Below are 72089 nucleotides of genomic sequence, written 5' to 3'. Positions count from 1 at the left end.
GCAGCCCATGCCTGCTGTCATGCTATCGCTATAGCACAACAGTTTCAATGTTTTGAACAATTCAATTCCCCCATGAAAAAAACTAGATCCTTCGAAAGAATTCACCTGGCAGGCCATTCAACGCAAACGTGCTTTGGTTGAAATGTGCTTGTAGTGTGCAGTGTACATGGTCTTGTTAGAATGACCTATAGCTAGGTAACTTTGTGTGATGTTTTGTATTACAATCGATACAAAAGTTCTTGGAAAACTTGTCATTATGTCATCAATTTATCATGTGAATGTACATTGACTCCAATTGATTAAGAATTTCATATGAGATTCTTTTTTTGATCTGTGATAGTTAACACCTGTTGTGGGAGTTACAAAGATGAGACTCTTGGAGAGTTTTTCGTTACAGTTGTACGTTAAATGTGTCAAGAAAGATTTCCTGATGAACATTGTGAGTAACGATGCTGTATGACATACAGTGTGGGGGTTGTGGAAATACTTAAGATTTTTGATTTTATTTCAAGAGTTTGTGTGTGTTAGCTATAGTTGTTTGTTTGAATGAATCATATGCGATTCTTTTTTGATCTGTGATAGTTAACACCTGTTATGGGAGTTACAAAGATGAGACTCTTGGGAGTTTTTTGTTACATGTTGTACGTTAAATGTGTCAAGAAAGATTTCCTGATGAACATTGTCAGTAACGATGCTGTATGACATACAGTGTGGGTTGTGGAAAAAACTTAAGATATTTGATTTATTTCAAGGAGTTTTGTGTGGGTAGTTGTTTAATTTTGAATGAAATTTTAATTTATTATTTAAGAATATTTAAAGATTTTCAATATTGTTCTCGGAACTTGTTGGTTTGAATGAAATTTAAAATCATAAAACTGATTATTTAAAAAATATTTAAAGATTTTCATGATGATCTCGTACTTGTTTGTTCGAATGAAATTCAAACTGATTATTTATAAAAATATTTAAAGATTTTCATGTTGATATCATTGTCGTGATATTGTTTTAGGCATAATTATGATTTCTTTAATACATATTAATATGGCATTTTTCAGAGTGTGGAAGTTTTTTGTCCAAATAAGATGTGTTCCTGTATGACCATATTTGAGTTGTAGATATTCTTTGTAAATTTCACAGTTTTGTGTAACAGGTGATTGTTTGAATGAAATTTAAAAACCAATAATTTAATATTTTTTAAAGATTTCCTGATGATCTCATTGCGATTGTCATGATGTTGGTTTTTGGTATAATCATAATGTCTATAATATAGCATATTTCAGAGTGTGGAAGTTGTTTGTTGAAAACTGAATATTACAAGTATTTTAAAAAATTTTCTGATGATCTCATTGTCATGATGATGCTGCTTAAAGCATAAACGCTCATCATTTTTATGTTTTTCAAACACATTTAGTGATGACCACGTAGTTTTGTTTGGTAATATTGAAATCTTTGATGTTTTGTCATAATAAATTGAGAACTTGTAAAGATATTTCAACTCTTTGTCTTCAATTATGGTTCCACACATTTGTAGTCTATAATGCTTGATGTTGAATCAATCTGTTGGTTATATAACAGATCATGGAGAACTTAACTCCAAAATTAACTGTATGGAAATTCTATAGACTGACAGAAGGAATAATATGAATTACATATATTTTAAGGAGCAATACAAAACACCTCTGTAATGCAATCTTTTTTCTTTTTTAAATTTGAAACACTATCTGGAAAAAGAGTCTCTAAACCTGTCTCTCAAAGTATCAATAAATCAATTACCCTTAACACTTTTGAATTTGGTGTAATAATCCAGTGGGGCTCATTATCGGCCTTGGACGCTGCTTCAGTTTCTTTGGAGTTCATTTTCTTTGCATTAACAGGGCATAGGTATGCAGATTCTGATGTTGAAAACTTGCACATCTTTCAGTAGCGTTTGCAATATGCTAATGGTCAAAATGCCTGCAACCAAAAATATAGGTTCTATAATGTATAAAAGCACGTTTTGGGTATGAAGACATTGTGTATAACTTGTCAAAACAGGCACCATTTAATCCGGATCCCTCGTCTATTCCGCATAATTGTATGGTATTGATTCATCTGTGAATATTCCTGGCTATTCCAGCTTTATACATTTGTATGCCTGATCACAGTGACATTTGATTTAGGATAAGATTACTTACTCTGTATACTGTATGTGTAAACTCATTATCATGGTCAGCTGACACGTGATAACATTGTATGTTTCAAACATGTATTTCAAAATAATCCTGAATTAAATGTAACTTCACAACTTTCTTATAGTAACTCTTTTAGCATAAATTTGTAACAGGAGAGGAGAAAATGCCACACCGGGATTCGAACCCGGGACCCTCCAAACACTAGCACAAGTGCTCTACGGACTGTGTCATGAGCTACCTGGTCACCGTTGATCAAACTCAGCATCCAATCCCGCTACAAAATTATTAGCCTGTGCAATGTATCTCTTGACTGTTATTTTACACAAAAATGATCAAAATTACCAAGTACACCTCATTGATAGAAAACTAAAATAAACCCCTGGTGATACATGTTTTCTACATGTACGTACAACATACATGTACCCGTAGATGTTGATAATAAATTACCTATGACATTATTTTTTTTTTGTTCCCAATAATCAAATGTGGTATGGTCTTTTTTCATATAGAGCTCAGTGACATACATCAGAAAGTACATATAAGAAATGAAAAATGGGTAATCCAGGCATGGCATATTTATAGATACTGAATTTTATATAAGGGAAAGTGAGGCATGATAAATTAATGTAATTGTGTAATGTGCATAATGACAACAAAGCTAGGTTTCCCTTGGAATTGGAAACGCAAGTACACCCTCATGTGGATTAGAACCTACACCAGAAACCTCTCTAATTCAGTAATTCAATTATACACTTATAAGAAACGATCTTTGCATAACTTGACTCTGTCATAAAATGTATAACGTTCCACGGAACATGCCATACCTGGGATAAACTGTCAAAAGTAAAACAATAACACATAGTAGCGATATAAAATAATGTAATATAAGCCCATAATATATCCGAACTTGAAACATAGCTTAAATTAACGCACTGCACAGGTGAAAAAATAGGTGATGAAGAAAATTTATGTCCATCCAGCATTTCACTTCGTCATTCCCATAAAATTTAACTTTTCGAACATGCCTATTTGGTGGCCTACTGGAGGTAACTGTCAATTAAATGATAAAAAACTAGAACAGACATGGGCCATCGGATGCGTTAAACAAGATCCCTCATAGAATTACCATAAATTACTTATATCACAAACAATGCCTTGCAAAAATTAACACATTGTACTGATTAGAAAATAGATTGAAATGGAAGTACAATCATAGTGCACCTGCTGAGCCTGTTTCCTAAGTCCACCTAATATAAACCACATGGGAAAGAAATCACGTTATTCCTTCATTTTTGAATCTGAAATATTGTCCATTTTATACCTGTCTACTGCCCTCAGTCCCGCCATATTGTGTATGTTTACGAGGATGATAGTGGGACCGCCGCTAAGACCGAGATGACCAACACTTATCATTAACGACGTGTACACCAGGCCCTAACCACCCTCGCTAGGAATTATGGGTAGGGCCTCCAGGCTACGTTTGACAAGGCGAGGCATCAATGAAATAGCGCGGCATCTGTCATCGTCGACTTTCTGTATCTGAAATATCGAGGATCAAAATTTCTTTTCATTTATCGATTCTTGTACTTTGGTAAGTTTATATAGATACTTTTTGCCCTTGTTATATACTTTTTTACGAAATGCCATGCGCTTATAATTTCAGTTTTAAACCATAAATCAAAATAAAATACTCAAATGCTCAGGATAGAGCTTGTAGGGTCTACTGAAGTACACGTTATAGTGATTATTATGCTATAAACAGACTTATGAATAATTTAAGCTAGTGTAACTGATGTTGTATAATTAGTAATAATGGAATATCAATCACACCCGGTGATTATTTATTTAATTTCCAAGACAGATAATTATACTTTTGTCCACCAAGGAATAGTTCAAATCCCTTTTGGGGGGATCGGGGGGGGGGGGGGGTGGATAGGGCAGACATGGGTATTCCGACCGAACTTTTTTTCTCCCCTTTCCTGCGATGCGAGAGCGAACACTCCAACAGCAAGCGAGCGCAAAAGTCAAGCTGGACAGGTTTCAAAGCAAAATAAACTGGGCAACATTAAGGACAAAGGTGTGTGCACCATCAAATGTTACTTGTGCAGTTCCAAATACACAAGGCGAAAAGGGAATCAGAAGATGATCAACGCCCAACCCACCCCACCAGGTAGCGTAAGCAAAGTGGTTACATCTATAAATATAAAAAAAGCAAATTTCCATATCGATATTGAATATATTTATACATTGACGGTACTGTTTGGTAATGACCTTTTCTCTTTGACTACTGGTATATAACAGCAGCAAAAACCAGAAACATGTCTTTCGACTTGAGATATCTTTTCTTTAGCTCACCAATCCACTTTAGGTTCGGATCTTTACCGGAGACAGACATTAAAATGTACGCCATTCTTGTGCTGTATTACGTGGCATTGTACAACCGGAGTTGAATGTAAACGTATTTTGTAAAAAACCATTGTAAACAAGTGACCCTCTAATTACATTTTATCTGCTAGGGGGTGCTGATACTAGATCTAATACACTGTCGGCAGGTGCATGAAGATTGTTATCACCTTCCGTTGAAATGTTTATGTCTGCATTTGCTTTGTCGCCATCTGTTGAAGTTATGGATTTGTCATCTGAACATAGATTAGAGATGGATAAATTGCTTCAAAATACTGAAATAAGTATCAATTTGCGTTTCGTAATCGACATGTTTACCATCACTGTAATTCCAATAAATATAGGCAAGCAACGGAAGCCTGATGGTTCAATTCATGCAAATGAATAATGTGTATTTATCTATTTAAATCCTGCAGGTAGGGCGTTAGAATTGTACCTGCTGCCCCTATTGCATGATCGTAAAAGGCGACTAAATTTAGGATCTTATCTTTTCTCTTCTTCCTACTTGACTTTATGTTTCCTAATGCCTCCCTTGGCACCGCCTCACTTTTGGCCTTGAGTTAAGCGTTCGCCCCTGTGAGGAAGGCTCTGGGTTCTGTCCCCTGGCCGAGACACACCAAAGTCTATAAAAGTGGTAGTTTCTGCTCCTGCTTAGCGCTCAGCATAACGGGAGTGGGACGACTGGTTCGCCCGTTGTCAGTATAATGTGACCGGGTGGGGTGTGTTGCTTGGTGTCTTCGGCGGCATGCTTCAGTGATATAGCACTATAAAAAGGGCAACAGTTCCACTATACAAGAAGACATAACACGAATATACCGCAGTCTCCCAAAACATGCACCTCGCACAACATACACGCTACACACCGCTTACATGGGAGGCCGTCCTTACATGACCATAGCTGTTAATAGGACGTTAATTAATCCAAACAAACAAACAAACAAACAAATTCAGAAAATAAACAATGAACTTGTATTCAGAACATTACTTGGCATTACCAACCAGGTGAGCGATACAGGCCCTTTGGGCCTCTTGTTTTTCATACACATAAGTCTCCACAATCAAACTTACTTCAGCTTTGATATCTCCATTGGCGGGGGATCTGAATGACTATGTCCTTGTTATTACTTTGGTCTTAGATATGTTCCTGAAGCCATTCATAAAGCAAAAAACATTGATTGTACCCATTTATTTGCAGATAGCATTTGAGGCTAGAAATAAAGAATTGAGGCCATGGGTACCAGATATCATCAACCACTTCTGTTACTGTGCTAGGAAATCACAAGGTGATGAATCAGTACTTGCGGTGAGTAGAATTTACATTAATCAATATGATTTGTTTGTTATACAGCAGATAACTTGATTAACAAGAGGCCCAGAGGGCCTGTATCGCTCACCTGGTTTGTAATGCCAAGTAATGTTCTGAATACAGGTTCATTGTTTCTTTTCTGAAGGAATTTAATATTAACCTCTAAATCCCCTATTGGGCCCCACCCCTCCCGCCCCCAGGGGGTCAGAGCCAAAATTTATACAAGTTCTGTTCCCCTTCTTCCAAGGATGTTTATGGCCAAATTTGGTCACAATCCAAACAAAACTCTAGGACAAGAAGTGATTTATAGGATTTACCTCTATTTCCCCTATTGGGCCCCACCCCTCCTGCCCCCGGGGGGTCAGAGCCAAAATTTATACAAGTTCTGTTCCCCTTCCCCCAAGGATGTTTGTGGCCAAATTTGGTTACAATTCATGTAGAACTCTATTACTAGTAGCGATTTAAAGGATTTACCTCTATTTCCCCTATTGGGCCCCGCCCCTCCTGCCCCCGGGGGACCAGAGCCAAAATTTATACAAGTTCTGTTCCCCTTCCCCAAAGGATGTTTGTGGCCAAATTTGGTTACATTCCATTCAGAGCTCTATGACAAGTAGCGATTTAAAGGATTTACCTCTATTACCCCTATTGGGCCCCGCCCCTCCTGCCCCCGGGGGGTCAGAGCCAAAATTTATACAAGTTCTGTTCCCCTTCTTCCAAGGATGTTTATGGCCAAATTTGGTCACAATCCAAACAAAACTCTAGGACAAGAAGTGATTTATAGGATTAACCTCTATTTCCCCTATTGGGCCCCACCCCTCCTGCCCCCGGGGGGTCAGAGCCAAAATTTATACAAGTTCTGTTCCCCCTCCCCCAAGGATGTTTGTGGCAGAATTTGGTTACAATTCATGTAGAACTCTATTACTAGTAGCGATTTAAAGGATTTACCTCTATTTCCCCTATTGGGCCCCGCCCCTCCTGCCCCCGGGGGACCAGAGCCAAAATTTATACAAGTTCTGTTCCCCTTCCCCAAAGGATGTTTGTGGCCAAATTTGGTTACATTCCATTCAGAGCTCTATGACAAGAAGCGATTTAAAGGATTTACCTCTATTACCCCTATTGGGCCCCGCCCCTCCTGCCCCCGGGGGGTCAGAGCCAAAATTTATACAAGTTCTGTTCCCCTTCCCCCAAGGATGTTTGTGGCCAAATTTAGTTACATTCCATTCAGAACTCTACGACAAGTAGCGATTTAAAGGATTTACCTCTATTTCCCCTATTGGGCCCCGCCCCTCCTGCCCCTGGGGGATCAGAGCTAAAATTTATACAAGTTCTGTTCCCCTTCCCCCAAGGATGTTTGTGGCCAAATTTGGTTACATTCCATGCAGAACTCTATGACTAGTAGCGATTTAAAGGATTTACCTCTATTTCCCCTATTGGGCCCCGCCCCTCCTGCCCCCGGGGGATCAGAGCCAAAATTTATACAAGTTCTGTTCCCCTTCTCCCAAGGATGTTTGTCGGCCAAATTTGGTTACAATCCATGTAGAACTCTATGACTAGTAGCGATTTAAAGGATTTACCTCTATTTCCCCTATTGGGCCCCGCCCCTCCTGCCCCTGGGGGATCAGAGCCAAAATTTATACAAGTTCTGTTCCCCTTCCCCCAAGGATGTTTGTGGCCAAATTTGGTTACATTCCATTCAGAACTCTATGACTAGTAGCGATTTAAAGGATTTACCTCTATTTCCCCTATTGGGCTCCGCCCCTCCTGCCCCCGGGGGATCAGAGCCAAAATTTATACAAGTTCTGTTCCCCTTCCCCAAAGGATGTTTCTGGCCAAATTTGGTTACATTCCATTCAGAACTCTATGACTTGTAGCGATTTAAAGGATTTACCTCTATTTCCCCTATTGGGCTCCGCCCCTCCTGCCCCCGGGGGATCAGAGCCAAAATTTATACAAGTTCTGTTCCCCTTCCCCCAAGGATGTTTGTGGCTAATTTTGGTTACAATCCATGCAGAACTCTAGGACAAGTAGCGATTTAAAGGATTTACCTCTATTACCCCTATTGGGCCCCGCCCCTCCTGCCCCTGGGGGACCAGAGCCAAAATTTATACAAGTTCTGTTCCCCTTCCCCCAAGGATGTTTGTGGTCAAATTTGGTTACAATCCATGCAGAACTCTAGGACAAGTAGCGATTTATAGGATTTACCTCTATTTCCCCTATTGGGCCCCGCCCCTCCTGCCCCTGGGGGGTCAGAGCCAAAATTTATACAAGTTCTGTTCCCCTCCCCCAAGGATGTTTGTGGCCAAATTTGGTTACAATCCATGCAGAACTCTATGACTAGTAGCGATTTAAAGGAAATGTTGACGGACGGACGGACGGACGGACGACGGACGCCGCGCCATGACATAAGCTCACCGGCCCTTCGGGCCAGGTGAGCTAAAAAGATGGGATAAACTGTGTATATAGAAAATAATGCTGTCTCAGGGAAAATGTAAAACATGTCTAGACAATAAAATGTTGATTATATCATTCGAGGCAAGATGGAGGGGAATATTCCACCATTTAATAAATGTTCATGAGTGGAATATTTGAGATGCATCAGGCCCCGCACAGTGCGAACATGCCGAGGTAGAGCAAGCAGGCCCAAACGAGGAATCAAAGTGGATTGATTGTGATGGTGATGCACATCATGCCCTGGAGAAGTTGGTGCTTGACACACGCTTCCTGCATACCCTGAAATACTATGTGAATTTCAGGTACGTACATTTACAGTAGAATGCAGATGTATTAGAGATCATCTTGTGTTGTTGCATTTGATAAGTGTGATTTCGTTGTTATATGAAAATAGACTTAATCAAGTATTCATGGACACCTTATGATATTGATATGTTCAATTTCATGAAAGCCTATTAGTATGATGATATGAAATTAGTCTAAAACATATTTCATTCTTGATTGTGAAATAATGAATTCTCTTTTAGGCACACGAGGGAATTGGAAAATTTCCACTAACACATATTGATGTATGTTTATTTCATGTTAAATATTGTTTCTTGTTATAAGTATTAGTTTAAGTACTCAAATGACGTGCATAAAGAGAAAGAGAGCTCTAATTATAGGTAAATGAAGAGCTTGTTTGCTTTAATATGCAGTAATATAATTTACAACAATAGATAATTAAATCAAAATAGTATGTAAACAGTTTCAAGACACAATATGTATAATAGTAATAAGATTTTTCTCAATGTTCAGCTACCCCATGTACGGCACGGAATCAACTGGCGGTGATTGACTACCAAATGCATGAGGATCGCAAACAGGCAACAAATGACAAGGGAGAACCAATGTGAGCAATTATAATATGACTTTGATGTCCTTATAAAAAAGTCGCATTGAATCACTATTTTAACTGAAAAGAACAATGTATTTTATGTATAATATCTGCTTTTAATCATGTATAAACAACTAAAGAATGTTTTAATTTTGTTTTCCCCAGGTATGTACGCAAATATTCTAAAAGAAATAAGAACTGGAGCGCTGTTCCAGTGAAGGAAAAAAAAGACTTAAAATAAATACAAGACCTTCTAAGAAATGCTGTAAAGACTTTAGAGGAATATGTAGGACCTCTGCAATCTCGGTTTCCCCTGGAGCCAGGAGACCCTCGTCTTATCCAGAAGACTTTGACACTAAAGTCTCGCCTCTTACAACCAAGGAACTTGTAGCCCTACAGAAGTCAAGGTTTCAAGATTAACTCTATACCACTGAGAGATGTACATCATCTAGTCATAATATGACATTTGAGCACCACATCCATTCTATTGAGTGAGGCATTCATAACTATTAAATTGATACATGACTACCTCATATGATGGAAGATGACTTTACTTTGTTATGTAGGTACCCTGCAGGAAGGGCGTTAGAATTGTACCTGCTGCCCCTATTGCATGATCGTAAAAGGCGACTAAATTTAGGATCTTATTTTTAGCAGGTGAGCTTATGTCAAGGCGCGGCGTCCGTCGTCCGTCCGTCAACATTTCCTTTACAACGCTACTAGTCATAGAGTTCTGCATGGATTGTAACCAAATTTGGCCACAAACATCCTTGGGGGAGGGGGAACAGAACTTGTATAAATTTTGCCTCTGACCCCCCGGGGGCAGGGCCCAATAGGGAAAATAAAGGTAAATCCTATAAAACTCTGCTTGTCCTAGAGTTCTGCATGGATTGTAACCAAATTTGGCCACAAACATCCTTGGGGGAAGGGGAAAGAACTTGTATAAAATTTGGCTCTGACCCCCCGGGGGCAGGAGGGGCGGGGCCCAATAGGGGAAATAGAGGTAAATCCTATAAATCGCTACTTGTCCTAGAGTTCTGCATGGATTGTAACTTTTGTACAAATATCCTTGGGGGAAGGGGGAAAGAACTTGTATAAATTTTGGCTCTGACCCCCCCCCCCCCCCCCCCCCCCGGGGGGAGGGGCGGAGCCCAATAGGGAAATAAGAGGTAAATATTCAAATCCTTCAGAAATGAAACAATGAACCTGTATTCAGAACATGACTTGACATTACAAACCAGGTGAGCGATACAGGCCCTCTGGGCCTCTTGGTTCTCTCCTTCCTATCTGACTTTATCTTTCATAGTGCCTCCCTTGGCACCGACAGACAAAAGGCCATCACAATAGGTCACCTTGACCTTTGGTCATCACAAGTGTCGGACCTACATGTATTTGTACGCAACCGCGTATCAGTAAGATCTTGTCCATTCTTTATATTTTTTTCTACTTTTATTTTAAGTTTTGCACTTTGTTGAAATTTAACAATGAATCTCATGGACAAGATAACTTGAGAAAATATAAGCCATATGGCTTATAATATGGGATTATCTTATAGGGTTAATGCCCCTTGTTAATATTTGTTTACAGCCATTACAGTTTTATATTGTTATAGAGTTTGAAAATGTAAAAAAATAACAATAATGTTTTGTCCTTACCATATGATAAATATTAACCAAGATTGATGAAGCTTATGGAAAATTCAATTATATATGTGCACATATCTGATACTGGGTCACTGCAGGTTACAATGTTGAAATATATGAAATACTTCACAACAATATGAGATAAGTAAATGATCAAATATTTAACAAAGCTTTGCTTTTCACATCTATCAATAAGTTGTTCCAGGATGACAATCATTCTTTAATTTGTATCCGATGTCAGGTGACCATTAAGGCCTCTTGCTTAAAAGGACAGAATATAACATATGAAACCTTCAGATTTGTATATGGACATGAACTAACAGACAGATATAACATCTGAAACCTTCAGATTAGTAAATGACATGGCTTTGTGTAATTCAGTATAATTTGTTGTTGTTTTAATGATCATCCTATTAACAGCTATGGTCATGTAAGGACGGCCTCCCATGTATGCGGTGTGTTGCGTGTATGTTGTGCGAGGTGCGTGTTTTGGGAGACTGCGGTATTCATGTTGTGTCTTCTTGTATAGTGGAACCTGTTGCCCTTTTTATAGTGCTATATCACTGAAGCATGCCGCCGAAGACACCAAGCAACACACCCCACCCGGTCACATTATACTGACAAAGGGCGAACCAGTCGTCCCACTCCCTGTATGCTGAGCGCTAACGCAGGAGTAGAAAACTACCACTTTTAAGACTTTGGTGTGTCTCGGCTAGGGGACAGAACCCAGAGCCTTCCTCACAGGGGCGAAACGCTCAACTCAAGGCCAAAAGTGAGGCGGTGCCAAGGGAAAAGGAATTAGGAGAAGAGAAAGATAAAGATCATAAATTTACAGTTAGGAAGAAGAGAAAAGATAAGATCCTAAATTTAGTCGCCTTTTTGTTTGTTTTGACGATCATGGTCATTAGGGCCAAAACTACAAGTCATGCATTATATCAGGATTCTGGGTAAGAAAAGCAGGTAAGGACTAAAAAAAACACTGATTGTAAACGTTTATTTGATAAGAAAAAGGTTGCTTGGTTAAAAAATAGTTTTGGCTATATAAAATTACATGAGCTATTAAAAAATGTTATCGCAAATGAAGGATGAGTATGGCTAAAAAATATTGAATATTTTTTGGTTGATATGTATAGTATTGGTCACTGATTATCATTATTAGAGTTGACTTGTTATGTACATGATTTATGTGTATGTTAGAGCAGAGTGTATGCAAATAATGGGACTAGGAAGGTTGGCATATTAAGATTTGCAAATTAGCCCAGTTTCAGTTTAATTTTTATCCAATAAGAAAGAGCAAAATGGTTGACTGATAACAATTTTGGATATTGTCCCGTTTGAAGTTAGTTAATACTTCTTTTCGAGAAGAAATGCAGCAGGTTCTCCTTGTAATTTTGAATTAGCTGTCTTCATGGATTTAAAAACTAGTAAAGTGCAGTCAATGATATTGATTTTTATTCAGTTTACATATACCATATATCTAACCTTGAGAATTTTCGGAAGGGCATTAATATTGAAAAATGAAAGTTCATAAATACCCTTTTCTTTAAATTGTTAATGATATTCAATTCACAATATTTCACCTCATTTCCTCCAATGTTTGACGAAATAAACTGCCTAAATTTTGGGAAATGATTGAGGTTAATTTCTTTTGCAAATTTGAATGTAACATTTTCGAACTGGAGAGCCATAGGGTGTATATGACTTTTTTTCAGATTTGTTTGTTTGTTTGATTAATTAAACGTCCTATTAACAGCTATGGTCATGTAAGGACGGCCTCCCCATGTATACATTACTTGAGTTGTAATAAAAAACAAGAGGCCCAGAGGGGCCTGTATCGCTCACCTGGTTTTTTGTTAGTAATTATCACAAGACTCAGACAATTAGAAAAATAAGCAAAATTGACTCCCAAAGTTTAATTTTGAATCACAACCATACAATGATGCTATTGATACCATACAAATATGCTATCCAATACATAGGTTCAGAGACAAAGTAATTTATATGAAAATAGTAGCCTAATTGACCTTTTGACCTCGCATCTATTGCCGTCTAAGGCCCCGGGGGTCAGCCCTATCATTTGTACAATTTCAAATCCCAACCCTATAAGGATGCTACCATTGCATTATAAGTGCTCTTCCATTCTTAGTTGCAGAGAAGAAGTCGTTTATATGGAAATAGCTAAATTGACCCCTTTTGACCCCACCCTTCAGGCCCCCGGGGGGTCAGCCCCATCATTTGCAAAATTTTGAATTCAAAACCTATAAGGATGTAACCATTGCATTATGAGCGTAATCCCATGTTAAGTTGCAGAGAAAAAGTCATTTATATGGAAATTGACCACTTTTGACCCCGCCCCTCAGGCCCCCGGGGGGTCAGCCCTATCATTTGCACAATTTTGAATTCCCACACTATAAGGATGCTACCATTGCATTATGGGTGCTATCCCATGCTTGGTTTCAGAGAAGAAGTCGTTTATATGGAAATAGCCAAATTGTCCCCTTTTGACCCCGCCCCTCAGGCCCCCTGGGGGTCAGCCCCATCATTTGTACAATTTTGAATCCCCATCCTATAAGGATGCTACCATTGCATTATGGGTGCTATCCCATGCTTGGTTTCAGAGAAGAAGTCGTTTATATGGAAATAGCCAAATTGAACCCTTTTGACCCCGCCCCTCAGGCCCCCCGGGGGTCAGCCACATCATTTGTACAATTTTGAATCCCCAACCTATAAAGATACTACCATTGCATTATGAGTGCTATCTCATGCTTAGTTTCAGAGAAGAAGTCGTTTATATGAAAATAGCCAAATTGACCCTTTTGACCCGCACCCTCAGGCCCCCGGGGGTCAGCCACATCATTTGTACAATTTTGAATCCCTACCCTATAAGGATGCTACCATTGCATTATGGGTGCTATGCTCATGCTTAGTTTCAGAGAAGAAGTCGTTTATAAGGAAATAGCCAAATTGACCCCATTTGACCCCGCCCCTCAGGCCCCCGGGGGGGTCAGCCCCATCATCATTTGTACAATTTTGAAATCCCCACCCTATAAGGATACTACCATTGCATTATGGGTGCTATCCCATGCTTAGTTTCAGAGAAGAAGTCGTTTATATGGAAATAGCCATTTTAATGGACTCACTCTCTATTTGAGATCCCCAGCCCACTCAGGCCACCCGGAGGGTCAGCCCCATCATTTTGTGACAATTTTTGAATACCTCCGACTTCCTACGCAATAAGGCAAGCTACCGATGTGTCAATTATGTGTGTTTGCTATAACCATGCTTGGATTGTCAGAAGCAAGAAGCTCGTTAGTTTATCATTTGGAGCCAATAGCCACATATGGGACCATCTACAAAGACCAATTTGAACTCCCATAGCCCCTCTAGGACCGCCGTATGTGGGTCCAGCCTCTCATCAATTGTACCTAATTTTGTAATCCCCTTCCTATAAGGATGGCTATTACCTATTGTCATGTTATAGGGCGTGCTAATCCCATTGCTTGGTTTATACAGTAGAAAGAAGGTCGTTTTACTAATTGGAAATCTGCCGGTAGATTAAGACAACATCCTATATGGCCCCTCCCACAGTGGCACCACTGTGAGAGTCACGCACACATCATGTGTGTACAATTTCACAGTTAGGTAGCAACCATAAGGATGCTAACCTACCATAATATTTAGTTGAAATCCGAGCACCGACCAAGCGGTTATAGGAGAAGAAGTCATTTGTTTGACCTGGACGAACGACAGGACGGACGACGGACTAACGACTACGGACGACTGAACTCGACGGACGACCGGAACCGCCGGACCGCCACGGTATGGTCATAAGCTCATCGGACCATGGAATAAACCCTTCGCGACCAGGTGATCTAATAAATCTAGCTTGCAATATACACAATCTTCATCCCCTCTACACCATTTTTTCTCTAGATAATTATCTTGCTTTTGACTAACAAAATAAAGACTTGCTAAAGACATAAAGATGTACTGTATCACATGCTTTATTTCATTTACTAAAAATCTGAAAAAAAATCCAAATTTCAACACCAGTTGATCATTAACCTGGGTGCTGAGCGAACACATTAATCACCATGTATGTTGATGATATCTAAAGCTCTTGAATATGCATCCATTCCAAAGTTGGAAGATGTCAAGATGAAATGTTCGATTCAAGTTCTTGACGACAAGCCACATTCAGCACTCAGCATGCAATTGGATCAATGATAGGCCGTTGACCATCAACATCACCACCTGGAATTGTGTCAATGAATCCTTTAACACCATAAAGATCAATGAATCCTTCAACACCATAAAGATCAGTGTCTTCTACATCAACACCCACTGGGTATTGTAGCTGTCCGGAGATCCACAACACATGAGGAAACGATCCAACTTTTCGCAGTTGATGGCCTGCCCATGCAGTTTCCCAAACTTGTTATTTCTCATTAATGTTTGGGAGAAATACATAATGAAGAGCTAATATGTTAATATTTTACAAAAAGTCCTGCATCTTCCATATGAAAAAAATAGTTGGTAATAGTATGCCAAAACACCAGTATAGACCTCCCTTCAAAGTCGTTAAATGCGTTGATTATGTACACTTTTTCCTGTAATCATACTTCGCTTTGAAATCAAAAATTCTGCAATTGCTACATTTTCCAAACCTTGATCAGACCTGACCCTTAGAGGTAAACCGTATTTTGTAACTGTATTTAGTGAAAAACTGAAGAAATGTTTCAGCTTGATTATTATCAGTACATTTGAGAAATGTAACCATACGACTAAACCCATCAATGCCTCCAGCTATGATTAGTTTCCACCTTATAAGTTTATGATTAGTGTCAATGTGCCAGAGGTGATTTGGTCCTTTCACATTGTAAATGCGCCTATGTAGCCTCCCTTTTCTTCTTTCATCCACTCCTACTTCATCAAGACGGTGAATACTCTCCCGAAGTCTGCAACGTTGTACTAAAACTCCTCTTGAACGTAGCATCTGTCCTAATAAGCTTTCACCACAAAATGGAAATTACTTGATGAGATCACTAACATGATTGTCAAGATCTTTTGATGACATATCAGAAAAAAACAAATTTTGATATGCCACATTGTTGCATTCTTCTATAAATTGTCCCTTTCATACAACAGAAAGTAATTATGCAATGTCAGAAATCTAAAAACCTTCTCCTAAAAGTTTTGCAAAAGTATGCTGTTTGATCTCAAACGTCGGGAGGTCCTGCATATATTTTTTTTTTCATTTTCAGAGGCTGGGCTCAAAAAACCTGTGAGGAGTGGAATTTAGTAACAGCAAGTTTAATATACTAAAAAAGTTAAACCAAAGCTGTTAAATAGGACGTTAATTAATCAATCAAACAAACAAACAGCAAGTTACAGTCAACGCAGTCAACTCGAATAAACATTCGAAATTACTAGACAAGTTCAGTTATTTGTTCAGCGACAAGTTAGGTTGTATTAACACCCTGGTGACATCATAATTCAGTTTATTTCATAAGCATGGATCTTCAACAGTGACTCCACGGTTGTTCAAGGGCACCGCGTTCAGCTCGCTACCTGTTTAGGCAGTTAGTTAAGGGATATGTGTACATTGATGGTCACATACACGAAAAAGGCAGAGAACTCGGAGTTGAGTAGCGAAAGATAGATCAACCCCCACACAATTGGGTAAGCTCATGGTTTGCCCCGATCGAAAAATCTGTAAAGGTAAGTCTTACGCGATGCTTAGTTTAGCGATCCTAAACGTATTCCTTATCTAATTGTTATCGCAATTGCGTCGAGACATATTATCACTGTATACGCAACATCACCAGAATGATGTACCGTATGCTCATTCCAATAAACGCCCCGGGGGCGTGAAATTTGTCAAAGGAGGCGGGCGTTAAATAGAACACAAAGATTTCCGAACTCAGAAGTTCGTCAGGTCAACATAAACACATTTCACACACAGCCATCAATGTTGTAGGGTCATATTTGAAACATTGTTAAACAAACAAACAAAGACATTACATGGCCTCGATGTTAGCATGAACATTGTTGTCATTTGCACTCCGGTAACCTGTTCTTGTGGGTCATATTTGAAACATTGTTAAACAAACAAAGACATTACATGGCCTCGATGTTAGCATGAACATTGTTGTCATTTGCACTCCGGTAACCTGTTCTTGTGTGTGAATCGTGTCAATTTCTGGCTAGACGTCTGCAGTACCCGGGTAATTAGGTCATGTCAAACGTGTTCTCTCACCACTTGCATTACGTCACAAAAATTGTGAAATAAAATCTAGCATTAGTCAGTTTAATTCCAAACACATCCCTACCTTGTCGGGAGCTAATTTTAAGCGAAATTATGACGTTGCCTTTAAACTAAAGGTAGTCGGTTTCGCGGAGGAGAAAGGTAAACATGCTGCCGCGAAGGTGTTTTCACGTTGACAGGAAACGAGTGCGGGACTGGTGCCAAAAAAAAGATAATTTAAAAACTCTGACTAACCGATCTAAGCGTTGCAAGGGAGGTGGAAGGCATGTTCATTATGAAGATATAGACAAAAACTTAATGAAATGGCTAACCGACCGAAGAGAGGCAGGTATCCGGGTCACCGGGAAAGCGCTACGGTTTGAGGCCCTACGAATGCACAAAGCAAACGGGAGTCAGTCCTTCAAAGCTTCATATGGATGGTTCGCAAAATTCAAAAAAAAGACATAATATTTCATTTAGGAGATCAACACACGTCGCCCAACATGCCGTGTCCTTAATTGATAACCGTATTGACAGTTTTTTTGAAATTTGTAATCAGGATTCGGCGGCTTCGAGAGTATCCCGACATGCATATCGCAAACATGGATGAAACTCCGGTGTGGTTTGACATGCCAAGGAAATCAACACTGGAACTAAAGGGAGAAAAGGAAGTTAGGGTGTATAGTACGGGATATGAAAAACAAAAGATTACGGTGACACTAGCAGCCTATGCTGACGGCACAAAAATCGCACCACTTGTACACTTGCCTGGAATTCGTCCGCTACCAAAAAGTGATATCCCGAGCGGTATCGTAGTATACATGTGCGGGGCTGGAGCGAAATCATGGGCAAATGAAGAAAGTATTAAGTTTTGGCTGAAGAAAATATGGGGTGTTAACAACACTGACAAACGACTACTGGTGTGGGATTCATTCCGGGGTCATTTAACAGAGGATGTTAAAAAATTGGTACGTCAGAAGTACAACACCGATATCTGTGTGATTCCCGGAGGATGCACTTGTAAATTGCAACCTGCTGACGTTTCCTGGAACAAACCCTTTAAACAGAAACTTGGAGAGTTGTATGATGAGTGGTGCTTCAGTGGCCCTGTAGAAAAAACCAAAGGAGGAAATCGTAAGGCCCCATCGAAGGCTGTCATGTTGTCATGGGTGAAGGCAGCATGGGACAGTATTAGTCTGAGTACAATAAGAAGATCGTTAAAAAAATGTGGCATTACAAACGCACTCGACGGTACCGAAGACAACATTTTTCAGCAACACTCTGACACTGAGGAATTCGAAGGATTCACTGTAAAAGATGTGCAAGCTGCAGACGATGTCTTGCAGAATTTGATGGCAGATGCACATGTGCCTGTTCAACATATAGAACTACCCAGTGAAAGCGACATTAGCGAAAGTGACAGTGAAGACTCCTATGGCAGTCCCGGACGTTAGTGTATATATATACTGTACAGTATATTGATGCCGATTTAAATGTAAAATATGTAAATAAATGTGTTATTCATATGGAACTGGTTCTACTGTGGATTAAACTTTGGATTACCTTATAATGTGTTGACGCCACCAAGGTAAGTTTTGCTTGCAGGTGCGAAGTTAATCAGCGGCAGTGAATGCTCTGACGGGCAAAGTGGATGAACTCGTGAATCAACCGGAAAAGGGACAAAGTGGTGATCCAGATCGTGGACAGAGGACTGAAGGTGGACCACGCTGCTGGAAATGTGGTAACATCGGACACATTAAGAGGAATTGTCCCAGACTACAAGAACAGAATTTGGTAAACTGACTTTGGCCTCCAAAGATGGGGAGTTGGAGGTCAGGAAGGAAACCCCACAATTAAACAGTGACTATTTAGAATATGTATGTGCTCGTATAAAGACATTAGAAGGTAAAGGTGATGCTAACCTAAGCTAACCCAAGATCTGAAGGGAAAGGTATATGAGTTGTCCCCAAAGGGGCAGAGAAAAATAGCCGAACTGGTGGGTGATAAGTGTATGGTGATGTTATGTATTGACAGCGGTGAGCACGAGGTTAATTCATACAAAGAGGGTGGCTTGAAAATGATTAATTTGAAATCTTTTACAACAGCTCTTAAAGCAACATGGGTAAGAAGAATATATAAGGATGAGGTTAGTTGGATATGCATTTTGGACAAATATATTGATAAGTATTCACTAGCTAATTGTGGAACATGTAAACTTCAGAAAACCTTAGATGGATGTACTAATTTATTTTGGAAAGATGTCCTCGAAGCATGGAAAAAACAATAGATTCATCTAAGATATATGATGATCACATATGCAAAAATCCAATATGGTATAATCAACATATCAGAATTAATAACAAACCAGTATTCTATAATGAATGGTATAATAAAGGTGTATTTTTATATACGATCTTTTTGTTTGTTTGTTTGATTAATTAACGTCCTAAAGGTGTATTTTTTATATACGATCTTTTTGTTTGTTTGTTTGTTTGTTTGATTAATTAACGTCCTATAAACAGCTATGGTCATGTAAGGAGGGCCTCCCATGTATGCGTGTGTGTTGCATGTATGTTGTGCGCGGTGCGTGTTTTGGGAGACTGCGGTATGTTCATGTTGTGTCTTCTTGTATAGTGGAACTGTTGCCCTTTTTATAGTGCTATATCACTGAAGCATGCCGCCGAAGACACCAAGCAACACACCTCACCCGGTCACATTATACTGACAACGGGCGAACCAGTCGTCCCACTCCCTGTTTGCTGAGCGCCAAGCAGGAGCAGAAACCACCACTTTTACAGACTTTGGTCTGTCTCGGCCAGGGGACAGAACCCAGAGCCTTCCTCACAGGGGCGAACGCTCAACTCACGGCCAAAAGTGAGGCGGTGCCAAGGGAGGCATTAGGAAAGATAAAGTCAGTTAGGAAGAAGAGAAAAGATAAGATCCTAAATTCAGTCGCCTTTTACGATCATGCAATAGGGGCAGCAGGTACAATTCTAAGGCCCTACCTGCAGGGCGAATATACGATCTTATCAAAGAAGATGGTTCATTTTATGATTTTGTTGAATTTCAAGATAGATATGGTATTAAATTCAATTTTTTAAGCTCACCTGCCGGAAGGGCTGGTGAGCTTATGTCATGGCGCGGCGTCCGTCCGTCCGTCAACATTTCCTTTAAATCGCTACTAGTCATAGAGTTCTGCATGGATTGTAACCAAATTTGGCCACCAACATCCTTGGGGGAGGGCGAACAGAACTTGTATAAATTTTGGCTCTGACCCCCCTGGTGGCAGGAGGGGCGGGGCCCAATAGGGGAAATCGAGGTAAATCCTATAAATCGCTACTTGTCCTAGAGTTCTGCATGGATTGTAACCAAATTTGGCCACAAACATCCTTTTTGGAAGGGGGAACAGAACTTGTATAAATTTTGGCTCTGACCCCCCCCCTGGGGGCAGGAGGGGCGGGGCCCAATAAGGGAAATAGAGATAAATCCTTAAAATCGCTACTCATCATAGAGTTCTTCATGTATTGTAACCAAATTTAACCACAAATATCCATGGGGGAAGGAGTACAGAACTTGTATAAATTTTGGCTCTGACCCACTGGGGGCAGGAGGGGCGGGGCCCAATAGGGGAAATAGAGATAAATCCTTAAAATCGCTACTAATCATAGAGTTCTCTACATGTATTGTAACCAAATTTAACCACAAACATCCATGGGGGAAGGAGTACAGAACTTGTATAAATTTTGGCTCTGGCCCCACGGGGGCTGGAGGGGCGTGGCCCAATAGGGGAAATAGAGGTAAATGCTTTAAATCGCTACTAGTCATAGAGTTCTGCAAGGAATGTAACCAAAATTTGGCCAGAAATATCCTTGAGAGAATAAGAACTGAGTTTGTATAAATTTTGGCTCTGGTCCCGGGGGCAGGAGGGGCGGGCCCAATAGGGGAAATAGAGGTAAATCCTTTAAATTGCTACTTGTCATAGAGTTCTGAATGGAATGTAACCAAATTTGGTCACAAACATCCTTGGGGGAAGGGGAACAGAACTTGTATCAATTTTGGCTCTGACCCCTGGGGGCAGGAGGGGTGGGGCCCAATAGGTTAACATTTAAATTCCTTCAGAAAAGAAACAATGAACCTGTATTTCAGAACATTACTTGGCATTACCAACCAGGTGAGCGATACAAGGCCCTCTGGGCCTCTTGTTTTACATACTGTAGTATAAGCTATGGTCATGTAAGGACGGTCTCCCCATGTATGCGGTGTGCTGCATGTATGTTGTGCGAGGTGCCTGTTTTGGGAGACTGCGGTATATTCATGTTGTGTCTTCTTGTATAGTGGAACTGTTGCCCTTTTATAGTGCTAGCCTATATCACTGAAGCATGCCGCCGAAGGCACCAAGCAACACACCCCACCCAGTCACCTTATACTAACAACGGGCGAACAAGTCAAAAAAATGTGAGTTTACTCATGACTTTGGCAAATGCCCTGTCAAGGAAACCATACGTAATTATTTCAAAGGTCAGGATCACTGGGAATAGATGAGTAGGAAATACATGAAAAACAAACTACACAGCATACAATCTAGATATAGCTCATGTGAGGTTGTATCAAAAGATGAACTATTGACAATTAACAGTACAACTGTTACAGATATAAAGGCTGTTGATAACAAGAGGCCCAGAGGGCCTGTATCGCTCACCTGGTTTGTAATGCCAACTACTATTGTGAATACAGGTTCAATGTTTTTTTCTGAAGGATTTTCAATATATACCTCTAATTCCCCTATTGGGCCCCGCCCTGACTCCTGCCCCAAGGGGCCCCAAGGGGTCAGAGACAAAATTTATACAAGTTCTGTTCCCCTTCCCCCAAGGATGTTTGTGGCCAAATTTGGTCAAAATCCATGCAGAACTCTAGGAAAGTAGCAATTTATAGGATTAACCTGTATTTCCCCCTATTTGGCCCCGCCCCTCCTGCCTCCGGGGAGTCAGAGCCAAAATTTATACAAGCTCTGTTCCCCTTTTCCCAAGGATGTTTGTGCCAAATTTGGTTACAATCCATGCAGAACTCTAGGACAAATAGTGATGTATAGGATTTTCTTCTATTTCCCCTATTGGGCCCCCGCCCCTCCTGCCCCCGGGGGTCAGAGCCAAAATTTATCCAAGCTCTGTTCCCCTTCCCCCAAGGATGTTTGTGGCCAAATTTGGTTACAATCCATGCAGAACTCTAGGACAAGTAGCGATGTATAGGATTTACCTCTATAACCCCTATTGGGCCCCGCCCCTCCTCCCGGGGGGTCAGAGCCAAAATTTATACAAGCTCTGTTCCCCTTCCCCCAAGGATGTTTGTGGCCAAATTTGGTTACAATCCATGCAGAACTCTAGGACAAATAGTGATGTATAGGATTTTCTTCTATTTCCCCTATTGGGCCCCGCCCCTCCTGCCCCCGGGAGGTCAGAGCCAAAATTTATACAAGTTTTGTTCCCCTTCCCCCGAGGATGTTTGTGGCCAAATTTGGTTACAATCCATGCAGAACTCTATGACAAGTAGCGATTATAGGATTTACCTCTATAACCCCTATTGGGCCCCGCCCCTCCTGCCCCCGGGGGGTCAGAGCCAAAATTTATACAAGTTCTATTCCCCTTCCCCCAAGGATGTTTGTGGCCAAATTTGGTTACAATCCATGCAGAACTCTATGACAAATAGTGATGTATAGGATTTACCTCTATTTCCCCTATTGGGCCCCCCCCTCCTGCCCCCGGGGGTCAGAGCCAAAATTTATCCAAGCTCTTTCCCCTTCCCCCAAGGGTGGGGTTACAATCCATGGGGGGCGATGTATAGGATTTACCTCTATCCCTATTGGCCCGCCCCTCCTCCCGGGGGGTCAGAGCCAAAATTTATACAAGTTTTGTTCCCCTTCCCCCAGGATGATTGTGGCCAAATTTGGTTACAATCCATGCAGAACTCTAGGACAAGTAGCGATGTATAGGATTTACCTCTATTTCCCCTATTGGGCCCCGCCCCTCCTGCCCCCGGGGGTCAGAGCCAAAATTTATACAAGTTTTGTTCCCCTTCCCCCGAGGATGTTTGTGGCCAAATTTGGTTACAATCCATGCAGAACTCTATGACAAGTAGCGATTTATAGGATTTACCTCTATAACCCCTATTGGGCCCCGCCCCTCCTGCCCCCGGGGGGTCAGAGCCAAAATTTATACAAGTTCTATTCCCCTTCCCCCAAGGATGTTTGTGGCCAAATTTGGTTACAATCCATGCAGAACTTTATGACAAGTAGCGATTTATAGGATTTACCTCTATTTCCCCTATTGGGCCCCACCCCTCCTGCCCCCCGGGGGGGGGGGGGGGGGGGGGGGGGGCAGAGCCAAAATTTATACAAGTTTTGTTCCCCTTCCCCGAGGATGATTGTGGCCATATTTGGTTACAATCCATGCAGAACTCTAGGACAAGTAGCGATGTATAGGATTTACCTCTATTTCCCCTATTGGGCCCCGCCCCTCCTGCCCCCGGGGGGTCAGAGCCAAAATTTATACAAGTTCTATTCCCCTTCCCCCAAGGATGTTTGTGGCCAAATTTTGTTACAATCCATGCAGAACTCTATGACAAGTAGCGATTTATAGGATTTACCTCTATTTCCCCTATTGGGCCCCGCCCCTCCTGCCCCCGGGGGGTCAGAGCCAAAATTTATACAAGTTTTGTTCCCCTTCCCCCGAGGATGTTTGTGGCCAAATTTGGTTACAATCCATGCAGAACTCTATGACAAGTAGCGATTTAAAGGAAATGTTGACGGACGGACGGACGGACGGACCGCGCCATGACATAAGCTCACCGGCCCTTCGGGCCAGGTGAGCTAATAAACTGAACACTCGTTTGAACATAAATGGGAAAGATAGGAAGTTTTGCATAGGCACTGGAGCAAGGGTTAAATATATATACAAGGACAGAAGTTGAAGAACTGCCTGAAGAAGTATACATAGCCGAATCTCAAAGAATGCCGATGTCATTCAGTATCCACAAAATGAAACTATTGGATCATACAAGGGAAACAGACTTCGAGATTGTTGACATTGAGCAGAACATAATCAGTGGCGATTCAGAGAACATAATCAGTGGTGATTCAGCCATAACACTTAACTTGCTCACTGCGCCTGAAACTCCCTTGAATGTCCAACACCTGCTGAAGATGAACTTATTAGAGATTTTCCTGATTTAGTCAAAACTACTTGAACATTACCAGGTACATACAGTCTATCTATCGACAAAAAAGCGACAGGGAAAATACACCCAGCAAGTACCACACTGTCCGTCAGCCACGTACTGGCAAGCGTGCCAGGAGTTATTCACTACAATAACAAGGTAATAGGTTTACCAGCCGTGCCAGGGGTAGTCACGGCCGTGACAGGTTATATGTTAACATCGGAGCAGGACACTACGTCTGGCTTGTACTGGCAGTGTGCCTGGGTTTGTCCCGGAGTAGGGACTGTGGTAGTGAAATACCACGGAATAATACACTCGTTTATACAACAGTGGCCCTTAGTGAGTTCAGGTTGCTGGCGAGTTATAACGCCAGTGTTAGTGGGCGCAACACTTAGGCAGTGTCGTGTATATCGCAGGACGCGGTACACGTCGTAGGTACGACGGGTGGCTAAGTAGGAAAGAGGCACTGTCCAAGCCTTGATTTTGTATATAGTTATTTTGATATTGTTGTAAATATTGATCACCTGTCCGACCAGGTAGTCGGGGATCCCAATCGCTTCTGGAGCAGGTAGCTTTGTCTAAATTGAGAGGTTGCACGTTTCAATATATCTCGATCAACCATCGTAAAGGATTTTGGCTGTCAATCCGAGGCTTCTTCACTCAGGTTGAGTGTCGTGTTACTGGATTAATGTAGATTTGATTTATGTACTTTAGCACGAGTTACCTCTCTTTGTACATATCTTAGTTTAGTACTTTCACTTTCGATTCTGGGAATTACCCATAATACCTTTCGTTTTCCTGTAAAGATGGCACCGCCAGACAACATGTTTTTCTAAACAAATTAAATCAAAATTAAGGAAAGGTCCCCCTACAGAGTAAGTTCTTTGTCCGCCCCTTATTATATATATTTAGAAAATTGATTAATGATGTTATTCAGCATACAGGGAGTGGGACGACTGGTTCGCCCGTTGTCAGTATAATGTGACCGGGTGTGGTGTGTTGATTGGTGTCTTCGGCGGCATGCTTCAGTGATATAGCACTATAAAAAGGGCAACAGTTCCACTATACAAGAAGACACAACGCTAACATACCGCTAACATACTCCCAGTACACTCACCTCGCACAACATACACGCAACACACCGCATGCATGGGAGGCCGTCCTTACATGACCATAGCTGTTAATAGGACGTAAATAAATCAAACAAACAAACAAACAATATTAGAAAATTGATTAATGACTGTTATATGGATGACCCGAAAGAGTAATTAGAGTTTATTCTATGATATATGACAACTCGTATTTAGTGAATATACATAAATTTAGTATCTTCCAATACCCATAAGAATTCCCAGGCAGCATTAAGTGGATTTATCGTTTTTAAATGGGTCCATAACAGAATGATGTAACGGTAATATTTTGTTATTGTGTACAATTTTATGGAAATCTTACTGACAATAAGTTTGTTGTTTTTGTAGATTTTCACCTTCTGGGAAGTCTGTGAAGTTTATATGGAACCCAAGGATTTTGGAAAATAAAAATGATGTAAACATCACAGGGAAAATTCTGCAAACTGACCTACTATGGCATCAGGCACCCAGAGTGTTCGAAGACTTACCGAGAAAGGCGAAAACATGTTTCAGGCAAACGTTGATGACTACACTAATAAACTGTCAAATCAAACCAAGATAATTGACTCGCTTTTTCTAGAATTTACCAGTAGTTCGAAAGAGCAGCATGTTATACAGCCATTAAGAGAACAATTGTTAGAAGTATGGGAATCATACCTAGTTATAGCCAGGCAATCCACAGAATATTTGGCTAGGATAAGATCAGTTGACAGTGAAAGAGAACTTTCTGCTCACACATTTGTGTACAACAGTGTTCAGTTTAGAGTAGACCTTTTACTAAAGGAAATGGACAAGTTCATGAACACTACACAACTATCAAAAGAACAGGGTACTGATCAAGCAAGATTGAGTCAGACTCCTGCAAAGATTGACACTACTTGCTCACCTTCAGCTCACAGGGTGAGAAGTCCTTCCCAGGCGTCAGCGGTCGTTCGTTAGCCTCGTCAAAGATGTCCAATGTAAGTTCCGTGCTTTTGAGGCAAAAGGCTAAACATGAGGCAGCGAAGGTCAGACTACAGTTCACCAAAAAGGAAGCAGAGATCGTAAGACAAAGGGCTGAACAGGATGCTATACATAGGAAATGGATATGAGTCCCAAGTTGCTGCAATCGGAGAGAGATTTGGTGGAGGCTGAGGCTGAGCTTCGGGCTATTGATGATTCGTTGGCATTTGAGGACATTGAGGGGTTTCCTGTTGGCACGGCCAGCTGTGACCTTGAGAGGGTTGTTGCTGCACCACCACATACCACTGGTCACCAGTGTATGCCAAACGTTAGTTCAGGATTAAATCCAGAGGCCCCAGCATTCAATCAAAAACCAACCCAACCAGATGGAGGAGTTAGTGAGCTTACTAACTATATTATGAAGAAAGACTTATTGCTTTCAAGACTATCAAAGTATGATGATAGGCCAGAGCGGTACTTGGTTTGGAAGACAAGTTTTAGAAACATTGCTCGCGAGCTCAAAGTAAATGCCACAGAGGAACTTGATCTATTAGGCAGATGGTTAGGAGAGGAGTCTTCCCGACAAGCAACAAGTCTTAGAACAGCTAACTGTCACAATGAAGCTCAGGCATTATCAAGGATTTGGAGTAGGCTTGATGAAAGATATGGATCGCCAGAACTAGTAGAGGCTGCCCTTAGACAAAGACTAGACAGTGTCTCAAAACTCTCAGCTAAGGACGGTGCCAAGCTGTATGAACTCCCAGACATATTGGCAGTGAAAGGCTATGAGCGATATCAGAATTCTTTCTCATACTTTGACTCTCCACATGGAGTTAACCAAGTGTTACAGAAACTACCAGCATTCATGCAAAACAAGTGGATTGACCTTGCCAGTAGGTTCAAGCGGGAACATGCCGTCATGTACCCACCCTTCACCATCTTTGTAGACTTTGTTCGGAACATGGCTACACGATGTAATGACCCAAGTTTCATGTTTGAATCTAATCTTGTAGGATCTACAAAGGCACCTACATCTTCAAGCAACCTTGGTAACATGAAGAAATCTAACAACAATGTTAACGGCTCTAGGAACCAGGTCATGGTATCTGCTAGAAAGACGGACATCACCCCAGATTACTGCCCGTTACATGGCAAAGAGGTCAAGCACATTCTGAAAGACTGTCGTTTATTTCAATCAAAGTCAATGTCAGACAAGAAGGATGTGATCAAGAAGTTTGGTATTTGCTTCAAATGCTGCAAAGGAAAGCACCTATCTAAGGATTGTAAGGACAATATCAAGTGTGAGAGATGTGGGAGTAGTTCTCATTGTACAACATTCCATATCGACCGTGGATCCCCAGAAAAGCATGGCGGGGAACAAACACATCAGGACCAAGGTACTACTGTGTCATCGAAATGTACTCAGATTTGCGGCTCAACCTCATTCCCAGGAAAGTCCTGTGGTAAGACAGTTTTAGTGAAAGTTTATCCGAAAGGACGGCCAGAAGAGGCACTTGACATGTACGCTATTATTGACGAACAGAGTAACAGGTCTTTAGTGCGGGAGTTTTTCGAACATTTCAATTATAAATCCGAGAGCATAGATTATGTATTATCATCATGTGGAGGACAGGTGACCAAATGTGGAAGGCGAGCGTCCGGTTATGTAATCGAATCAACAGATGGCACTTACCGCAGCGCACTTCCGGAACTTATTGAATGCAATGAAATCCCGAACAGTAAACATGGAATTCCAACGCCAGCGGTAGCAAAAGCTTACAAATATCTCAAGGAAATTGAAACCTTCATACCCAATTCTGACGCGCCAATTTTGCTCCTTATAGGAAGAGATTTGATTACAGCCCACCATGTATTAGAGCAAAGGATTGCAAGTGGCAACACACCTTATGCCCAGAAGCTGAGACTGGGCTGGGTTATTATTGGGGAAACGTGTCTCGGTGCTGCACATCAACCGGACTTAGTAACAGTCAACAAGACAACTGTTTTGAGGAGTGGACGAGCGTCTTACTTTAAACCTTGCCCCTACAACTTTGAAGTGAACTATGCTTCGATTTCTGATGACATCAACCTTCATGGTAATGTTTTCCGTCACACAAAAGACGACGAAGTGCTAGGTCTGTCGCAAGAAGACAAAGAATTCATACATCAAATGGAAGAGGAATTTTACAAAACGCCAGAAGGGAACTGGAGTGCACCACTTCCCCTGAGACAACATCGTCCCAGACTTGAAAACAACCGAGATCAAGTGTTTAAAAGAACAGAAAACCTAGTTAAATCTCTACAGAGGAACCACGTCAAGTAACGTCAATTCTGCGATTTTTTGCAAGGCATGTTTGACAAACAACACGCTGAGTTAGCACCACCCCTTGAAAGCGGAGAGGAATGCAGATATCTTCCGATATTTCCTGTATATCATCCGAAGAAACCTGGAAAAATCCGAGTAGTTTTTGACAGCTCAGCTAAGTATAACGGCTACTCGCTCAACGATGTGCTACTTACTGGACCAGACGTCACAAATAGTCTAGTTGGAGTTCTTCTGAAATTCAGAAAGGAAAAGGTTGCTATAACGGCTGACGTAGAACAGATGTTCTTCAATTTCAACGTTCACCGGCAATACAGGAATCTCTTACGTTTTATATGGTTCAAAGACAACGACCCTACAAAAGATTTGATCGACTATCGAATGCGTGTGCATGTTTTTGGGAACTCACCATCCCCAGCAGTCGCAACTATTGGATTGAGGAAGTCGGCTTGTAACCATGCAGACCAATCTTTGTGTGATGAGGTGTGTGATTTTGTCAAAAATCATTTTTATGTCGACGATGGATTGATCTCATCTGTAGATGCTCAATCAGCTGTGAACTTGATGAAGAAGACTCAACGTAGGCTCAAACAGGAGGGTAATCTGAACTTACTCAAGATATCCTCTAACAATGCAGATGTTCTCGGCAGCTTTTCCCCAGAAGACTTGGCGAAAAACCTCAGTGCAATGGACTTCGACACGAGCACAGCAAATGTCCAGAGAAGCTTAGGGCTATACTGGGAGGTTAAGAGTGACACTTTTCAATACGAAGTTTGTTGTGAAGAGAAACCTAGCACTAAGAGAGGAATCCTTTCTACAGTGAATAGCGTGTTTGATCCTTTGGGATTCGTGGCTCCAGTCCTCCTTGGAGGTAGGCTAATACTTAGGAACATTATTCAAACAGGCAAAATCGATTGGGACGAACCAATACCAGATCACATAGAATCTGAATGGACAAGTTGGAGAAAATCTCTCAAAGATTCACAAGGTCTGGCAATACCTACAAAACGTATTCCGACATTGGCATACTGGAAGGTACAAGGAAAGAATTACACATATTCTCGGATGCTTCTAAGGAAGCCATCGGAGCAGTAGCATACCTCCGGATATATGATATGAATGAATCTTCCAGGATAGGATTCATTTTAGGAAAGTCGAAAGTTGCACCTGGTAAGTCTGCTAGCCCAGGATGTCACTGTCTCTGTATCAGTCTGTTTTGCAGAACAGAAGGTAGCTAACAAATCTTCCGAAGCTGCAATGTCTCCATAATTTCCCGATATCTTGTCCAGAACCTGCTGTAATGTAACTGCAGACCCAAGTCTCCTGGCTGTCTTTGCTGCCTCACCCCTCAAAGATCTTCTCACAGCCTGGAAAATGACTTGTTCTTTGTACACAGCGTCTCGCTGTAACATCTCAACCTCATAGATCCACTGCTCAAAATATACTTCTCCATTGGGTACTTGGGGGGATCCAGAAAATACAGAGATTTTCGGTACATAGTAAGAACTGGACGTGCTTGGAGAAACTAGGTTTTCACGGTGACCTTGACCTTGATCATCTGCAGGTAAAGGGGGTACATCCTCTTGCTTCATAACCTTGGACTTGGCTCCTCCTGCTATGAGATCAGCTAACCACTTGGCAGCAGCATCCTTAGATTCTAATTCCGGATTAAGATCCATACTCGAGATAGCATCCATTAAATATTCCATCTGTTTATCCTTTGACTGCGCCATAGTTGAGATATTACACAAAGAACACAAGCACAATAACACTAGTAATACAGTCATGAAACTCCAATATTAAATATGTTAACTGGCACTGCTAAAAAAATATAAAGTCCGAAATATGCTGAAAACTGGAAAAATATAGAAAAAAAACAAAACCTAAAACAAATATAAACTATAAATCAAAGTACAATTCTCTGTGAAAATAATAAATTAAACCAAAATACAGGAAAAAGAAATACCACAAAAAAATAAGTAAATTAGGGAATATTAAAGTCCACGTGAAACCTGAAATTCACAAAAATATTCAACAAAATACCTGAAATGTAAACATACAGTTGAAATCAAAGTAAACACCAGTCAAATCAAAACTAAATTTTAAATGTATACAAGCAAATTACATTAACATCTCATCCCAAATAAAATAATTCGAGACAAAGTCTATGGAAACTGAAAAGAAAACACCAATTCCTGAAATTCTAAATTGCAAATAGAAATAAACACAAGAATAAATCAAGTAAAGGGAGATAATCAATAATTCATGTACAAAGGGCAGACAACTTACCAATGTCAAAGCAATACACAATACTAGCTAATGAAATAACCTACAAATAATAAACATAAAGTACATGTGTGTATATGATAATATGGAAAATAAATACAAACAACCCAAACTCGAATAATTAGATAAGAAATAATAAATCGATTTTACGCGAAATGAAATAAACCGAAGTAGAAAATACAGCGTATCGCAGGCGCAGGAGTTAAACACAAATACTAATAACAGTTAGGTAAATAAACACATGGAAGTCATGATGTGTAATGTCAGTTATAGTGTCTTGGTCAATTCAGTAAATCAACTACCACCGGCGAAGTAAAACAACACCTATATATACTACCATACAAGAACCAGTGGAAAGAAAATCAACTAAACAGACAACTAGAATAGTGAAAATACTAACCTCAAAGCAGGTAACCAGCAGGGCAGGAACACGATCACTCCATACTCACATTCAGGTAGAATAACACAAGAATAAACACATGACAACACTTAATTTCCAATTGAATACACAGAATAACACAATAAATAATCCATGCACTGTATAGCAGTCACTGAATAAGTTAAATAACATCAATTCCCGTCAGTTCAGGCAGGCTATCTCTCCAACATGTGAAAGTTAGTGAAGTCAACACGTGTGCTTGAAAACAACATCCGGTGTGTAGGTGTCGTGTTCGTGAACGTCCCAAGATAAAAAGTTCCGGCGGAACTGCTCGATCGATGAACTCGTCATGTCATGCGCAAGGAGGTGCGCAAACCCTCCGGTCTCCGGACCCTCAGTCAGACGGAGTAGTAATCACAATACTCTTGTAGTAGTAAGTCCCTACATGGGCGCCATTTGTAGCGGGTGGAATTTGTTGAATAAATGACAAACCCGCTGGGTTCATATTCCTTTATGATGTTTTATTCCATTTTAAAAACACTCTGTAAATATAATAAAACACAATTAGAATATTCAACTCTCAAATCATATATCATTCATTCAACACCGAATCACACGAATAACTTTCAAAGACAAACTTTACATTTCACACAATACCGAAAACGTATTATTGAAAAATAGATATGATATATGAAAGTAAAAGCACACACTTACAACACGTATGGTGTATCAATGTAATTGATGTATACACTACAAAGTATACTAGCTCCGTACGCACGTCATGAGTACGACCATGCAATCACAACAGATTGAACTACAATATAAAAGAACACACAATTCTTACTTCATTTCAGAAATATTTAACTCAGACATTACACACTTTACAATTACAATAATCGGATCACATGTATACAATACATGTTTATCCGTATATATTTCATATTTTAAAAATATCTAAATTATAATAATCACATTCAAACCATTTTCATACTGGGAGAATAGAATAATGTATTAACCAAGATAAAGAACAAATAATAGAACAACCGAAAAGCAAGACTTACCAAAATTAATGAATTTCTCGACCGATCAAACCAAACGTCCAACCAAGCACAGGGACGAAATTCAAATATCCCGAAATACAAAAAGATATATATCAAATACGTTAAACTGACCACACTGACCAATCAAACAACTTCGTCAATGTCCGTAACAGTCACATGTCCTGTCCGTCATAAAAGTCCGTCAGTGAACACTATTAACGGGTACACAAACATATACGTACATACACATATAGACAAACGCAACGCTCGCGAATATATACGATATATTACGCACGCGAGTAAAACACGGCACGGCATAGATACATATTACTATTACTATTCACTGCAAATTATATAAATACACTTTTATACCACTTTTATTTATTACATAAATCCACATAAAATATGACCCTACTACACACCCATGCATGGACATACAATACCAAGGCTTGAGCTATGTGCCGCAGTGATAGCCACAGATCTTGCAGACTTTATCTTGAAACATTTGGACGCAACAATGGATTCTGTATCTTTCTACACAGATAGCAAAGTTGTTCTCGGGTATCTTACCAATAAAACACGCAGATTCTATGTCTATGTTGGTAATCGAGTAGACAGGATCTTGAGATCATCATCCAGCACTCAGTGGAGTTATGTTCCTACAGACTTGAATCCCGCAGACTGTGCTACTAGGCCCCTGAACGCTCAGGATCTTGCTAACAGCAGCTGGTTAAACGGTCCAGAAGCCTTCTTTCAGGATAGGGCGAAGGAAGACAACATTAATAATGACAACCAATTTCATCTCATAGAACCAGACGAAGATAAAGGGATTCGTCCGAAAGTTAAGGCCATCAAAACAGATGTATCCCGACGACTTGGAACCAGTCGGTTAAACAAGTTTTCATCATGGTCAAGGTTGACTTCAGCGATCTCTTTGCTGAAATCTGTTGCATCCAAGCATTCTTCTACAAGTTCTCCAATCAGATCTACTGTTGACTTCCAAAACGATGCAGAGTTACTCATTCTGAAAGAAGTTCAATATGAGATGTACGCCAAGGAGATCAGCTGTCTGCAGGATAAAAAACTAATTCCTAAGAATAGCAGCATTCTAGATCTTTCACCAACCTTGGACAAAAATGGATTGTTGAGAATAGGTGGTCGACTAGGAAGCTCATCTTTACACCCTTCAGAGAAGAATCCGTTGATAATCCCAGGAAAACACCATATCGCTACCTTATTGGTGCAACATTACCACAACCTGGTGAAACACCAAGGACGTCACCTGACTGAAGGATCCATACGGTCTGCAGGCTATTGGATCACTGGTGGTAAAAGGCTCATAAACAGTATTATACATAAGTGTGTATTGTGCAAAAGGCTAAGAGGTAAAATGGAACACCAAAAAATGGCTGAACTACCTGTTGATAGGACCACACCATGCCCTCCATTTACTTATGTAGGTGTGGACACATTTGGTCCATGGCCTGTGGTTACGCGTCGTACTAGAGGAGGCCAAGCAAACTCGAAGCGCTGGGCAATCATGTTTTCATGCCTTGTGACCAGAGGAATACACATAGAGGTTGTTGAAGAACTTAGTTCATCATCATTTATAAATGCACTGCGACGGTTTATCTCACTCCGAGGGCCCGTACAAGAATTTCGGTCGGATCGTGGAACGAATTTTGTCGGAGCAACGGATAACCTTAACATCACAGCAATCAACGTTGAAGATGAAAGTGTCAACAAATTCCTCCTTCAAAACCAAACAGTATGGAAGTTCAACCCACCACATGCATCTAACATGAGTGGATCGTGGGAGCGAATGATTGGCCTTACAAGGAGAATTTTGGATTGTATGTTGTGCAATGCAAACACAAAGGCTTTAACTCACGAAGTCTTATGCACATTCATGGCTGAAGTTTGCGCCATCGTAAATGCTAGACCTCTTGCATCCGTTTCAAGTGACCCTGAGTCTCCAATGATTCTCTCACCTTCAGCTCTCATCACTCAAAAGTTAAACGCTGATGTAGAACCATTTGAGAATCTCTCGCTCAAAGATATGTACAAATCACAATGGCGCCATGTTCAAGTCTTGGCAGAACAGTTCTGGAAGAAATGGAACAGTCAGTACATTCAGAATCTGCAAACCCGTCCGAAGTGGCAACAGGAACGGCCCTACATGAAACCAGGCGATGTAGTTCTAATGAAGGATTCTGAGGCCCCTAGGAATTGTTGGCCTATGGCAGTCATCAACGAGGTGTACCCAAGCTCAGACAGCCTTGTGCGAAAGGTTTCCATTCGTGTTATGAGGGACGATAAAATGGTTTTCTATACAAGACCAATTACACAGCTGATCTATCTGTTTTCCAGTGACTAAACTTTGACTTTAATGTGTTCATAATATTGATAGAGACATGTTTTGAACACTTGCCAGTGAGAGTATTGAAATGAACATTATATAAACTTGGTGTTTTATTTAGTTAGAAAGTTGTACTTTCTTGCCATGAAGTAATCATTTTATTTTAGGTAAATGAGTATGTATGCTTAAATATATAGGTGATTTTCGTACAAAATCAGACGGGGAATGTCGTGTTACTGGATTTATCTAGATTTGATTTATGTACTTTAGTACGAGTTACCTCTCTTTGTACATATCTTAGTTTAGTACTGTCACTTTCGATTCTGGGAATTACCCATAATACCTTTCGTTTTCCTGTAAAGATGGCACCGCCAGACAACGTGTTTTTCTAAACAAAATCAAAATTAAGAAAGGTCCCCATACAGAGTAAGTTCTTTGCCCGCCCCTTATTGTATATATTTAGAAAATTGATTAATGATGTTATTTGCATATGTGTATGAACCTGGTTATTATAACTTCATGTGCTATTTTTAGAACTGTTATATGGATGACCCGAAAGAGTAATTAGAGTTTATTCTATGATATATGACAACTCGTATTTAGTGAATATACATAAATTTAGTATCTTCCAATACCCATAAGAATTCCCAGGCAGCATTAAGTGGATTTATCATTTTTAAATGGGTCCATATCAGAATGATGTAACAGTATTATTGTTACACTATGTAGTGCTAGAATATTGATGTCAAAGCATATCTATGTTGTTTTAACAATAGCAGTTTAGTTTTATTCAATGATTTGTCATTATGTACAATATGAACAGAATTTATGTAACACTATGAGATTACATTAGGCAATGATAGGCTATTTAACAGAGAAAGGCAACCAAAGGCAAGTGTTGGGAAATTTATACATTGGCAATTTCTTATAATTAAGACTTTGTTATTGTGATAGAACGGGTTTTCTATCTTGTTGTGTTTGATATTGCACTCTTCCTAGCCTTTACTTCAGCAACCTGTTTTATTTACCCAAGTTCAGGGAGATACCGTGAGAACAGGTCTTATCTAGGGTGTGTTTGCTGTTTAGCAGACACATTCATCAACCTAGTTGTCCTCAAGATCACCCCGATGCTGACCGCTGACTGCTGTACACGTGTGGTACACGTGGGAGGTGTTTATCAGTCAGTTCGGTCTTGTCAGTCCGGAAGCGGAAGTTATGTTTAGTGTGTAGATGAGTTGTTGTAGCAACGGTTTCACCTAAATATGGTGTTCTGTCCGAACTCAGACCAATCGGAGGTCACCTCGGGATGCGGGGATAATGGGTCCGTATAACAAGAGGCCCAGAGGGCCTGTATCGCTCACCTGGTTTGTAATGCCAATAATGTTCTAAATACAGGTTCATTGTTTCTTTTCTGAAGGAATTCAAATATTTACCTCTAATTCACCTACTAGGTCCTACCCATCCTGCCCCCGGGGGGTCAGAGCCAACATTTATAGAAGTTCTGTTCCCCTTCCCCCATGGATGTTTGTGGCCAAATTTGGTCACAATCCATGCAGAACTCTAGGACAAGTAGCGATTTATAGGATTTACCTCTATTTCCCCTATTGGGCTCCACCCCTCCTGCCCCCGGGGGGTCAGAGCCAACATTTATAGAAGTTCTGTTCCCCTTCCCCCAAGGATGTTTGTGGCCAAATTTGGTTACAATCCATGCAGAACTCTAGGACAAGTAGCGATTTATAGGATTTACATCTATTTCCCCTATTGGGCCCCGCCCCTCCTGCCCCCGGGGGGTCAGAGCCAAACTTTATACAAGTTCTGTTCCCCTTCCCCCAAGGATGTTTGTGGCCAAATTTGGTTACAATCCATGCAGAACTCTAGGACAAGTAGCGATTTATAGGATTTACCTCTATTTCCCCTATTGGGCCCCATCCCTCCTGCCCCCGGGGGGTCAGAGCCAACATTTATACAAGTTTTGTTCCCCTTTCCCCAAGGATGTTTGTAGCCAAATTTGGTCACAATCCATGCAGAACTCTAGGACAAGTAGCGATTTATAGGATTTACCTCTATTTCCCCTATTGGGCCCCCGCCCCTCCTGCCCCCGGGGGTCAGAGCCAAACTTTATACAAGTTCTGTTCCCCTTCCCCCAAGGATGTTTGTGGCCAAATTTGGTTACAATCCATGCAGAACTCTAGGACAAGTAGCGATTTATAGGATTTACCTCTATTTCCCCTATTGGGCCCCACCCCACCTGCCCCCGGGGGGTCAGAGCCAACATTTATAGAAGTTCTGTTCCCCTTTCCCCAAGGATGTTTGTGGCCAAATTTGGTTACAATCCATGCAGAACTCTAGGACAAGTAGCGATTTATAGGATTTACCTCTATTTCCCGTATTGGGCCCCGCCCCTCCTGCCCCCGGGGGGTCAGAGCCAAACTTTATACAAGTTCTGTTCCCCTTCCCCCAAGGATGTTTGTGGCCAAATTTGGTTACAATCCATGCAGAACTCTAGGACAAGTAGCGATTTATAGGATTTACCTCTATTTCCCCTATTGGGCCCCGCCCCTCATGCCCCCGGGGGTCAGAGCCTAACTTTATACAAGTTCTGTTCCCCTACCCCCAAGGATGTTTGTGGCCAAATTTGGTTACAATCCATGCAGAACTCTAGGACAAGTAGCGATTTATAGGATTTACCTCTATTTCCCCTATTGGGCCCCGCCCCTCCTGCCCCCGGGGGGTCAGAGCCAAACTTTATACAAGTTCTGTTCCCCTTCCCCCAAGGATGTTTGTGGCCAAATTTGGTTACAATCCATGCAGAACTCTAGGACAAGTAGCGATTTATAGGATTTACCTCTATTTCCCCTATTGGGCCCCGCCCCTCCTGCCCCCGGGGGGTCAGAGCCAAACTTTATACAAGTTCTGTTCCCCTTCCCCCAAGGATGTTTGTGGCCAAATTTGGTTACAATCCATGCAGAACTCTATGACTAGTAGCGATTTAAAGGAAATGTTGACGGACGGACGACGGACGGACGACCGCGCCATGACATAAGCTCACCGGCCCTTCGGGCCAGGTGAGCTAAAAAGGGCCCCTCCCGAGGGAAACTTTGTCTTGACTTAGGGAATAGGTAGGGAGCAGAGCCACGTCGTGCACTGTCAACAGTGCAACACTTGCGGGGTTTCTGAGCTAGACTACAACGTGGGTCTTTACTTAGAGTGTATCTTAGCTAACGTGGGTCTTTACTTAGTGTATAATTAGGGGTTGTCAGGGGCTTAGGGCTTAGGCATCCTTAGGTATCCTAGTTGACACTGTTGGTTTTATATACCTCTAGAGTTAGGAACACTTGTAGGTGGTTAGTTGGCTCCGTAAGGTGTTAGGCTTTGTTTAGGGAACGTGGTAATCACACAGGACTTAGCTAATTAGGCCTAAAGTTTGGCCATAGTTAATCTTGGATACATTGTAACTGCTTCGGCACTTATATCTCTTATTGTTATCTGTTGTAACAGGCACTATTGTGAATCTTCTATGTAATACTTAATCAACTTGTCTTTTATATAATAAATAGTTATTTGTACCTGTATTTACCTAGTTGAGTTATTGGATTAGTGTCAGTGCTTCCGCTACATCCTAGAGATCGAACCTGTTGAGATACAGGCCTGTAACCTGTGGAGGAAACGGGATCCGGAGAGGATTTGTGACGACTGTGGACTCTGTTGTATACTAAAAATACTATACGATCACGATTTGGGACTTATACATATAACGGGAGCTACAGTCGGATCGCCCCTCCGGGTCTCTTGTGGAAAACCCTCCCTATTACAGAATGGTGCGTGTGACCAGGGTGTAGTTGTGTAAGTATCTGATTACATTATCCAATTTCTCTAAACTTGTGATTAATATATTTAACTTAGTTGTTTTTGTAACATTTATTTGCCAAAGCTTTTGTATAGCATATCTTAAACTTATTTTGTGACGTTGTAGATGCTTTGTTGCTAGAAAACTCAAGACCTCTAGTGACAGACAGTCTACTAGTGTTCAACTTAATTGTTTTGTTTATATTGTTTTGCTGGGTGGTTTGTTGTGACATAAATATGGATAAGATAAATATGGATGAGCAAGATATTGTTTCTGATTGGGAGGAAGAAAGTGGGTTTGTAACGGGAAGCAGAACTCCTGCTACCATTATTAAAACAACGAGTACGCCATTATATAGTGGTGTACCTTTCCAAAATATTGGGAAAGGATCAGCTGAGAGTGAGGTTTCCTTCCCCAAAATAGATAGACAGTCGGGGGCTATTTCCAAAACGAGTATTAGGTTTGAGACCTCGGATAAATCCGAGGAGGAAGATACGGATGATGAGTTGTTAAGAGTATTGAAAGAGAGAAGGGAAAGACAGGCATTTACCACGCCTAAACTCCAAACAAAGGGGAGAGAACAATCTATATTAAAGAACCGAGTAAATAGGTTAAAGAACCAAACTAAAGATACATATGATGGAGACACTGATGGGGAGAGTGAGACATATACATGTCCCCGGGATAATAGCAGGCTAGAATCTAATACCTGTAAATCCAAACGTGATAGTGGGGTAAAGGGTAGAGTCAGTCGTCGGGAGAAGCATCCTGATACTTTTGACGGGAAAACTACCGACTGGCAGGACTATTTGGTCCATTTCGAGCAAGTTGCTGCTTGGAATGGATGGAGTGATACGGAAAAAGCTCAACAGTCAGCATCAGATTTCGGATATGATCTCCGGAGAGTAGCTTTGTTAGCTTACCCCGAGCTCCCATATCACTATCTTGAATGTCAGGTTGTAGACCAGTTCATTAACGGCCTACATAATTTTGAAATGCGAAAGAAAGTAACTTTCAGTCATCCTAGCACTTTGGATGAGGCAATTTCCTCTGCAGTAGAATATGAGGCTGTAGCAGGTAATTCCCCCAAGAAACCTGTAGAGTCTGAGTCGGTATGTACTGTACAAACCAATAGTGCTGTAGAACAAGTTCTTACAATTGACCAAATAAGTAACTTGTTAGATAAGAAATTGTCCAGTAAGAAGGGTAAGGATAAGAAAGAAAAGAAGGAGAAAAAGAAAGTGAACCCTGGTCAGAGAAAAGGGGCTTGTTATTTCTGTCAGGAGGAGGGTCACTACATGAGAGAATGTGAGAGCCTAAAAACATTGAGAAAAAGGGACAGTGAACTGAGAAAGGCGGAAAACTAACTGAGGCTGGGCTCGAGGCCGAGAACTCAGCTACTTCAACATGTAGGCCGGAAAGTGAAATTATGTATGAGAGAGAGTTAGGTAACTTTACAGAAATTAAGGGTCAGGGGTCAGATCACATTTCTCTAGGGGTTAATAGTGTATATGAGGACAGAGGTTGTCTTTATGTAGATATACAGTTGGTTAACACTAGTAGTAGAATGTTGATTGACACAGGATCACCTGTTTCTGTTCTCTCATATGCTGAATTTCTTAATTTGGGTATAAATAGAGAGCTGTTACAAGTATTTGAAACAAAACTGAAAACAGCCGATGGTAACAAGTTGGAAGTAGAAGGATGTGTTCCGTTAGATTTTCATATGGGTCCTTATTGTTTTAAACAAAGTTTTGTTGTGGCTAATCTTAGTGGTATTACAGGAATACTGGGAATGGATTTCCTAAGGGAGAATAAATGTAAACTTAAAGTAGGGGAGGAAGTACTAGTAACCAATAAGGGGGAGGTAGGGTTAAGTAAACAAAGGTCAGTAGGGTGTGCCCTGATAAGGTCACAGAATGACCTCGTTTTACCCCCTCAATCTGAGTTATTGGTGGACTGTATCACCGATGATAAATTATTCGGCAGTACCATGCTAATAGAACCAAACAGCCAGTGGAAGGAGAAAGGGGTACTAATAGCCCGCAGTTTATTAGACCCTAGGGCTGATAACTTGATTATCTCGGTGATTAATACAACACCAGACAGTGTAAGTGTAGATGCTAACACCGTCCTGGGGAGTGTTGGGCATGTACAACATGTGGTAAATCTCAACAAGGAGGGGTCTGAGTTCGAAGATTCCCCTAGTAAACCATTACCGCCACATTTAGAACCCCTTATAACAAATAGCTCTCTCCCAGTACACTCACCTCGCTCAACATACACGCAACACACCGCATACATGGGAGGCCGTCCTTACATGACCATAGCTGTTAATAGGACGTTAATAAATCAAACAAACAAACAAACAAAACAAATAGCTCTAAGGATTTGACAAATGATGAAAGAAAGAAGCTTGTTAGTTTAATATTCCAATTTCAGGATGTATTTGTAGGGGAAGATGGTTCTGTAGGGAGAACTAGTTTAGCAGAGCACACAATCAAAACTGGTGATACTGCCCCTATCAAAATACCACCGCGTAGGGTCCCCCTAGCTAGAAAAGAGATAATTGAGCAGGAAGTCAATAAGATGCTAGAACAGAAAGTCATAGAGCCTAGTCAGAGTCCCTGGTCCAGCCCTGTTTGTCTAGTAACTAAACCAGATGGTACATACAGGTTTTGTGTAGATTTCCGGAAACTTAACTCTGTGACTGAGAAAGATGCATATCCACTCCCTAGGATAGATGACACCTTAGAAACCCTTAGTGGAGTAAAATGGTTTAGTACCCTGGATTTGGCCAGGGGTATTGGCAGGTAGGCATGAGTGACAATGATAAGGAGAAGACTGTTTTTAGCACACATTTAGGGTTATTCCATTTTAATGTTATGCCCTTTGGACTATGTAATGCCCCCGCCACCTTTGAGCGGCTGATGGATAATCTCCTAGGTACCCTGAAATGGAAGAAATGTCTTTGTTACTTAGATGACATAATAGTTTATGGAGAAGATTTTGATAAGGCCTTAGAGAATCTAGAACTGGTACTCTTAAAGCTACGAGAAGCTAACTTGAAATTAAAATGCAGAAAATGTAAACTATTTCAAACGAGGTTTCCTTTTTGGGCCACAAAGTCTGTAGTGAGGGAATCAGGTGTGACCCTGAGAAAACAAAGTCTATAGAACTGTGGCCGAGGCCTGAAAACAGGACTGAAATTCGCAGTTTTCTAGGACTTGTAGGGTATTACAGACGCTTTGTAAAGAATTTTTCAGAGATAGCTTCCCCACTTACTAAACTTACTAGGAAAAATGTTGATTTTAGGTGGAGTGAAGATTGTGAAAAGTCATTTCAGACACTGAAACAGTGTCTCGTGTCCGCACCTATCCTATCTTTTCCAAGGAGTGAAGGTTTGTTTATATTAGACACAGATGCTAGTGCTAATGGGATAGGGGCAGTGTTGTCCCAGATACAGGATGAAGGGGAGGAGAAAGTTTTAGCCTATGGTAGTTATACTCTAAATAGGGCTCAACAAAACTATTGTACTACTAAGAGAGAATTGTTGGCTGTGGTTGTTTTCCTAAAGTTCTATAGACACTACTTATATGGTCATAAGTGTATAGTCAGAACAGATCATGCTCCCTTAAAATGGCTGAAAAATTTCAAAGATCCAGAGGGGATGTTAGCTAGGTGGCTAAGTGTCATTGAGACATATGACCTTGAAATTCAGTACAGGCAAGGGCCAAAGCATGGGAATGCAGATGCATTGTCTCGTAGACCTGTAAGAAAGTGTAAGAATGATGAGTGTCCAGACTGTCGGGAAGATAGTGCTACTGTACCGGGAGGGGGTGACCGTAACAACGAGAGCAACGGTAAACCGTTGTCAGAGTTGATTCAGCCCGTGGTCTCATCAGATGATGAACAGTGTAACATACCTGTATGTCCTTTAGGAAAAGGTGAAAGTGAGGAAGATGAGGATGATGTAGCCAATTGGTTGCCAGTTTGGACTAAGAGTGAGTTATTAGAAATGCAGAAAGCTGACTCAGGTATAGGGCCCATATTAGTAAAATTCACTGAATCGAAAGTTAAACCAGAGAAGTCAGACATGCTAAAATTGGGACCAGATTCTAAGAGTTTATGGTTACAATGGGGTCAACTAGAATTACATAACCACTTACTCTATCGTCGGGCAGAAACATCATATGGGCGTAGTAGTTTGCAGTTAGTAGCACCTAAGGATGTTAGAAACACCATATTTGAACACCTCCATACAAAGAGAACAGCGGGACATTTTGGAAGGGACCGGACTTTAGAAGCGATCAAAAGTAGGTTTTATTGGCCAGGAATGTCCGAAAGTGTGAAACGTTGGTGTAAATCTTGTGATTTGTGTGCTAAAGGAAAACCAGGTCCAGGAGTAGGTAAATCTCCCCTAAAACAGTTCCGAGTCAGTGAGCCTATGGAGTGTGTAGCGATAGACATAATGGGTCCTTTACCTATTACTTCCAATGGGAACGAGTATACTTTGGTTTTGGGGGATTATTATACTAAGTGGAAAGAGGCTTTCGCTATTCCTAACCATACTGCACTAACAGTAAGCAGACAAGCTAGTATCAGAGGTATTCAGTAGATTTGGGTGTCCAACTCAGATGCATTCAGACCAGGGTCGGGAGTTCGAATCTGAATTATTTTCAGAGGTATGCAAGTTGTTAGGCATAAATAAAACTAGGACAACTCCCTATAGGCCCCAGTCAGATGGTTTAGTAGAACGATTTAATCGAACACTAAAACAAATGTTATCCATGTATGTGGACGAGGACAGGTCTAACTGGGATGAACAGCTACCATATTTGATGATGGCGTATAGATCTACTGAACATAAAAGTACAAAGTGTAGTCCAAACCTGATGATGTTAGGTAGGGAAGTGTATTGTCCTCTTGACTTGATGGTTGGGAGTCCACCTGGGATTGACCATAATTGCCCAGTAGAATATGTAGAATGGTTAAAGGACAGCATGCAAAAGAATTTCCTCTTTGCAAACAAACAGTTAGGTTTAGCTGCAAATTCACAGAAAAGGTACCATGATAATAGGCTAAAAACCAGGAACTATGACAAAGGTGACTGGGTGTGGAGGTGGTATCCCCCCAAAATGAACCAGAAGCTAGGGTTAGGGTGGACAGGACCTTATCTGGTCATTGAGAAAGTCAGTTCCTGTACCTGTAAAATACAAAAGGAAAATACGGGTAAAATTATCACGGTACATATAGATCATCTTAAACCATATGAGGGTACAGACTCTCCAAAAAGTTGGCTATCCGATACCGACTTAGTCTCCAGTAGTTCAGACTCATCTTCCAGTAGCGGTAGCAGTAGTTCAGGGGAGTTAGATGAGCTTGATAGTCCTCCATCAACTCAGATTAAAACTAGGAGAGGAAGAGTAGTTAAACCTAGACAGATCTATTCCCCCTAGTTTATCAAAGAGTAGTATATTTGATTTATGTTTTTGTGTAAATAAATGTAGAGATTATAGTATCCGTCATATCCTAAGTAATGTAGTTAGTACTAGTCTAAGGGAGACAATCTACTCAGAAACTAATTTTAGTGGAAAATTGCAAGTGTTAGTAGATTATTGTACTTGATACTAAGATAGGGTCAGGTGGTAGTCTAAGGGAAATAACCTACCCTAGGACAAAGAAATTATTATGATTTGAATGTGAAGCTAAGGACCCAAAGATAAATTGTTAATAAGTTTAATACAATTAAACTAGGAGGGTGGGGGTTGGATTTGTGTTGTTTTGCTTTGTTTGTAGATGATGGCAGAATACCTGGAGCTAGAGGTTGGCGTGGACGTTCAGGAACTGAAACAGTTCCAATTTGTCCATGTCCGACAGCCATTTCCCTTGAGAGGTATGACCTGTCCTGTGCCTGGATGTGACTCTACTGTCTACAAAAGACTGGGGCCTTACCTGAGCCATTGGTCAAAGTACCACTCATCAATGGTGACATTACAGCAATGTCGCACATGTGCCAAGGTGTTTAAGAAAAGGGGAAAAGCCAAGAAACATCTTAAACAACAGAAAAGAACTGCCACCATAAAAACAAAAAAGGCAGGCCAACAAAATGTTCCTTGATCCGGGAGATGTTGTTCCACCACGTCATCCGACACCGGGGGAACTAGCCATTCAACTTTACGAAGTCAGGAAAAATGCCAGGAAAATTAAACTTCAAACTCTAAATTGGATTTAAAACTTATGGGACTTGTGTGAATCAACAACTTTTAATTTGTGCTGCCATTGGAACTTTATATTATGTTTGTGCCAAAAATGTGAATTTTCCAAAAGTATGGACTGAGACTGGTGAATTTCATTTTTTTTATTATAGTTATCCGAACCAGAAGAATGACGAGAAAAGACATTGCGAAACTTAAAGTGAAAGTGTGATTTTGTATATCTATTTCTATTGGATTCCATAGTGCCATAACTTTCCAGTAAAATATTTTATGTTGTTTACTTTACAGGTGTTTTACACATCAATATACATTCAATGTTGATACTACTGATAGTTTTATTTAAGGAAACTTTGTTTAAATTAGGGTTATGAGGAGCCAAACTTGTTTTTCTTTCTTTACTCTAGATTTTGTTTTAGTGTTGATATTAAAAATGTTGTTGATATTTTCCAGATCGGTTGGTTGTTGCTGTTGGTTATTATTATACAGTTGTTAGGAATTTCCAAATCCTAGTCATTCCTTATTTGAAAAGGGTTTACCTGAGCTTAGTACATATCCAGTGCTTGTTTATCAGTTATAGTGTTATTTGATGTGTTAGTCTAAGGTTGTTTTTGTTTTCTTTTTGTATATATTTAGTTTTGAAATATGATTGGTTCTTGTGTTTCATAATGCTTATTTTGTACTAGTATATATATAGTACATTTTGTAGTGTTTCTGCATGTACATTGGTGGTTACATACATACATAGGTACATGGTGGAGGTCAGTACTGCCTGCTCTATTATGGTACATGTGTGGATACAGATGTTGGGAGATTATGTACATGTAGTATACTAAGTCATTATTGGATAATAATACTCAAGTTTATATAGATAGTTATCTTTTGTTGAGCTTACGTCTATCATGGTTGTGGAGCGATTCTGTTTTAGCTGTATTGTTGCTGCCATAGGTTGTTTGTAAGTGACACCATCCTGATTTTGTAACAATTGGTACGGTAGGGCTATATCTTCGGCGTATGCTTCCCGGGGTATGGTCGCTACTAAGGTCCAAGTTTACAGGGGTGTAAGAGTTGACCGAATATCTCGGTGAAACAGAAGACGTTCTGTTTTCACTGCGTTCATGCCATAGACTAGTGCCGGCAGTCAGAATGGGTGTACGATGCAGGGATGCAGTTACATATAGGACCAGGGGGGGGCTGGGGTGTCATCTATGGAACATGCCTAGGAAGAAACAATGGGACTTAGTCAGTTGTCATTTACAGTTATTTTAGACAAAGCAAATTTGTTATCAAATTGTACTTTGATCTTAGGGAGGAGGAGTGTGATAGAACGGGTTTTCTATCTTGTTGTGTTTGTTATTGCACTCTTCCTAGCCTTTACTTCAGCAACCTGTTTATTTATCTTTGACCCAAGTTCCGGAGGCGGAAGTTTTTTTTAGTGTGTAGATGAGTTGTTGTAGCAACGGTTTCACCTAAATATGGTGTTCTGTCCGAACTCAGACCAATCGGAGGTCACCTCGGGATGCGGGGATAATGGGTCCGTATAAAAAGGGCCGCTCCCGAGGGAAACTTTGTCTTGTCTTAGGGAATAGGTAGGGAGCAGAGCCACGTCGTGCACTGTCAACAGTGCAACACTTGCGGGGTTTCTGAGCTAGACTACAACGTGGGTCTTTACTTAGAGTGTATCTATAGCTAACGTGGGGTTTGTGTATAATTAGGGGTTGTCAGGGGCTTAGGGCTTAGGCATCCTTAGGTATCCTAGTTGACACTGTTGGTTTTATATACCTCTAGAGTTAGGAACACTTGTAGGTGGTTAGTTGGCTCCGTAAGGTGTTAGGCTTTGTTTAGGGAACGTGGTAATCACACAGGACTTAGCTAATTAGGCCTAAAGTTTGGCCATAGTTAATCTTGGATACATTGTAACTGCTTCGGCACTTATATCTCTTATTGTTATCTGTTGTAACAGGCACTATTGTGAATCTTCTATGTAATACTTAATCTACTTGTCTTTTATATAATAAATAGTTATTTGTACCTGTATTTACCTAGTTGAGTTATTGGATTAGTGTCAGTGCTTCCGCTACATCCTAGAGATCGAACCTGTTGAGATACAGGCCTGTAACCTGTGGAGGAAACGGGATCCGGAGAGGATTTGTGACGACTGTGGACTCTGTTGTATACTAAAAATACTATACGATCACGATTTGGGACTTATACATATAACGGGAGCTACAGTCGGATCGCCCCTCCGGGTCTCTTGTGGAAAACCCTCCCTATTACATTATTGTGTACAATTTTATGGAAGTCTTACTGACAATAAGTTTGTTGTATTTGTAGATTTTCACCTTCTTCTGGGAAGTCTGTGAAGTTTATATGGAACCCAAGGATTTTGGAAAATAAAAATGATGTAAACATCACATTGAGATCTCTCATTTTGACAGACCCATGTAAGATTCTATTAATTACTACGTTGGATAACAGGATCTGACAACATCCAATTAGGGATAACCCCTAATGGTTTCGCAGGCATTTGATTGGCCATTTCTAAAGGCCACCTGGACATCAATTTGATTGGCCATATCCAAAGGTCACCTGGACATGACCTTTGGAAAATGGCCAATCAAATTGATGCCTGCGAAGCCTTGAAGGTAAATAACCCAATCTGATTAAAATACAAATCCTCATTATCACTACGTTTGATAAGAGGATCTGAGAAAATACCATTAGGTGTCATGTCCAGGTGACCTTTGAAAATAGCCAATCAAATTGCTACTTGCAAAATCTTGCAAAATTTTTACAGTGAATTTCAGGGGACGAAATAGTTTGAAAAACTGTCAGAATGATTTTGGTTTACGTAGTCATCTCGCCCAAAAAGCACAACAAAGCTAATTGTGTATGTATACTGGGACGAAAAATCGTTTTCAATTGAAGTTGCAAGGTGTAGAAATTGGATTGGGTATGAATACCACGTGGTATAAAGGTCATCTGAACGTGACCACCTATGTTATTTTGTAAGATCCTATACTTAACGGAGTGATTATAAGGAACTGTATTTTAATCAGATTGGTAAATAACCGTCAGATTTCAACGTAGTCATTTCGCCCTAGATCACAACATAGCTAATTGTATGGATATGTTGGGGCGAAATGGCGTTGTCAATTGATTTACAAATTTGCAGAAAATGCATTTGATCTCTAGAACACGTGTTATAAAGCTCAACAGAACATGGACCCTGATGGGATGTTGTCAGATGTCCTCCTCTATAAAACGGAGTAGTTTTAAGGATCTGTATTTTAATCTTATCAGTCGCCTCATTTACAAAATTGTTATAATGACCCTTCTCGAACCCATCTCGCCCAAATGTCATTTGTAATAGGTACAGAATTATCATTATTAGATTGCATTTAATCCTATTAACCAATTTTCCCATTACTGAGTCCTTAGTTCGGGGGTCAAAGGGGTCTAGGCTATATCATCAAAACATCTTCTTCTGAAATTCTGGAAATTGAAGAATCACATACTCGAAAAAAAGATTAAAAGGTCCTTGATGTCCTTTACCACAATAGTTAATGTATATGACCCTGGGTCTCACCTCACGTTTCTCCCCTGTTTAATGGAGCATTTTTGCTCAATTTTAATACGAAATGATTCAAACTTGTTTAGAATTAATAAGCATCATTTTAATATCCTGTTTAACAGAGGGGCGGGGCCGAAAGGGGCAAATAGTCTGAAATGTGTAATTTTTTTGGACAGGTCTTAAGTTTTTATGAAAATAGTTATAAATGACCCATTATTCTGGTTTCCCCTAGGGAGGTGGTTAAGTTTTACCTATATAGTTTTTTATACGGAAAAACACAATATTTGATTTAATTTAGTCATTAAAATCAGCTATTTAAGGTCAGAAATAACATGTAAGGACGGCCTCCTTCATGTATAGCTAAAATCGGTGTTGAGCGTGTATGTCGCTGTGCGAGGTGCGTGTTTCAAAAATTTTCGGGAGTCTGATCGTATATTCATGTGAAATGTGTGTCTTCTTTTCATTCTTGTATAATGGAACTTTTGCCCTTTTTATAGTGCTATATCACTGGAGCATGCCGCCGAAGACACCAATCAACACACCCCACCCGGTCACATTATACTGACAACGGGCGAACCAGTCGTACAACTCCCTTTTTGCTGAGCGCTAAGCAGGAGCAGAAACTACCACTTTTATAGACTTTGGTGTGTCTCGGCCAGGGGACAGAACCAGAGCCTACCTCACAGGGGCGAACGCTCAACTAAAGGCCAAAAGTGAGGCAGTGCCAAGGGAGACATTAGGAAGGATAAAGTCAGTTAGGGAGAATAGAAAAGGTAAGATCCTAAATTTAGTCGCCTTTTACGATCATGCAATAGGGGCAGCAGGTACAATTCTAACGCCCTACTTGCAGGTACGTATGTACATGTTCGGTAGTTGTCGATCGTAACAAATACTACGATTGCCGACAGCGGCCGTACATAGTATACAACGGGTTATGCATACATATGAAATGTCCAGAATGATTAATGTACAAATAAATTTTTAAAAAGAAAATGTGTACACAAAATATACTGTACTGTAGCGAAAAACTGTGAGCTGATCCCACCGCTGCCACCAATTGTATCGAAAATCTGCGGGATTTATATAATGACGTATTCCCAGCCCGCAGCCTTAGGTAGATGCCTTCTAGGGTAGCGTCAGGCACCCGCCACAATACCCGAGTTTTAATAGTTTTAATTAAAGTAGAGTGGGTCGTCGAGTAAAACACAATTCAACGGCCGTTACAAAGTTCCACGTGTATTCAGCAACAATAGCATTTATAGGGTACAGTTACAGTTCACAGGATAACCACTCCACGCTCTCTAGCATAGAAACGTGCACTTAGACAATAGTCCAATCGAGCTAATACATGAACTCCTTCATTTAAACCAGCTAACACCTTACCTCCGTCATAACACCTTAAACCTGAACTCCGTCATTTAAACCAGCTAACACCTGAACTCCCTGAGCTTCAGTTTCGTGCCCCTTTTATACCAAACATGCAGGAGCGCTGCAGGAGCACCCCGCTCCTTTGCAGGAGCGGTGGGCTCTGGTTACCAAATTGGCAATAACACTAAACATAACACTTAGAATCAAAGTACTGAAGTACTGAGGGGGGTCGGACTGAAGAATTGTTTAGTTGTTTTTTTTTTTCATTTTCACACGTGTTGAAATTATCAGTCTAATCTCACTGTCTGCACGTTGATAACGATTAAAGATGCTCCACCGCTGACAAAAGGTATTTTTTTCCACTATCAAAAACAGGAGCAGACGATTTTGTATTTTTCTTCAGTTACAAAAGTAACTTACTTTACACCATAGCCACCATTGAAAAATTTGAGCTTCTAATTTTACTTCAAGTTAAAAATATGAAAAATAATTAATTGCATCCCGAAAAAATTCCGTGGCACTATATCTTATATGGAATGAAGTAATGATTGCGCGTGCACCAAAGGCAAACTAAATTATTTTATGTTATTTTTTGTGTTAATTAGGCATATATATACAAAATTAAACACCAATTATTGTTCAAATGATGAATATCAGTTATGCTCTGTTGGCGGTGGAGCATCTTTAACAAAATGGTTCGTTGTGACGTCGGTATTTTTCTTTTGATATAGCCATCAATTTATCTACCAAAAAATGTACTTCATCTTCTGTATTTTTGACAAATGAACAAATGTCCGATTTGGATACTTTCACCTTACACTTATTCATTGTCATCATAAGATCAAATGTTATGCGGCCCTGCAGGTAGGGCGTTAGAATTGTACCTGCTGCCCCTATTGCATGATCGTAAAAGGCGACTAAATTTAGGATCTTATATTTTCTCTTCTTCCTAACTGACTTTATCTTTCCTAATGCCTCCCTTGGCACCGCCTCACTTTTGGCCTTGAGTTGAGCATTCGCCCCTGTGAGGAAGGCTCTGGGTTCTGTCCCCTGGCCGAGACACACCAAAGTCTATGAAAGTGGTAGTTTCTGCTCCTGCTTAGCGTTCAGCATACAGGGAGTGGGACGACTGGTTCGCCCGTTGTCAGTATAATGTGACCGGATGGGGTGTGTTGCTTGGTGTCTTCGGCGGCATGCTTCAGTGATATAGCACTATAAAAGGGCAACAGTTCCACTATACAAGAAGACACAACACGAACATACCGCAGTCTCCCAGTACACTCACCTCGCACAACATACACGCAACACACCGCATGCATGGGAGGCCGTCCTTACATGACCATAGCTGTTAATAGGACGTTAATAAATCAAACAAACAAAATTTAAGTGTGCATATTATTTTAATTTTAAAATAAGTTGTTTGTTACATACCTGGGCAATCTTCCCAACAACCGTATAGTTTTGTGGAGAAGCAAGAGCATCTGCTAGTTTCCTCTTCAGCCCCTGTTGTGGGTGATCCTCTGGGAGACAGAGGTCTTCAATGCCAATGGCCACTGGGATTTTGGACGATAGTGATATGGTGCTGGAACTGACACACCAATAGGCATCACCTTTGACTACCAGGTCGCTGAACGTGAAGGATCGTCCTACTTGGAAAAAGTTGAATTTGGGTTTTTGATAACACCTTATGTAAACAATAGTGGTGTTGTTTATGCCAATAACATTGAAGTAGGTCATCTTGTTTCCAGTGTTCTCATAGGATTGTAAAGTATGTGATTTCTTTACCACATTCACTTTCACAGTCTTTTTCTCAGACTCCGATGCAGCAGCTTGCGACTGAATTGAGTCTTCGGCGGCATGCTCAGTGAATAGCAAAAAAAGGGCAAAAAACAATCAACACGAACATATTGTATCCCAGTACCATTTACAACATACACGCAACACACTGTACATAAAATAGTAATTATAGATTTTTAAACAAAAACAAACAAACAAAGTAGAAAAAAACAACAAAAGTTGCCATTTATCACATATAATTATGGATTTCATAAAAAAGTTGCATCACATATATATATCATAATAAAATATTCATATCTTCATCATTGACATTGATTTTCAGTAAAACAAACATACATGTTCATAAATAAATGTCCAATTGCACAGCAAACTGTTTACTTATTCTTAAGCAGAGATCTTAAACGATCATCCAATAATGATTTAACTCTACTCCATGCAACATATGCCATTCCTTTTTCAAATAATGTATTGGCAATATCCAAAACAACTTTATCCAATTTTATTTAGTACTCGTGCAATATCTTAATTTCATTTAGTACTCGTACAATATCTTCAGAAAGGATAACTTATTCAAGTCCATAGTACTGGTTCAGAAAAGCCATGTCAAATCTCCATTGTTGTGTCGCTGATCTGGGTAAGTATCTGCAAGGTGAGTGTATTTGTACAGGTGCTAGTCATAGGGAAGAGCACATCTGCAAATTTGACTGTCGGCTGTATATGGAAGCCAAGGATAGGTTCTTCTTCAGTGCTTGTGATGAACTTTAGTACCATCGCCAGGTTTAGGCCAGTGCGTCGTCCAGCAAAGGAAAGAAATTAAAATATGTACATTGTTTTATATCGTACAATAAATGTTCTGTTTGCGTTTTTATACCTTATTTAAACGCGTTATAAATTAAGTGAGTGCAGTTAACATAAAATCAATATGTAACGAGCTATAACTAACCTCTGATTACTCAAATACCTCCTATTCCTCGAGCTAACGAAACATTTCATTGAAGTGTTATATCCCGCACTTTGCAGAAACTCCATTTAAACATCGTGTAGTTCACTTACTTTAACCATCACCGCCATGTTCATTTGTTCTTCGAAACGCTTCTCGATTTTACTGACAAGTGCAACACTACATAATTTGCATGATGCAGTCACGATATGTAACATCATGAAGCATTCGAGAAAAACAAGGACATAGTCATTCAGATCCCCCGCCAATGGAGATATCAAAGCTGAAGTAAGTTTGATTGTGGAGACTTATGTGTATGGGAAAAAAACAAGAAAAAGTAAGTTGAGCTAAAGAAAGATGGAGTATAATTCAAGTAGAGCGAAGCTGCAATTGTTGAATCAGGTATACAGCCTTGACATTTATATTAGACTATATACACAAAGATGGGTGGAGTTTTGCAAAGCAACATTTACCATTTACCATGACATTTTCAGCAATGTTTCCATGGTAACGAAAAAAGTGGAAAAAAATGAAAAACCTAAAAATAGCAAAAGGCACTACGAGACCATAAAGAACAATGTGTCTATGAAGTTTCATGGAAATATATCTGCTGGTTTTAGAGTTGTGCTCCGGAAACGATTCTTACACAAAAATCTGCCATTTTCAGCAATGTTTCCATGGTTACAGAAAAAAGTAAAAAAAAAAAGTGAAAACCTTAAAATAGTAAAAGGCACTACTAGACCATAAGACCAATGTGTCTATGAAGTTTCGTGGAAATATCTTTTCTGGTTTTAGAGTTATGCTGCGGAAACGAACCTGGTACAAAAATATATTTTCAGCAATGTTTCCATGGTTACGGAAAATATGCAAAAAAGGAAAACCTAAAAATAGCAAAAGGCACTACTAGACCATAAGACCAATGTGTGTATGAAGTTTCGTGGAAATATCTCTACTGGTTTTAGAGTTATGCTGCGGAAACCATTCGTACGGACGGACGGACAGGAACCCATTTGTATATCCCCCGCCAACTTCGTTGGGCGGGGGATAAAAATGAAAATGGCGGTGATGGTTAAAGTAAGTGAGCTACACAATGTTTAAATGGAGCTTCTACAAAGGATGTGATTTAACGCCTCCAAAGGAGAATGTGGATGAACACAGTTATGGGTACTATTTACAATCACAAGCTTTTTTGTTTGTTTGTTTGTTTGATTAGTTAACGTCCTATTAACAGCCAGGGTCATGTAAGGACGGCCTCCCATGTATGCAGTGTGATGCGTGTATGTTATGCGAGGTGCGTGTTATGGGAGACTGCGGTATATTCATGTAGTGTCCTCTTGTATAGTGAACTTTTGCCCTTTTTTATAGTGCTATATCACTGAAGCATGCTGCCGAAGACACCAAGCAACACACCCCACCGCGGTCACATTATACTGACAACGGACGAACCAGTCGTCCCACAAGCGTAGATTTTGTGATTTCGTCTTGGTTTTTTTTTGACTGAGGTACCCATTAGAAACGAGACGACATTTCAACTGGATAGGGAAATGTCTATCTAGCATATTTTTTTTTATCGTAAATTCTCCGATTCATCAGGCCATATCTTTGTCAATACTTGGCCAATTTTGTTCATCAAGCACTCATTGGAAAGATAAATTATTTCTCTCTTTATGTCATCTCAGTTTCGTAACAGAGCAAAGTGACCGAAGCTATGTTTGCTGTACTCAAAGGAATAATAATGGAGACAATATTAGTTGTTAAATGTCATTTATTAATGACTTCTCCAATATTTCAAGTTTGATAGAATAACATCATGTGTTATTGATAAACATCAATAAAAATAAGATTGGAGAACAAATATTTGAACTAAACAGCAAAGATGGGGTACAAATTAGGCAAAAATTAAAAACTACAAAATACAACATAGGCCTGTGAAAAAAATAGTCTCTGTTGATAAGACAATATTCGTAAACCATATAACCTGCCCAATCACATCCAATAAAAAGGAATAAATAGATATGAAAAAGGGGCGGGAAAGATGGGAGGGAAATTGAAAGAATTCTTGTAGATTATGGATAATCTTAATTAGACACAGACCAAAATCTTTACGCTGGCTAAGATGGTAATGCGATAGTCACGCCACCGAGGACAAAGAAAGGTCAACGCCCCTCAGTGATTGGTCCGGAGGCTGTAAGCAAAGCATCTGATTAGCTGACCAATCAATTACTCTCTCGCACTGACCAGGGGTCAAGCTAATTTGGGGAAATTCCATCACGCAGGCACATGTACACTGTGACCTTGCATGTGTGTATAAGTAAACACACCTAAGTGCGCGGGGCCCCACTTACAAATTAGGAAAGTAAAAATGAAAACAGCCTGACATAAAATCTATTTATTTTACCATGGTAAATAAATGTCATTTAATGTAAGATAACGCCTCACATGGTGTATAATGCCCATTTATTAAAATAATCACGTTTTTAGCTCACCTGGCCCAAAGGACATGTGAGCTTATGTCATGGCGCGGCGGCGTCCGTCCGTTTGTCAACATTTCCTTTAAATCGCTACTAGTCATAGAGTTCTGCCTGGATTGTAACCAAATTTGGCCACAAACATCTTTGGGGGTAAGGGGAGCAGAATTTGTATAAATTTTGGCTCTGGCTCCCCCGGGGCTGGAGAGGCGGGGCCCAATAGGGGGAAATAGAGGTAAATCCTTTAAATCGCTACAAGTCATTAGAGTTCTGGACAATGGAATGTTGTACCACAATTGTGCCAGAAATATATCCTGGTCAGAATATTTTCATGGCATTGGAAATTGTGAACAAAAAGTCACCAAGTGGAAGAAAGTTTTAGCAAATGCAAAGTGACGATTCAGAACAATGTGACTATGATTCCCTGATAATAATGAGAGACAATATTAGTTGTTAAATGCTCATTTATTAATGGATATCCCAATATTTCAAGTTTGAATAGAATTTCATCATGGTTTTGAAAACAGTCAATAAAAAAAATTGGACGGCCAAAATTTTAAAAGGCAAACTAGCATAAGATGGGGTCTAAAGTTTAGTGCAAATATCTAAAAAACATTTGGACATATGTTGTGATATTGATATTTTTTCTGTGGTACAAAATATATATTTTCTTAATTTTCCCCATATCAAAAACCGGAAAATATCCAAAAAAGGAAAAAATAAATATGAAAAAGGCACTATAGACCATAAGATGTGTGGAAATTGGAAATATCTCTTGTTTTAGAGTTATGCTGCTTATGGTACGGACGGACGGACAGAAACTCCATTTGTTATTCCAACACATTCCCAAAACATTTTTACGCACAAATTTCATGGCTGAAAAGATAAAAATGCTGAATTCACGCACCGATGGACAAAGAAAGGTCAACGTGTACACAATGATTTATGGAGGCTTGTAACAAAGGAATGTGATTTTTAACGCCCTGACCAATGAATTACTGCTGTCGCACTGACCACAAGCTAATTAGAAATTTTACAGGCAATGTTTTGTGACCTTGAATGTGTGATTATAAGTAAACCCCCGACCTAAGTGTCATGCAATATGGGGCCCCACTTACAAGTGTATGCGACCAAGTAAAAAATGCAGCCTGCATAATCCATTCTATTTATTAGACGTTAATATATGGTAAAAAAAATGTCATTTAATGTAAGATATGACTTGGTGGAATTTTGCCCATTTATAATGTAAAATAATCACTGAAGCATCACCTGGCCTAAAAGGACACCAAGCTGATGTCATGGCGCGTGACGGTACGTTTTGACAACATTTCTTTAAATCGCTACTAAGTCATAGAGTTCTGCCTGGATTCGTAACCAAAACAAACATTCTTTGGGGAAAGGGACAAAAGAATTTGTTTTAAATTTTGGCTTGGCTCCCCCGGGGGCTTGGAGGGCGGGGCCCAATAGCATAGAGGTAAATCCTTTAAATCGCTACAAGTCATAGAGTTCATGCATGGAATGTTTGTCAATATTTGGCCAATTTTGTTATCAAGACTTGGAAAGATAAATTAGTAAACTTCGTCTGTCACTGGAGTTTCGAACAGAGCACTCTGTGAATAGTCTCCATTGTTGGAATAATAATGAGCCAATCTTTCTATTTGATCATAAATCACAATCCTTACATTATGCTGCTCCAATGAAATACAAGTCAACTATTCCCTATAAAACCCCGCATGTCATCTTGTATTTTTGATAAAAAATCTAAATAAAAATCGAAGATTGGAGAACAAATATTTGTCAGGAACTTGACGGTAAACAGCAAATCGGATGTACCACCATAGGCTCAAAAACATGCTAAAAACTCAATTTATCTCTACATAGAGGGCAATATCCAGTGAATTACAAAAAACACAAATCCTCCTTTCGTCAAGTGCATTAACTTTCCCTGACCAATGTTCAGAATTTACACTGACGGATCAAAAGATGGTGAAAATGTTGGGATGCTGTACATCTAATCAATTCTGCTAGATTATCCGATCTTCCCGGATGACCTCCATAATTTCTCCTGATTGGAAGCATGTGCTAACGGTCTGTCCTTCGCTTGACTCATATCGAAGAACACGCGCATTGGAAAAGGCAATTATGCTTGTTCCGATTCTGACTTTCGGTTCTTCAGGCTTTGAAAATCAAGAAACCCTAGAAACACATTAATCCAAAATCTATTTGATCCGAACATTTCGATTGTCTTCTAAAACTCAAATTACTTGTCTCTGGATTCCAAGCCATGTGGGTATAAAAGGGAAAATGAAAAGGGCCGATAAAAGCAGCTAAGACTGCTCTTGGCCTAGCACAAACACATTTGAAACTACCATACACCGACATCAAACCTTACATTCAGTCAGCCATTAAACACCATTGGCAACAAAGGTTGGTCTACTACGAAACAAACAATAAATTGTTTAAAAATACAACCTACACTTAACGCTAATCCTATTTTAATCCTGGCTCCGAGAATTGGACACACATATTTTACACACTCCTATCTATTGAGAGCGGTAGGATCCTCCTACCTTCCATGCATGTGATTCAATCTCACAGTGGAGCATGTTTTATTGCATTGTATTGATTTTAAACACATAGGAGATAAGTACTATGATGTCTCCGACATGTACACTTTGTTTCATGCCGTGAGACATAATCGTATTTTCAATTATCTCAAAGAGAATAGGTATTTTAAAACAAAATATGAACGTTTTTCTTTTCATCATATCATCGTATCAACTCACCATTTCTCGTTTCATCAATATTGTGCATGATTTTTTTTCTCAAGTGTTTTAGCCAAAACTAGTGGGTTATCCCCATGCAAACCTTTTCTTTAATCAAATAAACGTTTACAATCTGTGTTTTAGTCCTTACTTGCCTTTTCTTACCCTGATCTTTTATCCTGATATTAATGCATGACTTGTAGTTTGGCCCTAAATGACCTTAGTTGTCGATGGGCCGTAAAACTCAAACAAACAAACAAACAAACAAACCCCTAGGACCCTACTTGTGAATATTGCATTTTGGGACCGATCGGTCAACGAAATGGCCGATAGGCGGCCTTCTTGGATTTTGATAGTTAAAGTTTGTTACCGCAATTTCTCAGAAAGTACTGAATGGATCTTTCTCAAATTTCATATGTAGTTTCCTCAAAGGACCCTTAGTTGGCATATTGCATTTTTGGGACCGATCGGTCAACAAAATGGCCGACAGGCGGCCATCTTGAATTTTGATAGTTAAAGTTTGTTACCGCTATTTCTCAGAAAATACTGAAGGGATCTTTCTCAAATTCCATATGTAGGTTCCCCTAGGACCTTAATTGTGCATATTGCATTTTGGGACTGATCGGTCAACAAAATGGCCGACCGGCGGCCAACTTGGTTTATGATAGTAAAGTTTGTTACTGCTATTTCTCAGAAAGTACTCAAGGGAATTTCTCAAATTTCATATGTAGGTTCCACTAGGGCCCTGGTTTTGCATATTGCATTTTTGGAATGATCGGTCAACAAGATGGCTGACCTGCCGCCATCTTGGATTTTGATAGTTATCGCTATTTGTCAGAAATTACTGAAGGGATATATCTCAAATTCCATGCATAGGTTTCCCTTGGGCCCTAGTTGTGCTTAGTACCTTTGGGACTGATCGGTCAACAAGATGGCCAACCGGCCTCTATCTTGGATTTCACCGCTGTTTCTCAGAAAGTAATGGAGCTATCTGTTTTAAATTTCGTATGTAGTATGTTTGAAAAAGTTTGAAAAGCAGGGAAAAGATCCCTCTTTCCATTGTCAGACAAAGATCATTCTTTGGTGGGCGCCAAGATCCCTCTGGGATCTCTTGTTTAAATAGGTTCGTTTTTCTCGACTGCTGAGTTCATACCCTTGATACTATAATATATATATATACATATGTATGCTCGTGCCAGGTCCCTGTGGTACAGGGTATATGTTTTCTGGAAATAGAGATGATGTGTATATGGTGTAACTTCTCATAACATAGGCCTACATGTAATGTGAAGAATTAAATACACATATTATCAATGTTTGAGGGAACTTCCTATTGTAATTCTATAGCAGCAATATGAAATGTACGTCTACATATACATAGTACAATACATATACAAAATACAAGCTTCTTTCCTTCCAACTGGACATTCCAGTCATCTCTCTCAAGAACTCAAAAATTGTTTACAAAAAACAGATATTTTTATAATTAGCAAAAAACTACACGAATAATTGAACACATGTGAATACAATATATAATGTCAATGTATGAGCGTTGGGCGGGGGATATACAAATGGGTTCCGTCCGTCCCGTCCGTACGAATGGTTTCCGGAGCATAACTCTAAAACCAGTAGAGATATTTCCACGAAACTTCATACACACATTGGTCTTATGGTCTAGTAGTGCCTTTTGCTATTTTAAGGTTTTCATTTTTTGCATTTTTTCCGTAACCATAGAAACATTGCTGAAAATATCATATTTTTGTACCAGGTTCGTTTCCGGAGCATAACTCTAAAACCAGAAGAGATATTTCCACGAAACTTCATAGACACATTGGTCTTATGGTCTAGTAGTGCCTTTTGCTATTTTAAGGTTTTCACTTTTTGTACTTTTTTCTGTAATCATGGAAACATTGCTGAAAATGGCAGATTTTTGTGTAAGAATCGTTTCCGGAGCACAACTCTAAAACCAGCAGAGATATTTCCATGAAACTTCATAGACACATCGTTCTTATGGTCTAGTAGTGCCTTTTGCTATTTTTAGGTTTTCATTTTTTGCACTTTTTCCGTAACTATGGAAACAATGCTGAAAATATCATATTTTTGTACCAGGTTTGTTTCCGCAGCATAACTGGAAAACCGGTTGAGATATATGCACGGAACTCCATAGGCACATTAGTCTTATGGTCTAGTAGTGCCTTTTGCTATTTTAAGGTTTTCACTTTTTGTACTTTTTTCTGTAACCATGGAAACATTGCTGAAAATGGCTGATTAACCAGCAGAGATATTTCCATGAAACTTCATAGACACATTGTTCTTATGGTCTAGTAGTGCCTTTTGCTATTTTTAGGTTTTCACTTTTTGTGCTTTTTTTTGTAACCATAGAAACATTGCTGAAAAATATCATATTTTTGTAGCAGGTTCATTTCCGGAGCATAACTCTAAAACCAGCAGAGATATTTCCACTTCATAGACATATTCATTTTATGGTCTAGTAGTACCTTTTGCTATTTTATAGGTTTTCATTTTTTGCACTTTTTTCTGTTTTTTTTTCATACACATACGTCTCCACAATCAAACTTACTTCAGCTTTGATATCTCCATTGGCGGGGGATCTGAATGACTATGTCCTTGTTTATTTTTAGCTCACCTGGCCCAAAGGGCCGGTGAGCTTATGTCATGGCGCGGCGTCCGTCGTCCGTCCGTCCGTCCGTCCGTCCGTCGTCCGTCTGTCCGTCAACATTTCCTTTAAATCGCTACTAGTCATAGAGTTCTGCATGGATTTTAACCAAATTTGGCCAGAAACATCCTTGGGGGGAGGGGAACAGAACTTGTATAAATTTTGGCTCTGACCCCCCGGGGACAGGAGGGGCGGGGCCCAATAGGGGAAATTGAGGTAAATCCTATAAATCGCTACTTGTCCTAGAGTTCTGCATGGATTGAAAACAAATTTGGCCAGAAACATCCTTGGGGGAAGGGGAATAGAACTTGTATAAATATTGGCTCTGACCCCCCGGGGGCAGGAGGGGCGGGGCCCAATAGGTGAAATTGAGGTAAATCCTATAAATCGCTACCTGTCCTAGTGTTCTGCATGGATTGTAACCAAATTTGGCCAGAAACATCCTTGGGGGAAGGGGAACAGAACTTGTATAAATTTTGGCTCTGACCCCCCGGGGACAGGAGGGGCGGGGCCCAATAAGGGAAATTTAGGTAAATCCTATAAATCGCTACTTGTCCTAGAGTTCTGCATGGATTGTAACCAAATTTGGCCAGAAACATCCTTGGGGGAAGGGGATCAGAACTTGTTTAAATTTTTGCTCTGACCCCCCGAGGACAGGAGGGGCGGGGCCCAATAGGGGAAATTAAGGTAAATCCTATAAATCGCTACTTGTCCTAGAATTCTGCATGGATTGTAACCAAATTTGGCCAGAAACATCCTTGGGGGAAGGAGAACAGAACTTGTATAAATTTTGGCTCTGACCCCCGGGGGCAGGAGGGGCGGTCCCAATAGGGGAAATAGAGGTAAATCCTATAAATTGCTACTTGTTCTAGAGTTCTGCATGGATTGTAACCAAATTTGGCCAGAAACATCCTAGGGGGAAGGGGAACAGAACTTGTATAAATTTTGGCTCTGACCCCCGGGGGCAGGAGGGGCGGGCCCAATAGGGGAAATAGAGGTAAATCCTATAAATCGCTACTTGTCCTAGAGTTCTGCATGGATTGAAACCAAATTTGGCCAGAAACATCCTTGGGGGAAGGAGAATAGAACTTGTATAAATTTTGGCTCTGACCCCCTGGGGGCAGGAGGGGCGGGGCCCAATAGGGAAATTTAGGTAAATCCTATAAATCGCTACTAGTCTTAGAATTCTGCTTGGAGTTTAACCAAATTTGGCCCAGAAACATCCTTGGGGTTAACAGAATTCCTATAATTTTTGGCTCTGACCCCCTTGAGCAGAAAGAGTGGGGCCCAATAGGGGAATTAGAGGTAAATATTCAAATTCCTTCAGAAAAGAAACAATGAACCATACTAGGCATTACAAACCAGGTGAGCGATACAGGCCCTCTGGGCCTCTTGTTACATCTTTGACAGCTACATGCATTGACGTTATATGGAACGTTTTCGTACATTGTATGGTTTTAAATGAGAAACTATTTTACTATTATTTGTAATCGGTTGATGTGAATAAGGCGATTACGAAACTGCAATAATTGCCCCTTGCCGGGGGCCCATCTCTGCGTCGGCCGAATATTTGTGTCGATTTCCATGTCTAACGATGCTTTAATCAAAACCACAATTTACATACCGCATTAGTGGTTTATCACACGAAACGAAACTGACACGACTGAGACCATAACTGTTAATAGGACGTTAATTAATCAATCAAACAAACAAATCAAATTTGTTACTGAATCTCACTTTCAAACAGTGTATGATTTCATCAAATACTTATATAACGGGACTTAAAAAATGTTTTCAATTACAACTAGGTAAATAAACAAACAAACAACCAGGTAAAGCGAAAAATTAATCTTAATAGTCGCTCCATATGTACATAATCTTCACGGAATGAAATACTTTTGTCAATACTCGCAGCAATTATAAATTTTGGTGCTATCAATCCCAACTACTTTGTAGTGCTTAATTTCGGGTTCCTTTTCGAAGTCCTCGTCATCCAGCATGTCCGAAACTTTTAACTGTTCTATATCCCCGAAGTTGGGGGTAAATAAACTGCAATTTGAATGACAATTTGACAGTGAATCTATATCCCAAGCAATAACTACTGGTAGTTAAACTTTTGCTCTATCCGTCAATATGATCACTTGAATTTGTTCCATATCAGACGAAAATTTTTCTAACTTGACCCAGAACTTTCCGAATGAATGAATGCCATTTAAAACGTGACGTCACATTCACCGGAACGACGGCATTTTAACGATGTTGAAAATCTCGTATGGCGGTGTTGTCTTTATCTTGGCTCATGGCAAAGGTATGTATTGTAAAGGAATTCTTTAATGGGTATTTATTGTTTTTGAGTATTTTCATTTTGTTTCAGTGATATATCACACTGAATAGTATTACGGATACTGTTTGTGAATGCGTTTATTTATTTCCCACAGCAGTACACTCTCATTCGGTTTAATATTTACCTCCGCATCAAATAAGTGTCTCACTTTGAGCGAAACCAAGTTAATAACAGTCAATTTGCTTTCGTTTTGAATGCCATAATGGTTGCAGGATAAACAGAATACACGGATATCTTGGATTTTGGTAGCTGAAGTTTGAAAGCAGAGAAAAGATTCCTCTGTCATTTGTCAGACATAGATCATTCATTGGTGGGCGTCAAGATCCCTCTGGGATCTCTTGTATCTCTTGTGCATTGGGGATGAAATTGGGTGATGTATTCCCCAGTCTGTCAGAAGCCACGTCATCTCGGCTTTCCGAAGTCTCGCACCGAAATAAATCATGTAATCTAAGATACTTACCATATATTTCTATATATACAGTGCAGTGCTTTGCACTTATCATTTGGCATTCCCCTTAGCACAACACTCATCAAAATTTGGAGATTATCATCCTGCTGAGTTTCTCGTCGGATTTCTTCTAGTCTGATGTCAGGAATATTGTCAAATGTTTGGAATGACAGAATGTATGGATGCTCTCCCGTGAAAAAACAGAATGTGACGTCATATCTGTACATAAGAACCATACTTTGGAAAATAGCACCAAATCACGTACTCGTTTGTTGAAATCAAATGCAAGGAGTAAGATACGAAGCGTGTTGACGGCTTTTAGTTCCTATTCAATCTGAAGATAAACAAAAAGTTCGCTCTGGTTCTCAATAGTCCAACCTAGAAAGGTGGTCTACTGAAACAAACAAACATCTGTTTTAAATACAACTAACACTTCATCCTAAACCATCCAGTTGGAAAGACCGCAGAGAGGGGAGGATCCTCCTAAATGCCATGCGTGTGATTCTCCTCTCACAGTGGAGCATGTTTTATTGCATTATATTAATTTTAAACACATACTAGATATATATTACGATTTCTCCCATACTTCACAGGGATATCACGCAGTTGCCAGGGAAAATATTTCTTACACAGGGGGGTGTAAGACAGCTCACTTACTAGACAATAACGTGACGTCATCAATACATGCGGCGTAACTGCGGTGCGCATTATAGATGACGCCATCAATTTTGACGCATAACGACATTCTTACGATAACGGCGCGATGATAAAGCTGGAAACCAAGTGGAATCTCATCATTTTTTCTCCTTACATGACCATAGCTGTTAATAGGACGTTAATTAATCAAACAAACAAAAATTCTACTAAGTTTGGGAGAAAAAGAATCAAACATGGGTCTGTGAAGTGGACAGGGATATCTCAACCCTCGTGAAAGATTTTGGCCGTCAACACTCGGGTGGACCGGCCAAAATCTTTCACTCGGGTTGAGTTCAAAGACCCATGTAAGATTCTATTAGTCTCTGACATGAACACTTTGTTCCATGTCACAAGATTTTATCTTTCCTAATACCTCCCTTGGCACCGACTCACTTTTGGTCTCTAGTTGAGTGTTAGCCACTGTGAGGAAGGCTCTGGGTTCTGTCTCCTGGCCGAGATACACCAAAGTCTATAAAAGTGGTAGTTTCTGCTCCTGCTTAGTGATCAGCATACAGGGAATGGGACGACTGGTTCGCCCGTTGTCAGTATAATGTGACCATGTGGGGTGTGTTGCTTGGTGTCTTCGGCTCCATGCTTCAGTGTTATACCACTCTATAAAGGGCAACATTACCACTATACAAGAAGACACAACATGAATATACCGCAGTCTCCCAACCCACACACCTCGCACAACATACTCGCAACACTGCATACATGGGAGGCCGTCCTTACATGAACCATAGGTGTTAATAGGACGTTAATTAATCAAACAAACTAACAAATCAATTAAACAAACAAACCAACTTAGCATTGAAAACGCTGTATCGCAGCTTTCGCATAGATGCTACAACTTTAGCTCTCACAAAGATCATGCTGTCGGTTCTGTGTGCAATCTTCACGTCATCAATATATCCCTCTTTGAAAAAACCATATGCCTTCTTATTTGCCGTTCCTTTCATAGTGGTGTTAACATATTTTTTGGTCTGTACATCCAGATTTTTTTTTTTTGTAAATTTGATGGAAGTTTGTGTTTGGCAATGTTCTTAATAAGGCGTTCCTCCATTCGACGTCGCCAGCATATACCATTAAATCGGGAAAAGTATTACCAATATTTTGCTCAGTTCAGTAAGGCGTTATATTTGTTGTATAGATCAGCCTTGGTCAGATGCCCTATATGTCCTTTCCACAATTTTAGCTGTGGTGCAGTATACACATTGTTATTTGTAACAGCATGGAGTTCTTAATAAAGTGAAGGATTTCGAAGTCTGTCGTTGGCCTTACAGTCTCATTATCAATGTTATGATCAAACCCAAGCTTCTGTGCTTGAATCCTATCTAATTGTGAATACATTTTCATTGGCCAGACCAGAAAACGGTTGTCGTGTTTGTAGTTTGGATTCTCCAAAATTTCCTTGTTTGGCAGTTCTAAGTGGTGTTGCTACCAATAACCTCTACTTACACTTTCTCGTGGGAATTTAGGAGATTTTTAGATAAACCTTACTTTGAAACTATTGTATTGCCCAGCATAATACGACATTTCAAATCAGGATTTTGTTACGATCTTTGCCTTAAGGTCTTCTCAGGTAGGGCGTTAGAATTGTACCTGCTGCCCCTATTGCATGATCGTAAAAGGCGACTAAATTTAGGATCTTATCTTTTCTCTTCTTCCTAACTGACTTTATCTTTCCTAATGCCTCCCTTGGCACCGCCTCACTTTTGGCCTCGAGTTGAGCGTTCGCCCCTGTGAGGAAGGCTCTGGGTTCTGTCCCCTGGCCGCCGAGACACACCAAAGTCTATAAAAGTGTTAGTTTCTGCTCCCTGCTTAAAGGCGTTCAGCATACAGAGAGCAACCAACTAAAATGATTTTACATAGACCACAGTGTTAAACTTTGTTAAAGTTTTGTACTGTATTATTAAAACAAAGAAATATTAGTTAGGTATTGTGTTCTATAATTAAAGTCTAGGTTCTCATATAACACTAGATAGAAAAAAAAGTTTGGGTCCTTCTGCTCAAACTCCAACCAGGGTAGCTTTATAAATCAGGCGCATTTTGTTAGGAAATTTCTGCTTCATTATCAAAATTGATATTTTTGAACCTAAATCTCAATATGAATTTCCAAATTGATATTATGGTTATCAGGAATAATTACCTGTCAGAAAACATTTTTACTTTTGAAATCATAATTAGCCAGCCAATCATGCGGCCGGGTTAAAATTCTATCCTGGGCTCAATCTTGTATACACAGGGGGCCATTTTCGAAGGTCTTTTTTTTTATTTAGTTGGTTGATCCCGACTACATCTCATATAGAAATTAATGTTTCGCAAGATTATTATGTAGATGCGATAGATTAAGAAGAATAAACTTTTCGAACAAAGCATTCTTATCATTATTCAGATTTAAACGACAAATGAACGGAACAAATTAATCAAATTTAATTAATATCCATTGTGTAAGAAAAAAAAAAATCTGAAATGGGTATAACTTTTTTTTCAATTTACAAGTCAGTCAAAGACATACATCAATCTACATCATTTATTGAATACAAAGTTAGCTTATTGAGTTTCCCGTTTTATACGGTCTATGATTACAAATGAAAATGTATTATTACACTAGACAATATATTAGCAGTCTTCCCTAAAAAAATTGCTCTGCATAGTCTTAATATTTCTGTTGTTGATATTATACCTCCTAACGTATTTCTCCATTTTTCACTTCTCATTACTCTCTGCTGTGTTTTTAACGGAAACAGGACCCGTAAGTAATCATTACTAGAGAGCAATGCAAAGCCAACCTAAATGATTTTACATAGACCACAGTGTTAAACTTTGTTAAAGTTTTGTACTGTATTATTAAAACAAAGAAAATATTAGTTAGGTATTGTGTTCTATAATTAAAGTCTAGGTTCTCATATAACACTAGATAGAAAAAAAATGTTTGGGTCCTTCTGCTCAAACTCCAACCAGGGTAGCTTTATTGAAATCAGGCGCATTTTTGCAATAAAAATATCCGGAAATTCTAATGTTTTTACTTATTCATTATCAAAATTGATATTGTGAACCTAAATCTCAATATGAATTTCCAAATTGATATTATGGTTATCTAGGAATAATTACCTGTCAGAAAACATTTTTACTTTTGAAATTCATAATTAGCCAGCCAATCAGCGGCCGGGTTTAAAATTCTATCCTGGGCTCAATCTTGTATACACAGGTGGGCCATTTCGAAGGTTCTTTTTTTTATTTAGTTGGTTGATCCCTACTACATCTATATAGAAATTAAATGTTTCGGCAAGATTATTATGTAGATGCGATAGATTAAGAGAATAAAAACTTTTCGAACAAGCATTCTTAACAATATTCAGATTTTAACGACAAATGAACGGAACAAATTAATCAAATTTAATTAATATCCATTGTGTAAGAAAATCTGAAAATGGGTATAACTTTTTATTCAATTTACAAGTCAGTCAAAGACATACATCAATCTACAATCATTTATGAATACAAAGTTAGCTTATTGAGTTTCCGTTATACGTCTATGATTACAAATGAAAATGTATTATTACACTAGACAATTATATTAGCAGTCTTCCCTAAAAATTGCTCTGCATTGTCTTAATATTTCTGTTGTTGATATTATACTCCTAACGTATTTCTCCATTTTTTCACTCTCATTACCTCTCTGCTGTGTTTTTAACCGGAAACAGGACGTAAGTAATCATTACTAGAGAGCAACCAACTAAATGATTTTACATAGACCACAGTGTTAAACTTTGTTAAAGTTTTGTACTGTATTATTAAAACAAAGAAATATTAGTTAGGTATTGTGTTCTATAATTAAAGTCTAGGTTCTCATATAACACTAGATAGAAAAAAAAGTTTGGGTCCTTCTGCTCAAACTCCAACCAGGGTAGCTTTATTGAAATCAGGCGCATTTTGCAATAAAATATATCCGAAATTCTAATGTTTTACTTATTTCATTATCAAAATTGATATTTGTGAACCTAAATCTCAATATGAATTTCCAAATTGATATTTATGGTTATCTAGGAATAATTACCTGTCAGAAAACATTTTTACTTTTTGAAATTCATAATTAGCCAGCCAATCAGCGGCCGGGTTAAAATTCTATCCTGGGCTCAATCTTGTATACACAGGGGCCATTTCGAAGGTCTTTTTTTATTTAGTTGGTTGATCCCTACAGGGAGTAGGACGACTGGTTCGCCCGTTGTCAGTATAATGTGACCGGGTGGGGTATGTTGCTTGGTGTCTTCGGCGGCATGCTTCAGTGATATAGCACTATAAAAAGGGCAATAGTTCCACTATACAAGAAGACACAAACACGAAAACATACCGCAGTCTCCCAGTACACTCACCTCACACAACATACACGCAACACACCGCATACATGGGAGGCCGTCCTTACATGACCATAGCTGTTAATAGGACGTTAATAAATCAAACAAACAAACAAACAAACAAGGTCTTCTACATCACAAAATCGGCGATCTTCAGCTGTCTGAACATGCACAAGCACATAATTATCTGAAATTTGTTTTCAAATAAACGAATGACATAAAACGCCATGAACTTAAACTGTAATTATCTTGGCTATTATTGATGCTAAAAACAATACATTTTATAGTTTTTGGCGAGGGTCACCTCGCCATTGTGATGGTGGTTGCAAAATTCTCTTACAGTCAATTTCCTCAATATGATTGGCTAAGAAACTTGCTCGCAGATACTAGCGCTCCTAGCGGCAGTGTATTCAACAACTTTGATTTTACCGGGAATTTTAAATAGCAAATTTTAAATATGAAAGTTACTGAAATAAGCGTATCTGTAATGTTGAAATAGGAATAGTAGATTACTGCTTTCATATCCTTACCATATACATCATCCAAATGATCTTAGGTTGGAAAATTTTCACTTGAATTGTGTACAATGTATCCAACCTGAACGACATCGGGCATTACACATAATACACTTGATTGGTTGTGATTTATCTCCCCTCGGTAGCTCCGGTTGACATTGTATCTAGACTTTTCGTCCCGAAAATGTTGTTTTCAATACATGAAGACGTTTCGTCCCGAAAAATGTTTCGCTTCGCCCCACGCGTTTAGTCCCTACTAATGACAATTATATCCCGCAACGGTAAAAATGAAATCTATATTTCACCTCAAACATTAAAATTGTTACAATATTGATTTTTGCACTTTGAATCATATTAGTTCGGGAGCAAATGTATTTCAGGACGATATGGAGATTTGTTTATCACGGCTGCGTTATGCCACATGTACGTGTAAATCCACAATGGAAGAAAGACAACTCTAACAAAATTTTGGACAAACTTGGACTACTGATAAAATAGCACGCGACAGACGGTGAACATTTTGTAGATGTCCAAGGTGGCGTAATCTTAAAACTAACGGCAGTTAATAAGGTATGAATATTTACCACATCCATTATTATCGATAATTTTATAAGCACATGTATAAAATATCAGATTATATCTATGTACTAAAGCACGTTCAGAGATTACCACTAAACCATACTTTTAAAACATTTTTAGTTATTTTCACCACAGGAGCTTGACGTTTCTGATCATTATACATACAGCATATTTCATTAAACTAGGTAATACGAAGTAAATTTTGGCCGAATGAGATAAATCATATATGGAATGTTCATATATCTCGAAGTGATATTTTTTGGACTACTAGATCGACGAAAATGCCGATTTCTTCTTCATAATTCTTCCGTAAAACGGCCCTTAAAAACCTGTTTCAATCTGTAACAAAATGTAGAGAAAACTGTTAATTGTTTTAGCAATTATCCTGAGTTATATTTTACCAACAAGCATCAGAGATTAGCAATTAAAACTTACATAAACATATTCCCGACTCTCACTTGCATGTGTGTGATCACTCGAGCGGAAACTAATCTCTACCACCTGGCACAGTCTTACAAATGCAATCGCACAAAAGCCCACATGATCACTGTTTTTAGTGCGATTAACACTTAGGGTGTGAACAATGTTAGTTTTTAACTTTTTACTCAACAAATAGACTTTACGCTTTCATGATCAGCACCATCATTTTCTGTATAACTTTACCACTGTACCAATGCATACGTGTGTATTTATACTTCTTTGTGCACATTATATAACAACTGCTATAGACTGTATATTACAATCAATTTATAAAGGACAAAACTCTTACATGTAAGAACAGGAGGACTTGAAGAACAGCGGGAATTAAACTTCAATAATATTCCCTCTATGCTGGTATTGCTATTTATGATTAAAATGTTAAATTATATGATACTAGCCTTTTCAGTAATTACTCTGTTAATACATTTAATGGCTTCCTTATGTTTTACAGAATGTCAGCATGCATGTATCATTTCAACTGGAAACAGTCTAGGAGAAGAATTGTACGTGAACGAAAAAAGAAGTAATTTTCAACTGTGGAAGCTTAATATTGTAATGATTTTCAATCCGAAAAATAATTACTATATCATCATCTTCAAATTCCTTATTGTGAATTTAACTGTAAAATGATTTAAGCATATATCTGATATTTGTTTATATTCTATGACATGTACATGCTTGAAATGAAAATGAATAAATAAAAGATTATTTTAAATTTAAAACACACTATGACATTAGCTGTTTAGATTTTTTGTCAAAAACATATTAAGCTTATCGTTCATAACACACTAATCATCACCTTCGAGACAATTTAATGAAAAATCAATTAAACATTTCTTTGTATAACACAGGTCATCTTATGTTTTCCCCGCCTTGACTATCAATGTTCCCCTGATCACTCTGAAAGTATTGATTTTTTTTTTTTTTTTTCGGTCACCACATGAACTGCCTTTAAATCAATCACACCAATGAGACATACATTTACTGCATTCATTATAACACTGTTAGGCAATTCTGCAAGATCAGCGAACATTGTTGATTTACCTTGAATATCTACATGCACAGTATTGGTACCATATGTTTAACAGGAGAGGAGAAAATGTAGCGGCAAGACCGGGGATTCGATCCCGGGACTCTCCGAACACTAGCTGAGTGCTCTACCGACTGAACTACCTGGTCATCGATAATCGACCCAGTCCAGTCCCGCTACACTCCTCTCTCCTTTTTTGAAATACATACGAGACCCTTTCAAACACCACAATTTTATTATTTAGTTGGGTGCCAATTCTGTAACAGAGAGAGAAGAAAATGTAGCTCTTCCGGACTGAGCTACCTGATCACCGATAATCAACCCAGTCTGATCCCGCTACAAATATTTATCTGGTTATTTTTATCTCCCTTCCTATTTTCAATCTACCTTTATGACTTAGAATCTTACCTGGTGGAAAAGAATATTTTGTCTTACAAATCTTGACAAATTATGCACACTGTGATTGTTGCAAGCTAAACTACGTATCCGCTAGCTGATTGCTGTTGATTGTTAATGATCTCAAACACACTAATTACTTATTGTGCCAATTTAAGTAATTTATATTCTACTCTTTTCAAATATTCCTGATTACTATTCATGTGTAATATCTCAAAAAAACATTGACATGTGCACGGAGTACGGCGGCGGACCAGACCCTGCCGATGTTTTGGACATCTGCTAGATATTTCAGTTTCAGGTTACGGTGGCCAATAAAAGAAAACAAACACAATGTGGTTTTCATATGTTATTTCTTCTAAATACAACACTTATTTTGTGCAAGTTGTCAGAGCATTTATGGGGAATTATTTTGAATTGACCTTTTTTTTTTTTTAATTGTCACCTTCATACATCGGTTTTTGGGACTCCCTGGACATTGTTTTCCCCATTTTTTTGATGCGCAAAATTATTACTGATTAGTAGATCTTTGTTAAGCATTTTCAGCCCTAAAAAATACCTGCGCAAAATTATACCAGTTTTTATTTACGGTATACTGATATTGGAATGTAATCCAATACTTTTTTATTCATATTTATTTGACAATAACACTGTTTTATGATATCAGAAATATCTTGATTGGTCCTACAACAAGTGTTACCATGTATTTTAAACAATATTTCATAACACTGGAAATTGTAGAACTTAAATATCATAAAGATAAAAATTGTGATATTCCTCAGGACGTAAATCGGTACATACACACACCATTTATGATTATGCGAAT

General features: G+C 39.6%; 4 protein-coding genes and 1 pseudogene across 4 annotated transcripts; 4 read left to right on the top strand and 1 right to left on the bottom strand.

The window, feature by feature from the left end:
* Positions 1 to 15055: 15055 nt before the first annotated feature.
* On the bottom strand, positions 15056 to 15992 carry LOC138311774 (uncharacterized; annotated as a pseudogene).
* A 10526-nt stretch (positions 15993 to 26518) lies between these two features.
* LOC138311773 (uncharacterized) lies at positions 26519 to 28702 on the top strand. The gene has a single exon (XM_069252979.1). It carries the CDS (start codon positions 26519 to 26521, stop codon positions 28700 to 28702), a length of 2184 nt encoding a protein of 727 aa, XP_069109080.1.
* A 27-nt stretch (positions 28703 to 28729) lies between these two features.
* LOC138311772 (uncharacterized) lies at positions 28730 to 29797 on the top strand. The gene has a single exon (XM_069252978.1). It carries the CDS (start codon positions 28730 to 28732, stop codon positions 29795 to 29797), a length of 1068 nt encoding a protein of 355 aa, XP_069109079.1.
* A 3127-nt stretch (positions 29798 to 32924) lies between these two features.
* Positions 32925 to 34784, top strand: LOC138311771 (uncharacterized). Its single transcript, XM_069252977.1, has one exon. It carries the CDS (start codon positions 32925 to 32927, stop codon positions 34782 to 34784), a length of 1860 nt encoding a protein of 619 aa, XP_069109078.1.
* Positions 34785 to 38344: 3560 nt separating this feature from the next.
* Positions 38345 to 39980, top strand: LOC138311770 (uncharacterized). The gene has a single exon (XM_069252976.1). It carries the CDS (start codon positions 38865 to 38867, stop codon positions 39978 to 39980), a length of 1116 nt encoding a protein of 371 aa, XP_069109077.1. The 5' UTR covers positions 38345 to 38864.
* The last annotated feature ends 32109 nt before the right edge of the window (positions 39981 to 72089 follow it).

The sequence above is a fragment of the Argopecten irradians genome, unplaced genomic scaffold (assembly GCF_041381155.1).
Source record: "Argopecten irradians isolate NY unplaced genomic scaffold, Ai_NY scaffold_0107, whole genome shotgun sequence".
NCBI lineage: Eukaryota > Metazoa > Mollusca > Bivalvia > Pectinida > Pectinidae > Argopecten > Argopecten irradians.
This window is presented reverse-complemented; position numbering and strand designations above follow the sequence as displayed.

Excerpts from the sequence above, each read along its gene's own strand:
- LOC138311773 (XM_069252979.1), top strand. The coding sequence starts at position 26,519 with ATGGATATGAGTCCCAAGTTGCTGCAATCGGAGAGAGATTTGGTGGAG.
- LOC138311772 (XM_069252978.1), top strand. The coding sequence starts at position 28,730 with ATGTTTGACAAACAACACGCTGAGTTAGCACCACCCCTTGAAAGCGGA.
- LOC138311771 (XM_069252977.1), top strand. The coding sequence starts at position 32,925 with ATGGATTCTGTATCTTTCTACACAGATAGCAAAGTTGTTCTCGGGTAT.
- LOC138311770 (XM_069252976.1), top strand. The coding sequence starts at position 38,865 with ATGGATGAGCAAGATATTGTTTCTGATTGGGAGGAAGAAAGTGGGTTT.